The sequence below is a fragment of the Abrus precatorius genome, unplaced genomic scaffold (genome assembly GCF_003935025.1).
Source record: "Abrus precatorius isolate BTA unplaced genomic scaffold, Abrus_2018 Scaffold7, whole genome shotgun sequence".
NCBI classification, from domain to species: Eukaryota; Viridiplantae; Streptophyta; class Magnoliopsida; order Fabales; family Fabaceae; genus Abrus; species Abrus precatorius.
Genome location: NW_020874417.1, coordinates 23722513 through 23783460, shown reverse-complemented (window position 1 = coordinate 23783460; position 60948 = coordinate 23722513). Strand labels below are relative to the sequence as shown.

Below are 60948 nucleotides of genomic sequence, written 5' to 3'. Positions count from 1 at the left end.
ATTACTAGGACTCAAATAACAATTTCTTATGCAACTATCTACAATATTTAGTTAAAACAAACTTTAAAATCGGTTGGACTTGATTATGGATTGGACTTTTATATTTAGATCTTTTGTACACACCTATCTACAATAAATATAACACTTGAGAGACGATTATAATTTTTATTAAAGTTTAAAGAAATAATTTATTAATATTAATTCTAAAGTTAAAATTAAACATATAAAAGAAGTATATTTTTATTAAAAATATATATATTTATAATGTAATAAGTGATTTTTTTAATAAAATATCATTGTTATTAGTTGTTTGAATTTAATTTTAAAGACTAAAGTTAATATTTAAAAAATACAAAATTTTCTCTCACTGTAAATGTATACATGTATGTGTAAATTTAATTTTCTAACATGTAATTACTTGTATAAACAATTTTTTTAGTCATTATCTCTATCTACCACATTAACAAAAATTAATTTTATAACTCGTTATATAATAATTGCTTACTTTGAAGCAATTTCCATTAAAAAATTCTAAATCTTATGTTTGCAATCAAACCATGTCGGTTGCTTAGATTCACAAAGAGATCTAAATTTACATAAACACGTATTTAAATCAAAGAAACTATATAAATGTGGGACACTAAATTGAAAAAATAAATGTCATCAACTTGAAGAAAGATAAAGCAATGGGAAACCAAAATGTTATTTTGTCTCGCAATAAATGAAGCAATAACTGTATGTATAAATGGAAGAAAAACGCAGCTATATATAAAACATGATATTTCGTAAATTTCATTTTCGTATTCAATGTGCTATTAACACAACCCCACTTATAATAAGTTGAGTTGTCGTATCAAAACTGAAAACAAATACCACCACAATCCAAAAATATGGTAAAGCAATCTTATAAATTTAGATATTATTTACCAATTAAATTAAAATTTTATTTCAATAAAATATTTATATTTAGTGTTATCACCCGTTATTAAAAATAAATTAAGATGAAACTGTTACCAACAGCTAAAAAGTTTTAGTCGATTTTGGAAAAGGAAGAAGCAGTTTATTATCTCATACTTTACATTTATTATTTAAAGTATTTTAATATAAAATAAAACTTTTTTTTTTGTGGTTAAGAGTTAATATCCCATGCAGAGTACTTCTGGACATGCTTTTCCTTGTTCACATGGAATTGATGGTGATGCCGACGGCAACCAGCAAAAGCAGCACTCCCCATCAATGCGCGACAAATGGCTATCGACTTTTATACCATATTTTAATATACTAGTACAAAATTACAACAAAACTTATTTGTTTTTATATTTTTTATAAAAACAAAATGTTTTGTTTTTTCTTTGTAAAATAAAAAAATAATATTTAGTTTTAAAATAATTAAAGATACTTAAGAGAATATATTTTTATCTTTTGAAAAAATAATTATTAATCAAGAATCAATCGATAAATATGATATAATAAGATATAATAAAATATAAGAGTGAATAAAAATATAATAAGATCAAAATAGAATAAAATTTTGACAAAATAAATATATTATATTATTCTATTTAGTGTATGATAAACTTTATACCGGAGAAAAGAGTTAAATAAGTTTACATCATATTAAACGTTAAAAACTTAGAATAAAAGGATTATCGTGTCTTTTTTTCTTCTTCTTAATTTATCCACTAAATAAACTCAAAACATACATGATAAACAAATGTATATTTCTATTCATGTATATAATTATTGGTGATATTTAAAATTAACTTTTTCCATTATCTTTCTTTATTTTTTTTAAATATAATAATCACACATAACTTTAATCACCCCAATGCAATAATTATGTTATTTCATAATGCATCTGACCTTTTTTTTTTATACTTTTGAGTAATATACAATATTTATTTTCAGTATTTTAAAATTCTAATATTTTTCAGTTATTTTACAATATAATTTTTATCTAGTAAAATAATTCAACATCAACTAAATATTAAAAAGTTAGAAAATTTTCTCATCAACCCTAGACTCTATAAAATAAACCTATCTAACTAGGCTCGTTTAATTTTGTTCGATAAAATGTAAGACTTAGAGTTATATTTTAAATTTAAATTAAATTTAAATCTTTCTAACTTAATTTTATTAAACTTAATATGAGTTAAGTATATAAAAATATGTAAAAAAATAAATAAAGTTTTACCTATTTTAAATATCTATTTTACATTTGAATTAAATCCATACTTTTTTTAAATATCTATACAAACGCACATCTTATATATATTTATTGAGTCTTTGCATAAAAAATTAACATATATTATTAATTAATTAATTTTGTTAACGTGTGTCAATGATATATAATAAAAAAATTATAATATTTAATGATATAATAATATTTTTTTATTTCAATAAAAAATATTATTAATTACTCAATTTTTCTAATATAGTTTAATGATACATAATAAAAAAATTTATTAAAAATTATAATTGTTAATATTATCAATGCATTAATTTTTATAATTGTCAATAAATTTTTATTATATAATTTTATTGTGTAAATTTAAACTCATATTAACAACATTATTATTTAAAATATTCAAAAAATAAATTAGTTACATATTATTAAAATATTTTGTATTTAAATACATAAAAATGATATCAGATATAATAAACTTGTGAATACATCATAATAAAATAATTATATCAACTATTTACAAAATGCTATAATATATTTTAAGATCATTCATGAGAAAGGTATGTCTTTATTCATTATTTAAAATTAATTTAAAAAAACATTGTTAAAAATATTGAAATATTTTTAGGTGTCTAATAATTAATTTTTCAATTAATTAACTATAAAATCAGTATTGTTATGTAAGTCGGTAAATAAATAAATGAAATTATAAATGATTGGTTATTGAAGTAAAATATAACCTTAAATAGATTTTCGAAAAACAAGTTTCTTTTAAATATAATATTCTGGGAGAGAATAAAAGGATAGGAAGATATGGTAAAAATAAAATATTTTTTTTAAAGTATCTTAAAAAAGATAAAAAAAAATGAATATACTAAACAATATTTTGAAAATTTAATAAGCATTGATAATGTAATTAAAAAGTGATATATTAGATGGATGTAGTTTTAGTAAATAATATAGAGGAAGTAATTTTAAATAACAAGGAAAACTTTTGAAATACAGTGTTGTATTTTTAAAATTATATAACTCATTCAATTACAATTATTTCTATTTATAAAGAAAAAAAAAAGATGAAAGTTTTTCTCCTTCCAAAGTCTACACTTTCTTTTCACCGATTATCATTATTTAAATTTTAATATAATTTCTTAACCTGATAAAAAGTATATACTAATTTTTTTAGTAAAAATAAAATATTGATTTATAAAGACATATTAAATTTTCTAACTTTTAATAAAAAAATTATTGCATATAAACTTTTATATAGTATTAATAAAATAGTAATTATGCTTACTATTATTATTTATTTAAATTCAACTTAAAAAATTAGATTAAATGCTTTTCAAATTATAATAAAAAACTGAAATTTTTAAATCTAAAAAAACAATATTTTAAATCAATATAATCCAGACACGCCGCTGGAGTAAGCTATTATCGCCTTACGTCAACGTTAGAGGTATTAATGGGCGCAAACAAAAATCATAGGATGGAAATTTGAGGCACCACACGATTAAAAAATCCCAATCTGATGGCGTTGACTGCTACGACTCCGACTCAGCAGTGTTCTCAACACGGACGCGTCGTATGTTAGCAAAATTCATTTATAGTCTGATTCGAGTTCTCCTTCTCATTTGTCTCCCTCTCTGTCCACCCGGCTCTTTCTCTTTCCGATTGTTTTCGTTTTCTCTAAATTTCCAGAGTTTTCAAACGCCCTATTATCTCTCACCGAGATTTCAGAACGAAAAACAGAAACGAAAACTTCCTAAAATTTCTCAGTTGTCGTTTATTTCCGTTTCGATCCTCCAACGACGTGGTTTCAGCTTCGCGTTTAATTTAATCTTGCTCTGATAATCTATTCCCTGTTTTCCTCTCGGTTTGGTGCTTGATCCCCGCTTAATTCCAGGGTGCAACCGTTACACAGAGCTTTCAAACTGTTTCAATTTACCGGGAATTCGAACAAGAGATTGGTTCTTAGCTTTCTCTGTTCGAATTCTTTGGACGTTCGATTCGTTGTGTTTTTGGCGTCATTCTCACGAATTCGCAGGCTCTTCGAAATGCTGCTATCGAGAGTTATGGTGAGGATTTTGCTATATTATTTTGCAGTCACGTGGACCAATTTCTCTTTATGCTTTTTTGATATTCTGTTTTGAAGATTTTAGCCGAACCTAAACAAAGATCCTTTCTAAAACTGCATGTTATAATTTCCTCTTAGATTTTTTACTAATGCAAATTTTGAATTATGCACTTTATATCTAATGACGATTTTTTCTTAGTTCGTTTTCTTTTTTTATTTTTTAAAGTTCTGCATCTGAAATTGAATCATGATATTTGACTGGTGTGAGTTTTGTTTCTGGTTTTGGAAAATCTTACACGCTTGTTTGTTGCTCCGATTGCAGAGATTCTTTTGATGGTGAGATCCGGAAGTTCTTAAAATGGACAGCACGGAGAGATAAATTTGTAGCGTAAATTAACTTTGGACTTGGAGACTCAGCAATAATCTGAATTTGTGTAAAATCTGCTTCTACAATTATTCGCTGTGGACGGTGGACAAAATGGTTTCTGAAATCAGTTCTGTTGTTTCGAAATTGCAAATGCTATCTACTTCGGACCATGCCTCCGTTGTCTCTATGAACTTATTTGTGGCACTTCTATGTGGTTGTATTGTCATTGGCCATCTTCTTGAGGAGAATCGGTGGATGAATGAATCTATTACTGCCCTATTGATTGTTAGTGTTCACTTTCCTTGAGCTTGTTTGCCAATAAATTGTTATAAAGAATGCTATCCTTTAAGAGGCATTAAATTGATGCTAAGTTTGGGCAATAATGGATCCAGCTTCTTCTTCTTTTTGATTGGATGGTGATTAAATTTCGTATGGATTGTTTCAGGGTCTTTGCACTGGCGTGGTCATTTTGCTGTTTAGTGGTGGTACAAGCTCGCATATTCTTGTTTTCAGTGAAGATCTTTTTTTTATATACCTTCTGCCGCCTATCATATTCAATGCTGGGTAATTTTCCTTTTTTACAAACCGTAAACTGATGACAAACTGAAGCTTATTTGCAGTCATCCCAATATGATAATTGGAAAGTATTTAGAAGGTCTAGATTATCCCTGATACTATAGCATACTTTAACGAATAATGCACATCTTTATTATTTATTTATTTTTTGTTGAGAAGAACTCTTTTTCTGCAGAACCAGTCATTTCTAACATTACATACATCATGACATAGAACTTTTGGGAGCATAATCTGCAGAGTCTAGGTGTTTCAAATATACCTGATATTCAGTTGTACAAGTGACTTGCACTCTGTTCACTTGTACTTGTACTTGAGTCCTAAGTTTGTGGATTTCCCTATTTTATTATTTCAATATTATTGAAAATTATACAAAAATAAATTATACTTTTCTTCTTGGCTCTTTCTTGCAGATACCAAGTGGTTTCATCTCTTCTGAGTGATAATTATTTACGTGACTGTATAGTTAAAAGACATCAATTTTGTTTACCCATGTTATGACATGAATTGTATTATGCCGTATGAAAAACTTTGAAATCATATTATCTTTCCCTCCTAAAATCCTTGTTCTGCACTTTGAAAATGCATATATTATTCTTGTCTGTTAACTTCATCATGTGTATTACAGATTTTAGTTTTTATTTTGTTATGAATTTGTTCTCTGTAATTTATTTCAGGTTTCAGGTGAAAAAGAAACAGTTTTTTGTTAACTTCATCACGATCATGTTATTTGGTGCTATTGGTACATTAATATCTTGTACCATCGTAACTTTTGGTATGCATTACTGCTTTAAATGTATTTATTAGGTTTTTATTTAAGATTTAACATTGTAAGACAATAATTTGTAAGCTCAGACAATTAGTTCATTATAATTTGGAAGCTTTTTTTGGTTTAAAATACTTATTGATCAAGTAAAATAGATAATTAATTTAAGGAAACTGACTTCAGAGATATTTGTCTGGTTCTACTGACTTAAATTTGAGCTATTATTTCAGGTGCCACCCAAATTTTTAAGAAGTTGGATGTTGGTCCACTGGAATTAGGGGATTACCTAGGTATTTTACTTGTCAATCTCATCTGTGTGGCAATTTCATTCAGTGTAACACTTTGACTTACTAATTTATGATAATTTTCAGCAATTGGTGCAATATTTTCTGCAACAGATTCTGTTTGCACATTGCAGGTTTGAAACAATATATTTTTTGCATTCTTCCTGCAACTAAAAGGTATCACTGCTAATTACTGAAGTTATAAATGATGATGCAGGTGCTAAATCAGGATGAGACACCTTTGCTGTACAGTCTTGTGTTTGGGGAGGGTGTTGTGAATGATGCTACGTCAGTGGTGCTTTTCAATGCAATCCAAAGCTTTGACCTCAACCAACTTGACCCTACAATTGCTTTGCACTTTTCGGGCAACTTCTTGTATCTCTTTATTGCAAGCACAATGCTTGGAGTGTTGGTAAATGTCTTTCTCCCTCTATTTCTCTCATGCACACATCACATATACACCTAGTTGATTTGACTTGTGGCTCTGTTCTAATGTATCTATCTCCATCACCTTGTAGACAGGTCTACTTAGTGCTTACATTATTAAAAAGCTGTACATTGGCAGGTATCTTCTTGACATTTTTCCATTTCATAGTCTGTTCAGCAGTAACTGTGATGTTATTCCATTGTTTTGTACTATACATGCAGTTTATTCATAGTAAAATTAAGTTGTGGACTATTCTATGATAAGAATTAAAATCCCTGCTTCAGCCAATCTCAATTTAAGTATTGTCTGTTATCTAAGCCTGCAGTTTTATGATTATATTGAACTTGCTTTGATTGTTTGAACTTTGAAGTAACCTTCTATGTTGATTGGTGCATTCGGGCTTGAAACCAGAACATGAGGTTCATCATTATTGTATTTTATAATGAGGATTCATCTGGTTAACTGTTTTAAATGGAATGCTGCCATTGTAAATGAATTTATCCTACATAAATAATAACCTGAAGGAGGGATATCAGTAAAAATTAAATTGCATTAGACTTTTTGAGCATATTAGTTTCTAGTATGAATTATAAAACATACTGCATCCTTGAATTCTTGTTGGGTATGAATTGTTGTCATTTTTAGTTGTCTTAATTTTCTGTTCCTTTTTAGGGAAAAAAAGCTGCATTAGTTATCTGGGATCTCTTAATAACTTGCCATCTCTGTCTGTGTACTGTCAATTTGTGTGTTTCTATCTTGAGTGTTAGGTTTTTAGACCCTTTTTTCTGGTGAATACATAGTTTTTTAGACATATGCAGGATGATTTGAAACAACTCTTTACTTAGATTGAAAAAATTTCTCCTTAATTTCAGGCACTCTACAGATCGTGAGGTTGCTCTTATGATGCTAATGGCATACCTCTCCTACATGCTTGCTGAAGTAAGTTTTAAAGAATTTTAGTTATGTTTTCTGGATGCTCCCAACATTTGTCATTAGCATGATGCTGATGCATATACATCTTCTGCAGTTATGCTATCTGAGTGGCATTCTCACTGTATTCTTTTGTGGGATTGTTATGTCTCATTATACCTGGCATAATGTAACTGAGAGTTCAAGAATCACGACCAAGTATGTCTTTAAACCAGATTTTCTCAAGTTATGTGCATTGTCCAATTGCATACCTTAACATATATCTTTTGTCTAACTCTCACAGGCATGCTTTTGCAACATTGTCATTTGTTGCTGAGATCTTTATCTTCCTTTATGTTGGTATGGATGCCTTGGACATTGAAAAATGGAAATTTGTCAGCGATAGGTATGTCCTATGTTCTCTCTGAGACTAATTTATTGTCATTTAGACATTAACCTTTTTTGTACTGATGAAAAATGAATGGCATTCTTTCATGTCATTCTTTCCTGAAACAGTTCTTCTATTTCTTGTTATGACTGGAGAATTCTTCTATAATGCTGCTTTCTGCTTTTCTTTTTAGCAAAGTTTATCCTTCATTCTTTCCTTGCTATACTTCCTTTTGTTACAATAGAAAAACAATTCATGTGCCTTGGTGCTTCTGCAGTCCTGGAACATCTGTAGCAGCGAGTTCAGTGTTGTTGTGTTTAATACTTCTTGGAAGAGCAGCTTTTGTTTTCCCCTTATCCTTCTTATCCAACTTGGCCAAAAAATCAACGAGTGAGAAAATCACCATCAGGCAGCAAGTATGGCTAAATTTCTGTCAGTGAGTGCCCTTTTCCAGATTTCTTGTGCTACTACCAAGTTTTGCTGACTGGTTTCTCATTTTAGGTAATCATTTGGTGGGCTGGTCTTATGAGAGGTGCTGTTTCAATGGCACTTGCTTATAATCAGGTAGGAGCAACAGTGTTGATTAGGGGTTTGGGGAAAATTGAATGACAATCCACTGATTCAGCCAATAGAAAAAAAAAAAAAAAAGAATTAGTGGTCACTAAAGATAGGATCTTATAATTGATGTTGTAAAACTGATACTCTTTACTAATGCAGTTCACCATGTCGGGACATACTTCACTGCGATGCAATGCAATCATGATCACTAGCACCATCACTGTTGTACTTTTCAGCACAGTGGTAAGATATCAATTTTAGTTTCTGACATCCTTAGCTGGTTTCCATTGGTTTCTTTTCATTACAGAGGTTATTTTGCTATTGCTGCTCACTGATATTCATTCTATTAGATTAACCATTTGACTTGTTCTATATGAGATCTATAGACAGATTGATTTTTCCATTTGTGTTTAGATTCAACTTCTCCCCCAAACGAGTTGCCCACTTGCCCTACTTCGCTTTTCTGTATAACTAACACCTTCACCTGATAATACTTATGATAAATTTTTCTACAAATTGGACTCGGTTTCATATTAAAAACATTCTTTAAAGATGGTACTGACACAATTTAATTACAATTTCTCAGGTGTTTGGTTTGATGACTAAGCCACTCATAAGGCTTTTACTGCCCCATACTCCTCATCCTAAAGGCACAAACATCGCAATAAACACGGATCCATCTACTCCAAAATCAGTCACTGTACCACTTCTGGGAAGTGCCCAAGATTCTGAAGTAGATATTGATGGCCATGAAATTCATCGTCCTAGCAGCATTCGTGCCTTGCTGGCCACTCCAACACACACTGTTCATCGTTTGTGGCGCAAGTTTGATGATGCATGCATGCGTCCCGTTTTTGGTGGCAGGGGTTTTGTTCCTGTAGAACCTGGCTCACCAACTGAACGCAACGGTCATCAATGGCGTTGAAAAGAAAAGACAAGAAATATGTAATGTATTATAACTGCGTACATTTTATGGAGATCAAGCAATGCGTGTGTAAGAATCCCGTAATGAGGTTTTGTTAAGCTCTTTGGGCAGTGTGAACTGAGATGGCTGTGCACCAGAAGTCATCTCTGCGTCTCCTGTAAACTAAAATATTTGAATAGCTGAAGCTAAATTAATATTTTCTCACAAGAACAAGAAATTGTATTGGTTATGTTTTCTGTGCAGCTTCTGCCCGCCAATATTGGACTTTTAAGGTACCTTAGTAGCAAGTAGCAACACGTCTCACATTTTGTAGATGCAAACTTGACAGGATATACCATTATCCATGAATATTACAGAATCGGTGAACTTTATTTTGATTTGATTAAAGAACTTCCAGAGGCTCATCTTTTTAATTTTTAAATCCTTTCCCCCCGAGTGTCACCCGTGTTAGTCAAATAAGGATGTAATGCAATAGCATTGGCCAAACATGCTAGACAAGAGAGGTAAACAGTAAAATGCTCTGTGTTTTTCTCACCTTAGTCTCGTTCAAAGTAGCAATTGCATTTACGGGCTTGTAACCTAGCCCAAGCCAAGGTTGCAACGAACCACCTGACTGTAGGTCTAGGAGTACATAATACAATTTTTTAAATACTCTAAAACACATTTTTGGTAAGGAGGAAAACAAAAAAAAATTATGCTAAATAATTAAAAATCAGTTGGAACTTCAAAATGTTTTAAATAGCGTAATTTTTTAGGTATGATTTAATAGTTCATAGATTTTATTTTTCATATTTTAGCATTCATTTGCATATTACAAACACTCGAGCCACCCTATTTTTTAAGAGACATAATTTGTTCCAGCCAACCAAATGAGTGTTACAGTTTGAATTATTAGAAGATCAAATAAAATTTTTAACTACCTTATTGATATCATGACAAACAAATTGAGAGAGCCACCAAATGCCCATGCGATAATTAGGAATAGAAATCAAGATAGATTTTGTCAAGCAAAGTTTATTAGCTCTATTAAGTAATTTCTATTTCAAAACTATCACTCATTTGTAGAATTTCTTAAGTAAAAGAGCAAATATTATTCTATTTAGTTTACTTTTGATTAATAGAAAGTCAAGGTTGATTCTCATATAAGAAACAAAACGAAAAGAAGTGAAGGCATAGAAATTATCACGCTTTTGGTGAGGAATCCCTTTTGAACACATTGTCTTGAATTTGTCAAAGTTGATCTTAAGGTTGGAGGCATCACAAAATTTTTTGCATAATTGTGATAGCATTTTGGACCTTTGTGTTTTCACTTTTATAAAAAGAAAGACATTGTCACCAAATAAAATAAGGATGATGTTAGGGTCATTCTTGGATAAATGAATGTGCTTCCATATCCCCTACTCCACTTTCTAATTTACCAATAAAAAAAGTTTCTCCGTACAAAGAACAAAATAGCAAGGGAATAAGGATCACCTTGTTTAAGACTCCTTATTAAGTAAAAGCCTTCAAGTTAAATATCATTCTATGTAATGAATAAGAAGAAGTACACATATATTACATGATAAGAGTGTAACACCTTTATTTAATTTTTAAATAAATAGATTTCACAAAAATAGAAATAATAAAAATTTCATTCAACGGTTCCCAATATATATATTTTTGACAAAGTTTTTTAAAATAAGGGAAAGTTACAAATTTGCATCAAAATAAATGCTACAAGACTAATTTAAATACATCAAATTTCTAAATATAATTTCCTAAATTCTATAGCAATTGTATCCCTCCCGTTCACTGAGTCTGGTGCTAATCGTCTTGGTCACTTAAAAAATAAACATAAGAGTGAGTACTCTACACTATCACACGAAAGCACAGAGATTCACCTTCACACATTATACATATTTATTTCAAAATTCAATTCATGCATCAAACAACACATTTACTACTTTTCAACATTTCATACCAATTCACAAACAGGTGTGCTCACTACATCATCAAACAATCCGCAAACACGTACGCTCACTGCACGTAGCCACGCTCACTTTGACACTATGATCACAGATTCCTGATGTTTTCAACCTCAAGGATTTACTCAGTTCATACCATGGATGGTCGCTGGATAGCTCCCGCTCCATGGATACAATGTGTGCAGTATTGAGTCCTCCAAGCAAAGGTGTTAGTCACAGGCCGAGTTAGGAGGAGAGTGTGTGACATGTAGTGTACCCACGCTCATTGTTGGTGTCACCACCACTCTCTCTTTTCCAACGTATTTCTACGGCTCCCATTTTTCACATCCTCAATGTATCGCTAAACCATTCATAGTTTTTCTAACATTTCTAACACAATCATATTCAATATCAACATGCCATTTTCACACACATTTATTAACATTCCAAATCATGGTATTTGTTTTCATCAAATGGCACGTCCACACATTCCAACCACATTATAACCAACTATTTCACCACACATCGCACTCGATGTTAATCACATTGCATTCCACACAAAGTTCATATTACAATTAAATCAAAATCAAACCATTCCATCACAAACATCATTCAATCACTACCACCACTCTCTCTTTTCCAACGTATTTCTACGGCTCCCATTTTTCACATCCTCAATGTATCGCTAAATCATTCATAGTTTTTCTAACATTTCTAACACAATCATATTCAATATCAACATGCCATTTTTCACACACATTTATTCACATTCCAAATCATGGTATTTGTTTTCATCAAATGGCACGTCCACACATTCCAACCACATTATAACCAACTATTTCACCACACATCGCACTCGATGTTAATCACATTGCATTCCACACAAAGTTCATATTACAATTAAATCAAAATCAAACCATTCCATCACAAACATCATTCAATCACTACCACCACTCTCTCTTTTCCAACGTATTTCTACGGCTCCCATTTTTCACATCCTCAATGTATCGCTAAATTATTCATAGTTTTTCTAACATTTCTAACACAATCATATTCAATATCAACATGCCATTTTTCACACACATTTATTCACATTCCAAATCATGGTATTTGTTTTCATCAAATGGCACGTCCACACATTCCAACCACATTATAACCAACTATTTCACCACACATCGCACTCAATGTTAATCACATTACATTCCACACAAAGTTCATATTACAATTAAATCAAAATCAAACCATTCCATCACAAACATCATCCAATCACTACCACATCTTGTTTCACATGAAATTTCTCTTAAAATACATACTTTCCTACATTCTATCTCAACCACATTTCATTATCTAACCTTACCAACGAATTCCAAACCCAAGAGATAGGGTAAAGTCCCCCCTTACCTTGGATTGAAGACCTAATATGAATTTATGGTAGAACATGTCCCTTACATGGTGCTTCGTCCTAAGAACATGGAAAATCTTCATGAGAATTCAAAAAAACAAAGAAGAGGGATGAGAACCAAAATCCTAATCCATAAAACTTACCTCCAAGCTTCTCAAACACGATTTCAACCTTCAATCTAGCCCCCAAACAGCTTTAGAAGAAGTTTAATAGGTGAAATAAGGTTGATGGTAGAGAGAATCAAAGGGGGATGAAGAGGAAGGTGTAATGCCCCAAATTTTGCAATATTAATTATTATTATTATTATTATTATTATTATATATATATATATGTGTGTGTGTGTGTGTGTGTGTAAATGTGCATGAATGTTGGAATATGTACTTAAGTGCGTGATGAGTATTGAATGGTGATATGTATATTTATATATGTATGTGTGCGTATATGATAAATGTGGATGCTAATTTTGCATCGAAATTGACTTTTTGGACTGTTTGAAATAGGCTGAGTATATGGTGCAGGGTGTTCTCGCTGCAGCAAGAGAGTGACAGTTTGGGGTGTATTTCTGCGTGCAGTCTCGTTGTAGCGAGATTCTACAGAAACCAGGATGTTGTTTCTTCTGAGATTTTTGTTGGAGCGACAAGGAGTGTTGCTACAGCGAGAGATGCCTCGTTGTAGCAAGTGTCGCGACTAGAGGAGTATTTGAAGGGGGTTAGGGTTTGAGAAATTCATTTCTCATTCCTCTCTTCAAAATCTCTTCAGTTCTCTCGACACAAAATATTATTTCACTGATTAAATTGCCTCCAAAGCCGTTCGAGAGCTAGATCGAAGGTTGAATTTGTGTTGGTAATGCTTGGAGGTAAGTTTTAATGGTTAGGGTTTCAGTTTCTCACCTCAATTCTCTATTTTCTCAGTTTTCATTGGTTCTCATGAGATTTTTCCATGTAAATACGATAAAGTTCATGTGGGGAGTCTTTTTCATCGTTGATTCGTGCATGGGTCTTCAATTTGAGGTAAGGGAGACTCTACCCTATCTCATTATGTTTAAATGCCATGTAAATTACTACGCAATGCCAGTGGATGGTTTGGAATGTGTGTGTTTGGTAGAATTGATTATGATGAGATTGTGGTGGAAAGATTGAATAGAGTATAGTGTGTATGATGGAATAAATTGATGAATGTGAATTATGTTGAAATGTTGTGTATATGGAATAGTTGTGCGTTAAATTTAACACGACTAAATGTAGGCATTTGTGCTGTGTACTGTGAATGAATGTGGGCTTGTGTGTCATGTGAGAATGTGAATATCGTATGTAATTGAAATGTGTGTGAATGAAGCATGTTAAATGTGGTTGTGAATATGTTATGAATGGTTCAGTGATACACTGGAGGTATGGAAGATGGAGACGATAGAAATACCTTGGGGAAGAAAGAGTGGTGGTGACACCATCAGTGAACGTGAGTGCACCACATGTTACACACTCTCCTTTTGACTAGACATCTGACCAACACCTTTGTCAAACGACTCGTGATCACACACGTGGTATCTGTGATGTGGGGATAACTGACGACCATCCATGGTGTGAAACTGTGATCACAGTACCACAGTGAGCATGACTGCGTGCAGTGAGCGCACCGATTATGAATTGAAATGAATTGCTTGAAGCCGTTGCTTGTGATTGACAGTAATTAGATAGAATATGTGAGAAATACATGTGGAGTATGTGAGGTGAGTCTCTTTGTTTGTGTGTGTTGGATAGAGTAGAGTACTCACCCTTACATTTAATTTTTAGGTGACCAAGACGATCAGCACCAAGCTCAGTGAAGGAATGAATGAAACTGCTATAGGGCTTAAATTTTATCTTCAATTACGAAGTAATTGAATTGAACCTGTAGCAGTTACTGATATAAAACTTGCAATCCCTTATTATTTTTAAAACTTTGATGAAACTCTTTATTGAGAACTTATATTTAAATGAAATTTTAATTATTTTCATTTTTGTGAAATTTATTATTTTTTAAATTAAATTAAGGTGTTACAAAAGGAGTGAAAATACTTTTTTCGAACTCTAAACCCTTCAAATCCCAAACGGAGGATGCCTCGCTGCAGCAAGACCTCCTCTCGCTACAGAAAAAATTTCATACAAATCTGCACTCTGATTTCTGTAGAATCTCATTATAGCGAGACCCTCTCGCTACAGCAAGACTGCTCCCAGAAATGCACCCTCCTCTGTTGCCATCTCGCTACAATGAGAGCGCAACAGAATCATGCTTCTCACCCAGGGCCTTCTTGCCACAGCGAGAATTCCCTGCAACACACTCTTTGCCCATATTTCCAATCAATTTCAAACACACCAAATTATCAATCCACAATTAATATCCACAATTATACTTATATATTCACCCATATAGATTCACACGCATATACATATATTTACATACATACATCTACATCATCATATAAATCAAAATGGTGCATCCAAATACCACATACGCTCATATATGCACGTCCAAATAACAACTCATGTATTTATATTAATGAACACATATTATTACAAAAATTTGGAGCATTACAAAGAGACGCAATGCGACATGGTACATCAAAATCAATAAGAGTTTGTTAGAAAATATCCCAACTAATATTGTAGTAAATTTTCTCATTATCAATTTTCAAGCTCACTATTTCTTTTTGGCTTTAATTCTATGCATGTATAAGATTTCTTAGGTAACCAAAGTATTCTCTATTGTTCCTCTACCTTGGATGAAACTACTCTGAAGGAGACATATCAATTATCTAGGAAATGTCAAAGACAATTAACAAGGACTATAGTGAATAAGCCACATTATAAAGACTTATAGGTCGAAAGTCCTTAAAATAAAGTGAATGATCAACTTTAGAAATAAGGTTAATGAAAATATGCATGATAGGTGTCAAATCCTACAAATTTGATCCTACTTTTTAAGAGATTTGTAAATATAAATAACTAGGGTTGAATCCACAAGGATTGGTAAAGTTTACTTCTTAGCAAAAGTGAAAAATAGGTTTTGTAGGAATTGAATTGAAATAGAGAAATAAGCAAATAAAAGATTAAGAGATTTAATGGATAAATGCTAGCCAAGAAATAATGTTAGTATTAAGTCTTTGAACTCATCATCGACATCCAAACATCATTCCTTTATCCTTTAATAAATTGGTTATAGTTACTAACAAGCTCTAACAGTCAATCTCCACTTACTTTCTTGATAACCAAAATAAGCTTTTTGATTATTTCCTTTATCAATAAACAACTCTCGAAGTGCTCTACAGATTTAATCTATTGATAACATTAAGATTCAAATAAATCCAATTCTAGCCAACAAGTTCATTCAAACTAGATTATATGCTCACATAACAATAGACCAAATACTTTATATTGAGCCTTGTTATTTTACTACTAGTTATTGAAACATTTAAACAATTACGGATCTAAAGTCTCAATTAGCAATATTATACTTTATTAACGTTGCAATAGGCCTCTTTACATCAATCAACAAAATAGAAATAGATGAATATGTTCTGAAGGCATACAAATATATATATATATATATATATATATATATAAAACAAAGAAAGAAATAATTCAAACAAGTTGCATGATTCTTAAAAAATCAAACCCTAATTATCCTTAAACTAGAAAACGAGTTTAGTTATCTTAGGTTTCTATAAGAAACCTAGGGTGAAAACAAAAGGAAGGGAGATTACAATTTGCAAACTTAAGACTGATTTCATCATCCCTCCAAAGCATCATCCCCTGTTATTCCTAAATCTCCTTAAATAGACTTAATCGAATTATTTAATTATAAAAATTATGAACAAGATAAAGTGATTAAAAATCCCAAAATTGAGAAATAAAGAGATAATATCTTAACAATATAATTTGTATATCTAAATAGAACATATATCTAATTTAGTGCATTCTTTAAAAGAGAATAACCCCCATCCTCTAATTTACTTAATGTGCGAAAGTTATTCTTGCCTTACTTATTATGGGGTGTGGGCATATCACTACTTCAATAGCTCTTGCATAATAGTATGGTCATTCTATGACTTGATTTTCCTATTTTCCTGAATTATTTGAAATTTTTGCGTTATTCCTTTTCTTTTATCTAACACTTCAGCCTATCTTGTAAAATATAGAATATAACATTAAGACATCAATCTCAAGTATTTAATCAATTTATTTAACATGAATTAACACAAAAAGTATCAATAATAATAATTAGTTTTCAAATTATTTTAATTATTCAAATTTGTAAATATGTTGTTGACCCATTTTCTAGGCAAAAGTCTAGCGATTGATTAAAGGAGAATCAATAGAAATTTGTTAGCTTGATTCACTCCTAAATAAAGTATGTTAGCTTGCATATTTATACTAACAAAACCTAATAACATATTATCTTTGAATCTTCTATATGGTATCAGTCAGAAACGATCCAGCCCCCTCTCTCTAAGGCAGTCGTTCCTCACCCTAGTTACCACCTCTGTCTCCAATGGCCAGCGATAGCACCTCCCAACCCTCATGAGCCATCCAAACCCTTTGCTTGTATCACTCTTATCAATGTCACCAAGCTTATTCCCACCACTTATCTTAATTGGAAACTCTAAGTTGAAGCTTTCCTTGATGGCTATGATCTTTTCAAATATCCAGATGGATCTTTTCCCACGCCACTGGAATCCATCTCCACCATTACAACGCCTCCAACGACGACCTCAAATCTTGCTTATCAGACATGGTGTCGACAGGACCGCCTCATCTATAGTGTCTTTCTCACCACTCTCTCCAACGAGGTGGCCTCCTTGGTGTCTCAGACAAAGACCTCGCATGATCTTTGGACCCTCCTCAAGAGCACCTATGTCAAAGCATCCCGCAGTCATCTCAAGCAACTAAAGGAGCGTCTCCGTACGGCTTCCAAAGGTACCTAATCCATCACAACCTATATGCATTCTCTGAAGCAAACAACAGATCTCCTTGCATCATTTGGATCTTCTGTCTCTGTTGAAGACATGACTAATCATGTCTTGCGCGGCCTAGACGACGGCTACAAAGCAGTCATTGACGGCATGACTGCAAGGGACACCTTCATTTCCTTTGATGACCTTCTCGAGAAGCTTCTCATCCAGGAACTGTCCATTGTTGCTCCTCAAAGACAGACTTCTGCTCTTCTTACAACCTTGAATGCTTAGGCTTGGCCCAACTTAAACAACAAGTATCGATTTGGGCAATTCTCTGCACAGTCACATCAACGCATTGGCAATCACAAACCATTTCTAGGCTGATGTCAGTGGTGCAACGTCAAAGGAAATGTTCTATCTCAGTGCCACACCTTCAGGCAGCAACATCCCGGTGTCCCGCTGCCCCCTTGGGACTCTCCGCCTTACACTGGACAACCTCAGATCAATGCTGCAACTACTGGCTCATCTCAGACTGATTTTTTGGTTGACAGTGGAGTCACACATCACGTATCCAATGATCTTGAAACTCTGGCACTCCATCATCCTTACACTGGTCTTGACTCCCTATTTATGGGTAATGATTCAGGTTTAAACATCTCTCACTCTGGAACACTTTCACTTAATGATTTATCTCTGTCTAATGTTTTGTGTGTTCCTTCCATGAAACAAAAAATCATTTCTGTCTCTAAACTTGCCCAATAAACTAACTCTGCTATTGTTTTCCTGCCACACTCTTTCTATGTGAAGGATTTACAAATGGGCCAAACAACCCATAAAGGCTCATGTGCGGATGGACTTTATCTCTAGCCCGCCTCCTCACCTTCCGTCCACACAGTCCGCATGCATTCCTTTGCATCATGGCACCATAGACTTAGGCATCCTTCATCTTCTATCTTCAAATTTATTCAACAACATTTTTCTTTGGGCTCAAATAAATTCCAGCAATCAGATTGCAACTTATGCCAAATTAGCAAAAGTCACAAACTTCCTTTTCATGAATCCACTCTTAAATCTTCTTATCCATTGGAAATAACTTTTTCAGATGTATGGACTTCACCTATTTTATCAATTGATGGTTTTCGTTACTATTGCATGTTTGTTGATCATTTTACTCGCTATATCTGGCTCTATCCAATGAAACGCAAATCTGATGTGCAAACTATATTTCCCAAATTTAAATCGTTCATTGAAAATTTCTACCACGACACAATAAAAATCTTATACACAGATAATGGTGGCGAATATATTGGTCTTCGTCCCTTTTTAAGCAATCATGGTATAAGTCATCACACCACCCCACCTCATACACCTGAACACAATGGAATATCAGAACGCCGAAATCGTCACATCGTCGAAACCGGTCTCTCTTCTCCATTACTTAGGATTGCCCCTCACCTATTGGCCTCACGCCATGACCACCGCAGCCTACCTCATAAATTGCCTCCCCGACTCCAATTCTTAGGTACAAATCACCCTATTCCAAACTGTTCCACATTAGCCCAGATTATCATAAGTTAAAATATTTTGGATGTTTGTGTTTTCTCTGGATTAAACCATATGCTAACCATAAACTTGCGCCAAAGTCTGCTATGTGTGTTTTTATAGGTTACTCAGCTGATCAACATGCATACTTGTGTCTCGATCCCAAAACAAACAGGATTTACACCTCTCGCCATGTGAAGTTCGTCGAATCTGAGTTTCTGTTTAGCCCCCTCGTAGCTCAATCCAATCTAGGTGCAGAGCAACAAACAAGCCCACTTCAGATCTCCATTTTACAGCCTATAAACCAACCCGCGGAAATTCCAACTCTAAACCCATCAGAAGATTTCTCCGCTACCCCTTCCTCTCCATCCATCCCTCACTCACTGGATTCGCCCCAATCCTCACCCTCAAACGAACCCACCACCAACACCACTCAATCTTCCCCTCCAACCCCACAACCATCCCTACAACTTTCTGTCCCACCATCTCATCTTGTTCCCAACCCCAATGGCGGCGGGATCATCACCCGGTCTAAAAACAACATTGTCAAGCCCCTCAAAAAGCTTAACCTTCATGCCCGATTGTCCTTTTCCATCAAACCCAGCACCATCACCTAAGCTCTTCGTGACCCTGATTGGCGCTCTGCCATGCATACCGGATTTGATGCCTTACACCGCAACAACACTTAGGATCTTGTTAGTTGGTCCTCTGCTCAAAATTTGGTTAGCTATAAATGGGTATTTCAAATCAAACGGAATTCAGATGGATCGATTGATCGTTACAAGGCCCGGTTAGTCGCTAAAGGGGTTTTACCAATGCCCTGGTTGGGACTATACAGAAACATTCAGCCCAGTCGTTAAATCGGTGACCATTCATATTGTCCTAACACTTGCAATTCGCCAAGGCTGGTCCATACATCAACTTGATTTCAACAATGCGTTCCTTCAGGGGACGCTCAAGGAGGAGGTCTTCATGATACAGCCACCTGGTTTTGTCAACAAAAACTTTTCTGATCATGTCTGTCGCCTCAAAAAGGCACTTATGGGCTAAAACAGGCACCTCGCGCCTGGTACATGGAGCTTCGAGTATTCCTGCTCTCCCTTGGCTTCGTCAACTCAACTGCAGATGCATCTCTATTCATATAGCAAAAATCGGGCATTACATTGTACTTATTAGTATATGTTGATGATATCATCGTCATAGGGAGTTCTTCTGCAGAGTTGTCCAAACTCATTGCCACACTTGCTGCTCGTTTTTCGTTGAAAGATCTTGGCTGTCTCAGCTATTTCTTGGGTCCTTTCCTTGTTCACAGAACTTGGTCACACGCCAACAGCCAATCAGGTTATATATTGTGACAATCTCGGTGCCACAAATCTAAGTGCTAATCCTGTCTTCCACTCTCGAATGAAACATATTGCCTTAGCCTACCACTTTGTCTGAGAAAATGTTCAACATGGCAAATTTCGAGTGTCTTTTGTGTCTACATATGATCAACTTGCTGATATTCTCACAAAGTCCATGCTTTGCTCCTGGTTCGAGTCCTTACTGTCCAAGTTGCATCTCTCTTCTAGATTATACAACTTGCAGGAGGATATCAATAATAATAATTAGTTTTCAAATTATTTTTAATTATTCAGATTTGTAAATCTGTTGTTGACCCATTTTATAGGCAAAAGTCTAGCGCTTGATTAAAGGAGAATCAATAGGGATTTGTTAACTTGATTCACTCCTAAATTAAGTCTGTTAGCTTGCATATTTATACTAACAGAAACTAATAACATATTATCTTCAAATCTTCTATAAAAAATATGTACGAAAGGTACATTGTCAATGCATCAAATGAGGGTCTACAAAACTAAATTGAAAAACATTCACTATCAATCTTCAGAGATCATCCTTAACTACTTCCCAGTAAGATTTATTAATAAATTATTAGAATCCATTTGATTCAGGTCTTGTAAGTATCCATACCAAATATTGTACTTCGCATTTTTTCCTTCAAGATAAGATTTAAAAGAACTAACCTTCCTCTTAAATTTTAAAAGAGAAAGATAATGAAAGTCAAACATACTCACAATTAAGAGAAACACAAAATAAATTTTTGTATACCTTCAAAGCTTCCAACTTGAGGATGTCACTATTAGTGCACCAAACATCTCCTGAAATATGAAAACTTGTATATTATTACATTTTTGTTGAATTATTGTTTGTGTATGAATAAATGAGTGTTGCAATTTTCAAATTGGACTCACTTAGTTCTTTTTGTAATTTATTCTTCAAATAATCTAATTATGTTCTAAAATTATGAGATCATTTTATTTGAATATCATGTAGTCAAGAAAGAATGTAATTCTTGTAATAAAAAAATATTTTCAAAATTTTATCATTAAAATGAAGAGAATAATCATGTTTTAAGTGTGACAAACTATCTACTAAAAAATAATTAATATTTAAAATAAAAATTAAATTTTTTATGTTTTAATATTATAAATATTAATTTTTTTATCATATTTTTATGAATGCATAACAGACAATATCAATAATATTAATAAAGACAAAATAAAGAAACAATATTTTAAGTTTTGTTAACATTATTTTCTAATTGAAACTTTATTTTTAATAATTGAGTTTGCCTTTAATATCAGCTTATAATTACAAGTATAAACTTTAATTCAATAAAAAAAATAACAACAAAAATATCTAAACTGAAAAATTATTTTACTATATTTATTAAAATTCTTTTAAAACTTTATTTAAAGAAAATCAAACATGTACCATTTAAACTAACCATATTTAGTTTTTTAATGTATCTTTTGTTTTTAAATATATTTTTGTCTGTGATATTTGTGACACAAATAATTATTTGTTTTCGTTCTTTATTTTTTTAAATAAATTTTATTAACTTCATTATTTAAAATTGAGTTTAAAAATGTAAAATAATATATATATATATATATATATATTTAAAAAATGCATTAGTATAAAATTTTTAAAATGTCAATGCTGTTAATCTTAATAAATATTAAATAATATGACTAATTAAAATGTTGTAACATATTAATTTCTTATAAATCATTTTAGTAAAAAGGAATAAAACTACTAATTCATAAATAATAAAAAATTATAAGAAAAACTCAAACGTCTAAAACTAAAAACATATGTAAATCTACAGCTAATTAAAGTATTTCTATTACAGAGGAACAGTGGCCGTGGACGTGGATAAACAATTAGGGGAAGGTGGCCACGCAAAGCATCTTATTCCAATTCTCCGAATTCCATTCCATTTCAATTTTAATATTAGGATTAGGGATTTTATTTTTCTTCAGAAACAAGTTATCAGTCACACAGAAATGTTGGAGCAATCGGTGCTGACAATAGGAAATCAAGGGTCAAAATCAGTGTTATCAGGGGGATTCCAAGATTGGGTGTTTGAGTGCCATGGCTTTTTCCACAACGCGGTTTTGATCATCGCTTCCTTTCTCTTCGTCTTGTTCTTAGCACTCCAAGCCAAACAGAGCTTCCTCAAACTCTCTCATGGCCGCTCTCACATCATCATCTCCTATTACGCATGCCTCTGGCTTGTCAGCATCCTCAATCTTATTTGGTGCTTTTCCCAGGTACCACAATTTCTTTAATCAAGCTAAAAAAAAAAAAAAACCGTGAGATTGTATGTGTATGAGAGTTTAAAAATCTTTACTAGTCTCTAAGTTTATCGAAATCATTCACTTTAGTCTCTTTTATTGACGTTATTTTTACTGTCATCTTATGCTATAAGTAATCAAGTGAATGCTATTTTATAAAGTGAGGACTAACAATGGATTTTTAAATCCAAATAACTAAAATGCACGGTGCTTGCAATCTCAAGACTAATTTGAGGGTATACTCTCTCTTTAATCAAGCAAAAAAATGAATATTTGGGATCAAATTTAAGTCTACCATATTTTGTTGTATAATGCTATCATTTTTTGTGACTTTTTACTGGCATTGGTGAATGGTCAATTTTTGGGTTGATGCAGGCATGGGAGTGTTCTCCTGGGAAGGACTTTGCGTGGAACCTGTTGTCCCTTTTTACTACTTCTGGAATGTTGTTTCTAGAAGTGAGCTTGCTGGCCTTTTTGCTTCAAGGGAATAGTACTAGTGGCTTAGAAGCGTTGACTAGAACTTTTGGTATATCAGGGATCATTGTTGGTTTTGATATCTTGTTGAAGGTATTTCTTTGGTTTTCTTCTTCTACAAGCATTCTTCTTCTCCTTGTGGTTGTTATGTTTGAATTCTCGCACTTTTTACCTTGTTAGGCTATGTATCTGTTTGCATTTGGGATTCCAATTTTCGTCAACAGCGGTTACCCTACTCCTCACGTGAAGTGGAACTTGTGGGTTGTCCACAAGCTTTTACTCACCCTTGTTTATGGCTTCATTTTGTTTATGTATCATTCTAGGTGGAGAGAAAGGTTGCCCGGTAAGTTAATTGCTTGCATTGTTATATTGTGTGTTTAATTAGTTTTATGATAGCAGAATTTCTCGTCCTTTTTTTGCAGCGAGGCCTGCATACTACAAGTATGTTACTATTATGTTCATCTTGAATGCAATTGCATTGTTTGCTTGTGGTATTACTGGAAATGGTGCTGCCTTTGGTTTCTGGTTAGATGCTTCTATAGCTTAGCAGAAAAGTTATTCTTTTGAGCTTTTTACTTTGGCATTTTTCTCTAAAGCTGTGTTTACTTTTGTCAACAGGTTATACCATTTCACAGTTGTATGTTACCATGCCTTTTATCTTCCCCTGCTGTATATAACATTTCTGGCAGACTTTTTTCAGGTCATAACATCCTGCATTTAGGGTTCAGCTTTTACTATTCTAAGCTTGGTCTTGTTTCCTTCTATCATTGATCTGAATGATTGTTGTTATTGTGTTGATTACAGGAGGATGATTTGCACTTGGAGAATGTGTACTATTCTGAAATGAAAGATGCTGGTTTCTTCGAAGCAGATTGGAACTGATGTGATATCAACTGCTAGATTAGATTAATAAGGCCTCAATGCACTAATTGCACGGTACTCGTTAACGAAATATGTAAATAAAGAACTATATTAGTAAATCGCATAATATATAAATTTTTATAAAGAAAATGTTATTGGCCACAAGTTAAGGCTATTTATGGTAATACAAGCTGAGGATTGTAAGCTTAAAGCTTTATAACAATGAAGCTAGTTGAAAATTGTAGATTTTTTAAAGTTTATAACTGCATAAGTAGCTTATAAAATTATAAAATTAAATTATTTGATAAATTAGTTATAAAATTAAAATTATTTTTATCTAACAAAACGTACTAATAATTATTAATATTAAAAAATGAAAAATAAAGGACTGTTCTGAAAATAAAGAGAACAAAATGGTAGTATGATTAATATATTAGAGTTTTAATTGTGTGAAGGGAGATAAATTGTCTTTTTTAATAAAATGAAAGGTAAAAATGTAATAAAAATGTTGATAATTTGTTTTTAAAAGTTAATCCTCTTTTTAGATGATTTTTAAAAAGTTTATGTGAATTAGCTACAAGTTTTGTTTATAAACATAGCTTAATAACATATGCATGATTATATTGAAAAATTCTGTTAATGCAATGAATCAATTTCTTGCATTGATTTATGCAGATATGTTATAGCTTACATTACATTTCATGTTGCATCTTTTACCCTTGTGTTCAAGAGATAGAATTTTTTTTTTCCTTTTTTTACCCTTCTTGCATGACACTTGTTCTCCTCACTTACGCAATTTTTTAAAACTAAAATATCTTATGGGAAACTAATGTTTTACAAATATAAAAATAAAATTACCCCAAAGTCTTATATAAAATATTAACATTTAAAAAAAAATAAAAGCTTCATTTAGTTAAATTACATTTTCAATGAAGGATATAAATGTCGTTATAATAAGACGTCACAATTTTCTTTCTCTTCACTTTCTTCTCATATTCTTTATTTATTTTTTCGAATGAATTAATTCTACCTGACAGTAATAGGGAGTGCATGCTAATATCTTAATTACAAAGGGGTCCGGAATTGCAGCAATGAGCAATGCTCATAATTATGAAGCAAATATACATCATCGCATTCGCTGCTCGATAAGGGAGGGATCTCTTTCCTAATTTGAATTCGTACATCATGTGCACAAAATTCATTGGAAGAAAAGGGAGCATAAACAAGCTAATTACGTCTTTAGTTTCACTAAATATTTTATCCGTTTGTATTTTTCTCATGCTCCCTTGGTTACCACACAATACGATACAAAATTCCTAGAAAAATTAGAGAGCCTCAAATTTAATTAAAATTGATACTCGACTGAACTTCTAATAAATTTATAATTAGACCCTCTTTTATATTTTATATATTGATGTTTAACTTTTATTTTATTTAAGTTTTTACACTTATTTATATATTAATTGTACAGTTTATATAAAAAAAATCAAAACTAGGTTTAAGACATGTTTTGAGCCTAAATTAATTGTAAAATAAAGTTTTGTAGCAGTCAGTAAACCCAGATCCTATCATCAAGCACGTTAGTGCTTTGAGTCCATACACAGTTATGCTTACAGCCTTGCACGATCGTGTTCATTTGCGGCAAACCCAATAAATGAAGAACTTTTACCCTAAACCCTATTAAAGAAAGACTTCAGACATTTTATTCTACATCTTTCTCCTCGATACACATTTCATCTTGTTTCTCTTACACAGAATCATTGACATACTCTTCTTGAAAACCAGAAAATCATCTCTTTCTAGTTTGCTTTTTTTATGACTTTGTTTACGATTGTTTTAATTTTTTTCTTTAATATAAGTAACTAAGTTCATAGTTAAGGTTATAAAAATTATTGTTCATTGAATTTATAAGATTTTAAAGTTTGAATATATATTTAGTTTCCATTCATAATTAGCTTTTATTTAATTGCACATAATTATAATTCTAATTAATTATATCATCAGACAATCATATCTCGATTAATTAATAGATCTATAGAATAAAAAGAGTCAAAGAATAATGTAAACCAAATTAATATTTTTTTTCAATCGTTATTAAATTAATAAGTTCATAAGTATTTTATACTTTCTTTAATTGATGTCTTACATGATTATTAAGGACATTAATTTAGAAAAAAGAATAATAGTATTGCATAATCATTGAGTATTAATAGTATTTGTATGAATGATTAATGATCACAAAAAAATCAAATTTAAAGTTAAACAAAAAAATTAAATAAAAAAATCTATATACCCTAAGTTTCTCTCCTATAAGTCCAGTCAAAATATGTATTATATTATTTACTTTTATTTATAATTAATTTTATAATTAAATTCTGATTCTTACTTAATTTCACATTTTTTAGGTTCAAATAATTGAATTAAGAAATTTTTAATAATTAAAAATCAATTTTTGTGAGGCAATATTTTAAAAACTTTTTTTAAAATCTTTTATTATTTTTGGTCGGATTGCAAGTAAATGATAATAATTATAACAAAGACCACTAGAATTATGACAATGACCAGTGTACACCGATTATGGAGCAAGTTTAAGCGATTGCATCCTCTCTGCTCAACAGCAGTAAGTATCATTGCCATAATTTTACAAGCCCTTGCGAATGCAAAAAACCACGACCTTCGTATAATTCCCCCCGCTAATTTGTTTTTCTTTTCAGACCTATGAAACAAGGCAACAGCAGAATATGCAATTCAAACACTCAAGAGTCAAGACACAACTAATATGTTTAACTAAGCATGTCTACTAGAGATGTTTTTCATCTGGTACATGTTTACTCTAAGGACTCTGTTTACTGATGATCTCCTCAATAAGATCTGCCGCTTCCTGAACTGTTGTGATGCTCTGTGCGCTATCTTCTTCTACACTGATACCAAATTCCTCCTCAAGCCCCATCACAATCTCAACCTAGAGGGCATAGCATGTAAAAGTAATTCACAACAATCAAATCAAGTGTCTTCGCCATTAATTTATACTCAGATTTTGGTAAATAAATCCAAGGAGCATTGAACAGAAGCAATTGCACTGTCTGGCAATATGTTAATTACCGTGTCAAGTGAATCAGCTCCAAGAGCTGCAAATTTTGACTCGCCAGTAACAGTGGAGTCATCTGGTATAGCCAGCTGCTTCCTTACTATTTTGCACACCTTTTCTACAGTCCCAGGTTTAGCCTACTCAATGAATCCAACAAAAGCATGAAAACATCAGATATACAACCCCTCCCCAAATACATGTATAAGAAAATAAGATGTGTGATACAAGATTCTGAGGTTATAAAATATGGGATTTGATTCTTCTAAAATGGAGGAGTGCACTTTAAAGAATAAATAGCATTTATAATCATTAGTTAGATACTTAACAGTTTAAATTGTAATGAATACACACTATAACAAATTATGTAGTTGTTAAAATCTCAATCATTGATATATTAGTCAACAGCTATAACTATACTTTATCCTCTAAAATACATCTCACTTTAAAAGAGCTAAATTCTAAAATATGTATGCTACTTCATCTTTATATTTTTCTGCGAATATACCTTTTCATCTTTCTCATCACAAAATCTCTTAATCTATCATTGTCCCAACTTCTCACTGTAAGACTTCACGAGGTGTAGTCCATACAAATTTCTATTAACGATAGTTTCAAGCAGTCTAGCACGCAGAAGTAAAATTTCTAAAAGAAGGCTGAAGCGTGTCACTAATAGTTACATACAGCGCAGGAAATTCTAAGACGAACTGAGCGTGGCTGCAAGCTAAAAGAAACATTCCTTCTCCCAATGCTTGAAATTGAGCTAGACCTTGGAAAAGCAATTGAATTAAATGCCTGTTCAACATATCCATTCCAAAAAACTTCATCAAAGAACAAAATAAGAACTAAACACTAATGCCAGTTTTCACACTAGAAATATTGTGAACTATTGGAGAGGATCATTTGTGTTGTTCTGATGTGCAATGCAGGAAAACAATACGCAAAGTATTTCACATATTTTTGTCCATAATTTTCAGCTTCAATAATAAAATTGGATTGGCAGCCATAAAATAGTTTTGCAAGCAGAGTTAAGTTAATCACATAATACAGTTTCCAAATTCATCGTTCATTAAATATAAAGCAAAAATACAAGCACTAAGCCACTTTCTTAGTCTGTTCTGTATCGTTCAATAGATGAAAATCTCAGGAGATACATTTTTACAAATTGTAAAACAACACAAAACATCAATTACGAAATCAACCAGATTTTGCCACGAAACATGTTATATTATAGTGTTCTACGCAAATCGATACACACGTAGTATCGTTGCATTACATGCAAACAATATTTGACAAATTAGAGAAAAGCAGTATCAAATCACAATCAACGAAATATGATCACGTTCTAAACCACAAAACACAATTTCAGAAAAAGAAACTCCGCATAAGTGGAATAGAAAAATAGCAAGTAAGAATAATAATGAAAAGGAAACAAATAAAAAGAGAATCGGAGGATTTGAAAAAGCGAATAAAAAGAAGAGTAAAGGAAAGCGCAGAAAAGCAGTTATACAGAGAAGGTCCATAGCGCGAGGAAAATGGAAATGATACCAATCTGCGATTGAAGTGAGGAGAGAGAGAGCGTAGAGAGAGTGATGCTCCGGTGAGCGTATTCGTCGTCATGAAGATTGGCGCAAAGATGAAAAGAGAATCAGAGAATTGAGAAGGTGGCGGAGAATGCGAAGAGCGTGAATAGTGTTTGCTTTAAGGAAACAACAAATACACAGTTTCGTCTTTGATTCTTGACTCTCACTTCCGAGCTGAAATACTCCTTCTCTCTCATTTGGGCCATCCCATGCTCCACTGTGGAGCCCAATTCACAGGACCAGGAGGTGCGTTATTTCGTGTAGGGATTTTTTTAAAGGTAATTTCTACTTACCTTTTAGACATTTTATGCTATTTCACACTTAAAATAATTAACAAATAATAAAACTAATGATTTAATTAGAAAATATGTAAATATTTTTCAATTTTTAAAATATTAAAAAAATTAGGCTGTCAATCTAAAACAAAAAGTATATAATGTTTTTTTAAATTTATAGTACTGTGATAAGCATATTTTTTTAATTTGTATTGCATTAAGTTTTTTTCATTTCTAAAAATTTAATTTTAGAATTAAAAATTTTGAAATAGTGTTCTCGAAATTAAATTTTGGAAATAAATAGAGCATGATGGTGTGAAAAGAAAGGCCCTAAAATGATGGCAAAAAATATAAGTTTTGCAATGCAACAGCTTTAACTTTTGACTGTGAATTATACATATAACTGCTAATATGCATTGGGCCAAATAAAGTACAAACGAGAAAGTAAGGCACGGAGCCCAACTGACCCTACAGGAGTTGGGTTAAAATTTTGAAACTACCTTAATTAGTATGTAAAGAATGGATTTGAAAAAACATTATAAATCTTAATTTATATTGACAATTTAAATAAATTAAAAAGAGATTATTTTTCTATATTCATTAAATTATTTCAAATGCCCCTAAAATGATAAAAATGCATGTAGAAGTATAACTTTTTGGTGTGAATTTCACATGTAAAATTGTGATGATGAAGTTGAAAGAATTGACATTGGTTTGGGTTGCTTAGTTGAAGAATTGGTGTTTGTTCTTTATGATCATTTAATAGGAGGGGGGATAAAGTTTTGGCACAGTTGTAGCGAGTTCCCTTGTCATGTTTTGAATTTGAGGTTTGCATGTACGTTTTCATTTGCCCCACGGTAGGTTTGGAGAAAGTGTGGTGGTAGCTTTAAAAAAAATAAAGGAAGGTCAAATGTTGTTTTCATCATAGTCCATTCATGTTTTGTCATCTCAAGTCTCTTTCAGGTTCAGATTTCTCAGCTAATCTCCCGGTTTCCTTCATTTTTGTTATTCTGAAATTAATGTCCAAAACAGGTGCACTTATTGTATCCTGATGTTAACCCTCCCTCTGTCAATGCGTGAGCCAATTTAAACTATATATTTTTTATTGAAATGTTTTTTTATTAAAAAGTATTAAATAAAATAAACCTTTATTAACGTTGTTGTATATATTTTTTTTATTAAAAAAATATGAGAATCAGTTTTTTAATTGCAAAGCAGATAGGTTCTGAGCAACTTAATCTTGATCGTAAAATATACTCTACACTCCTCTCCCTTCTTATAATTATAAACTATACTATAATTTATTATTTTACAATAAATTAACTTATTTTCACTGGACTTACTTAAGTTAGTACTAGATAAATTTATATATTTTTTTAAATGATTTTGTTAACATTAATTTTTAATTAAGATTTATTAAAAATATAATTTTTATTACAAAAAATTATTTATTAGGTTTGTTTATTTTGATATTATAATTTTTAATAAAAATTTATTATTTCTAGTTCCTTCAAATTAACTTTGAGAGCTGAAATTAATATTTTTTTTAAAAAATCCATAGAAAGGATAGAGGTATTAATTTGTTTTAAATATTAATTCTATTTTAAAATCGAAAAAAATTATGAAATTGACACTTTTTATATACAAATTTTAGTTATGATTTATTATTTTATGAAGAGTTTAATTATTTCTACTGGATTTGCATTCTTACACAAACTTACATTACTGTCAGAAAGGGTTACCATTGGTTGAAGCAGAATTGAAAATGGATTTGGAAATTAACGCTTTATTTAGATATAAAAAAATTAAAAAATATATAAAAAATTAATAATATTATTTACATATTAAATCTTCTATTATCTTTCCTTTTTAATATTAAACATTCAAACAAACAAAAATTAATCATTCTTTTTCTTTTCTCTTAAGTCATTTAAATATTTTTTTCCTCTTAACTTTTAAATAAAGCGTAAAAGTACGAGAAAAAACAAATTTTTCTTCTAACTTATTTTTCGTGGTTCTATCCCTTAACTGTAAGATTTCATTGTAATATAGATTTCTCTTTTTTGTGTACCCAATCGTCAAAAGTACTGAGGAAAATAAAAAAAAATAACGAAGTCTTATATCACTCAAACAAAACTGTCTCTTATATAAAAATTATAAAATATCCTATAACTAAAACTATTCAATATGATATCTTGTAAAAGCAAACTATTTGTGAAGGTGAAAATTGTGTAAAATAATGTAAAGGTGAAAAAAAAGGACAAACTTGAAACTATTGTTGGCAAATTAATGTAGTTGCACGACATCGAAAGGTAAAAGTAAAATAAAATTGGTAAAAGCTCTTCGATGATCAGTATTATGCCTTCATTGACCATTCCGTTGATAATCATTATTTTGCTTTTTCTCTTTTGACACGCTTTTACTTAATAACAATCTACATTTGCATATTAGACAAATTACAGTTCATAACTCATAAGTTTGTTAAAAGAAAAATTAATGTGATGGAACTATATGTGCATCATATTGGCCGTCATTCTACTTTAACTTAATAATACTTATTTTCTTAAAAATAATTTAAAAGAATTGAACTTATATTTTATTTAAATTATAAAAGCTAAAATTACAATTAAGTTTTCAAAAATTAAAAGAGGGAATTAAATTTGAGGAAACAATAAATTGTTAAAATTTTAAAGAAATTTGAAGTTAAAATATTAAATTTTTACATACTTAATATGAATAATTTAAGAAATATTTTCAAAAAAGTACTCTCTTTGATCTATTTTATAGGATACATTCTAGAAGATTTTAGTGGTTATTTTTGCAAGACACTTATAGTTTATATGATGTATGTATTGTATTTTTTTTCATTTGTCCTCAATAATAATGTTATTGATAAGCTAAATTGAAATTAATATGAAGAAATTTTGATATTAAATTTTTAATGATATTAAATAAAAGTAAAATTATCATATTTTAATATTTATAAAAAATAACAAAATTTTACTCTTTTTTTTTTATCGATTTGTATTGTTAAATGTCTTATACAAAGGATCAAAGAGAATAATATTTTTAGAAAATATTTTTAATTAATCTTTTTAAGAAAAAAATTTCATGACCTGATTAAGAAATTAAGAATTTGACACAGGTCAAAAAGATTTTGTAATATAAAATATAATTATACGTCTCAATATTTGTAAACATAATCTTACTTTATAATATTTATTTTATTTTAAACTTTTATTACTAACTCAATATTATAAACCTAAAGAGTTATTAAAATTGAAAGTTTATAACCATCAGCACCACATATATTAATTTCTTTTAACTTTAATTTAATTTTTAAATGAGCATGAATGTAGCCAAAATATGTTTAAATTTTTAATTTATTTAAATATTTATTCAATAAATAATAGTTTGTATATTTTATCACAAAATTTATTAAAATAAAATAATAAAGTGTGTTCTTATAAGCTAAATTAAATAACTTATTAAAACAAGATGGACTAAACTATTTTTATAAGCTTTTCTTAAACTATTCCAAGTGAGACTTTATTGATGTAAACAAAATTTATCACAGCAAATTCATATTTTAAAAAAATACTTTTAAAATAATAATATTTTTAAGATATAATATTTAAACCAAACGTGAAATTAAAATATTATTAAAAACATAATACTTAAAAAATACTATTTCCAAAAACCAAACGTTGGAGGGACATGAACGTTGAAACGAGACACATTGTTTTGTGTTTTTTTTTTTTTTTTTTTTTTTTTTTTTGTGCTTAAAACGGGACACGTTGTTTTGTTTTCTTCGTGCCGGAAGCTGAAAGGGGATCCTTTGGAATTGCACGTGTAGGTGGCTACACAAAAGAGATCGTCACCCCGCAAATTGGAATTTTCTTTTACTAATTTTATTTTGGCCTTTTCATAAACATCAAACCAAAAGCTGTCTTTATTCACTGGAGTTTATTTTAAATTTATAATTTTGTTAATATCAACTTTATAATTAAATTTAAGCATATAAATTAATAATTTTTTATTAAAAATATATTACAATATTAAAGTTAGAAAAATATATTAAATATTATTATTTTAATAAATTATTATTATTATTTATTATTTAAAAAATCAACTCTTAAAATGTTATTTTTTTAAAATTTATATATGTATTACATTAAAACATCATAAATAAGTTCATAAAAGGGTTATTGAATTTTTAAAAATTTGTAACTATAAATTAATATTTTTTAAAGTATTTAATTTTTTTTTTGTTAAAATAGATATTCATTACACTTTATATATTTAAGATAATCGATAATGTGATATCCATGGATCATCCTCTAATCTAATTTATAATTTTAAATTTGAGTATCAAATATATCACTTTCAATAAAATTACATATATTATGTGGCGGGTAAATGACATATTGTTAATGAGTGAAATAATTTTTTAACATTTAATATTATTAATCTACTTTATTTTTGGTTATAATTAAAAATATTTTTAAAATATAAAAAATTAATTATATTAATTATTAAAATATTAATAAAAATAATTATTGAGTTTTAAATAAAAGACAGATAATAGAGATAGAGACAGTACTTTAAAAGCAGAATAGTAGAAGGCCGTTGCTAATGAATTGGAATCAAAAGGTCTACTTTAAGATAAAGCTTTTTAGAAAAATTAAGGCATTAAAAAACATGAAAGGTCTCATGCAATTAACAATTATAGAACTAAATTAATAAAAGGATTTACATCGAGAATAAATTTGACAATAACATTTGTTTTTCAAATGTTAAAAAAAATCACATTAAAGCACACACAAAAAAAATCAATACATAGTTAAAAAATTGAAACTGCTACATAAACAAACATAGTATATTGATACTGTTAGAAAGTCGACAAATAAGATAAATTGGATAGTAAAATACCCAAATATAGACTCGTTCAGTTAGTAAATCTCCTTTTTCAGTAGGGGTATTTTTTTCAGCAGCCACAACCCCAAAAAGTAAAATAAGAAGTCGATTATTAGAGTTCAGATCGGATAAATTTATATAAAAAATAATAATAATAAAAATTTGTTATAAATTAAAATAATTAATGTTTTTTTTATTTTTGAGAAATTTTTTATTTAGATTTTAAAAGAAATAATTTCTAATTTATATAAAAATATTAATTTTGATAATAAATTTTGTTATTTTACCAAAACTTGTCTAAGTTTACGGAGGATTTGAATTTGGATAATTAATAATAAATAAAATGAAATTATGGGAGGGATAAATATTTGGAAGTGCAAGCAAGATCTTTGGATCTTTGACAACGGCACCACTTCAGCAGCGTCCTTTAGTGGCAAAGATTAAAAAGAAAAGAAGGAAAAAGTGCGTCCCATTCCATGCACGATCAGTTTATCACGTTTTCAATTTTTAATTACTGAATCGGCTGAGCCAAGCTAAAGAGCCAGACAGCTAGCTACAGTGATGAACACCATCGTTACTACCCACGATAGAGTGCTGATAATTTTTTTAATATTAATTTTTTCTCAATTAATATTAAGTATAGTAAAATAGTTAAAAATCATCACTAAATGATTTTTAAAAAATAAATTTTAAATTCATATCTTTCATATATATATATATATATATATATTAACTTATCTTTAATTATCAACATTGTAATATTTTTTCTTTTTTTCTTTTAAATCAAAAGCATTTCACATAACCTTTGTAACTTAGAGCTTGAGATTCAATTTTAATTTAAAAAGTTATCTGTACATCAAAATAATATGTTATAAATCAAATTAAATTGAGTCGCAAAATATTGGTTCTGTTTAGATCATTTATTTATTTATTTATTGTTAAATTATTTTATTTTTAAATTTTAATCTATTATTATACAAATTTTAACTATTTTTAAATTTAAGAAAGTTATTAGCTCAAAAATTAAAATGAACTTGTTAAAAATAAAAATAGAAAAAAATAATGATTGAAATGAAAAAATTATTGATAGAGAAAAAATAAAAACATTTAATTGAGAAAAATAAAAATGTAAAATAAATAAAAGTGACACACTTCATATTTATATAATGTTATAATAAAATTGAGTAAATAAAATAATTTTTATGTGAAAAATATAATTTAAAATAATATAAATGTGATTCAATTTAGTTTGATTTGGTTCAGTTTTACATACTTTATTACATACTTCTTGAACTGTAATTCTTTTAACTTGAAGGTAATGCCATTATTTTTAAGGACAATATAAATTACTCTTATAAAAATAAGGAGTTTATATCAAAGAATAAAATTTTAAAAAATCCATTATATGTTTATATAATATAATAAAATTGAGTAAGAAAATAATTTGTATATAAAAAATACAATTTAAAAATAATATAAATACAGTTCAATTTTGTTTGATTTAATTTTAAATGTTCTGTTACATATTTTTCGCACAATAATTTATTTTAATGTGCTAGTCATTTTAAGGATTGGCACATTAAAATTTAAGGATAATATTAATTAGTTTTGCAAAACGAGATATATTGAAGAACAACATTTAAAACACAAATGTTAGAAATACAATTTTCTAAAAATATTTTTAATTATTGATTAAAATTTATTAAAAATATAAAAATACAAAAGAGAAGTATAAAATTAAGGGATTAAAAAATTAAAATTTACATTATTTTTAAATTTTTAATAAAATTTAACTAATAATAAATAATATATTAAAAAGTAAGATTAATTTTTTATATATGATATTTAAAAATAATATATATGAAAAATGATATTTTTAAAAAAATTAAAAAAATACAGGGTTTAACAATATTTAATGTAAATTAAAAAAAAGAACAAATTAAAAAAAAAAGCTCGCCTAGAACAATTTTCAAAATAATAATAAATTTTAAAAAATTTTCATATTTTTTTAATTTTACAAAAAAAATCTAATTTTTTTAATTTCAAAGTAAAAAACCATACAAGAAAGTAGACCCTAAAAAAGTATTAATGACGTTTCTTAATTTAAAATTATTATGTCAATTAAAAATTTAAAGATAAATTTAATTACTAAATTTATTATCACAGTTTTAATTAGTATTCTTAAACTAAAGATCACACTCTTTAATTGTTATTAAAGAACTATACAGTTTGTTAAATAATTGATTTTATATTTTCATTATTTTAAAAATATATAGTTTAATTAACTTCTAAAGAGTAAATCCTAAATTTCTATTATTGGGTGTTGTAGCCGAGCTGCGCCGGGCCATGGAAAGGAAAGGAAAAAAAAAAAAAAAAAAAAGCTTCGTGTCGGTAAAAGGTCAGTAGCATCAACGTCTTCCATACAAGTCCCTTTCCCTTCCGATGCTACGTGCTCCTCACTTGAAAAAGGGGTCAATTTCGAAAATTATAAAAAATAAAAAAGAATTCACAACAATATTTGAAGAAAAAAGCGTTTCTGTTTTCCTTCTTTCCCTTCTTTAGTTATTCAATAATCCCACCATTGATCGCTCTGATTCGAAGAAGATCACGATTCACACGCTTATTCCCATCCAATGCCTCCATTCTAAGCATCTCTCTCTTTGCCTAGTTTAAACGCTGTCGTTTGTTCCGCTTTCCCTTTTATTCTTGTTCGGAAAAACGACTCCTACTTGTACTATTATTGCTTCGCGGTGCCGGTAAGTTCTCGCTCTATTTTACGACTTCATTTCATCTATAATTTAATGCTTTATTTCCTTTTTCTTTTCCTTTTTTCAAATTTTCTGTTTTCCAGTAAACGAGTTCAGTTCAGTTGAGTTGACTCGTTGAGCTGGGACGACTTGACTCGTTCTCCTCTTCTTCTCTGTCTTCTGCGTCGAATCGAACTGCTTCAGTCAAACGCTGTCGTTTTAGGTGTTGATCTCAGCCGAAGGAGTAATCATGAGCAAAGCTCCACTTCTCGAAATTGAACCCAAGGAACTCAAATTTATGTGTGAGTAAATTAACAAATGCGAGTGTTGTTATTTATGCTCACGCATGCTGATGCTGTTGAATCTATTATAACTTGTGCGTTTGTTTGATCAATTGGATAAAGTGCGCGATTTTTGCCTTTGTAGTTGAGTTGAAGAAGCAAAGTTCATGCTCGGTTCAATTGACTAATAACACCTACCACCATGTCGCTTTTAAGGTTTGAATACCATTCTTTTATCCCCATTCGATGGTGTTTGGCATAGTATGCTGGAGAGATTGATTGTTTTGGTTTGACATATGCAGGTCAAGACGACGTCGCCGAGGAAATATTCAGTGCGACCAAATGTTGGGGTTCTCATGCCAAATGCTACTTGTGAATTCATAGGTATATCTTCGTCTTTTGTGAGTTTGTTTGTTGTTATTTATTAAAATTTACACTTTGACTACTTGTTTTATGGTTTTAATGAAGTCTTTTTAAAATGAATTTTATGTGACTGGACGAGAATATTCAATTCTACTTGTTCTGGTCGGTATCTGAAAGAGGTGTTTGTGATTTCCTGATGCAACTGGATCAAGTTCATTATTTAAGCTCTCTTGAGAGAGTAAGTTTAATAATTGTGGTGGATAGATGCCAAATGGCCTGAATTTGACACGTTAGAGTTTTCTTTCAATACTTAACTTTCCTTTTCATGTTTAAACTGTTGTAATTCGAGCTTAACTTATCCTTGCAGATAGCAGTTTTTGCATGAAAAATAATTTAAGGAATATCGGTTTTCCATAAACAATGAGTGAAGTTGAATCCACATATATGGGAATTAATTCTAGCATCCCAGCTTCTGTTTTTCTCCTTAAGTTTGATTTTTGTTGTTTTTATTTTTGCATCAAGCAGTTACAATGCAAGCCCAACGGGTAGCACCAGAAGATATGGTGTGCAAGGATAAGTTCTTAATCCAGAGCACAATGGTTCCTGCTGAAACAGCCAGTGAAGATGTTACTTCCAGCTTGGTATGGATATTTATTGGACTGTGATCTTATACTCATGAATGTTTTATTATTAATTTTTACATTTTAAAATATTTTTGGTATTTTTTGTAATGGCAGTTTGTCAAAGATGGAAGTAAATACATAGAGGAAAATAAGCTAAAGGTGACACTGATCAGCCCTCCTGAGTCACCTGATCTCTCACCTATTAATGGAGACTTCAAGAATGGTCTTGATTATGAAAAAATTCCAATATATAGTAAAGATGAAATCCAATCCCCAGAACCCATGGTCAGAGGAAACTTCACTAATGTTTAGCTTTGAATTCTTTTCTTTCCTTCACTTCTTTTTCTTTCATAGATATTTCAAATCCCTGAAAATGATAATTGAATTTCTTAGTTACATAATTTAAGGGTACATCAGTTATTATTTCTGAATTGTTATTTTCATAATTTGAAAACTACATTGTTATAAAGTTGCAGACTGTCCACAGCTTCCCTGCTTCCTTGAGTCCCTTGGGAATGCATTCTTTGAACATGTTATATGTGCCCTTTTTTTTGTTGTTGTCATCTTTGTTGATGTTGGTAGCCTTTGTGCATGCATGGATTATCAATTTTACATATTCAATTTATACTCTCAAATGTTTTGTTCTGTTCCTGGAATATTTCAGGTTCTTAAAAATCCAGACATTGTTCATGAGGTATTAAAGCTTGAAGAGGATTCAGAGTTGAAGCTTGAAGAGGATACGGAGTTGAAGCCAGAACATGATGTGGGGTTGGACACTTTGAAGGTTGTAGGGGAGCCAATAGAAAAAACTGGGTTAAAAGTGTCAAAAAATGAGGAGTTGAGCATAATAAAGGATGTTGAGGAACTCAAGCCACAAAAAAAGTTGGAGTTAGAAGTGTCAAGAGATATGGATTTGAACAATGTAAAGAATGCAGAGGAGCTGAAACCTGAAAAAGCAGCAGATTTGCATGTGTCAAAAGTTCTTGATTTTGGCACAATAAATAATGTAAAAGAACTGAAGCCAGAAAAAGAAAAAGAGTTAAAAGTGTCAAAAGATATGGAGTTGAAAACAGTTAAGGATGTTGAGGATCCAAAGCAAGAAAAAGAAGCAGAGTTAAGAGTTTCAAAGAGTGTAGAGGAGCTGAAATTAATAAAAGCTATTGAAGAGATGAAGTTAAAACTAGATGGACTTGAGTCAAAATTAAATGAGGTCAGGCATGCCACCATTCTTTTGCTGTGAAAATTTTTATCTTCTTGCATATGTAACATGCTTCCTTGCAAGTTGCATGTTGAAACAAATTTTCTTTTGAACGGATCAAGAATTGGTTATTAATGCCCTGTCTTAGCAATATTTTTGGGCGTATGTTTTCATTTGAGTGGTTTTGAAATGATATTTAGACCCTTTTCAGCTCATTGTAATATTTACTAGCATACTTGTTTACATTATACAGATTTCCAGATTTTAGCATGATTGTGATTATTAATGAACATATTTGATTGTTAGGTACATTGCTTTCTCCCTTCCCTTCATTCTATGAAATTGTATAGACATGGTTTGTGATCTGCTACATTGTGTATCATAAAATATGAGTTGGAATTAGAAAAATTACAGAGACAGCAAGGACTGCCTTTTTTTTTTTTATGTCTTTTTGGATGTACATGGGTGCACTGTGTGGCATGATTAAGGCGGCCCACAACGTGGTGTAACTGTATTAACATATTATTATGTTATGCCTTTTTAGACTTTGACTAGTTGAAAGCTCCTGATGTTCCTTTGGACTCAATTCTATGTGAAAACATTTTTCATTTTATTGCATTTGTTATACCACTGTCCACTGGCAATGAAGCAATGGAGCATACGGGTTTCCTCATTAAAATGAAGCAAGAGTAGCAGTGATTCTTGAGTTTTATGCTAATCTGAATTGATTTCACTAAAGTGATGACAATGTTTTCTCTTCCTTTGCAGTCTGGAGTAACAATATCAAAGTTAACAGAGGAGAGGAGGCTAAGCATTCAAGAGACAAAAATCTTGCAAGAAAAATTAGTAAGCTTGGGAATCACTGTCTAGTTTACTATTGATGGTTTTTTGGCCTTTATTCTTTGGTTCTTGCCATAATACGTGATATGGTTTGCTTAGCATAAATTCTGTCATTTTAGATATTGAAGTACTATCTAGTCATAGGATGGTCATTTAGTTGTTCTGGAGGATGTGAACCAGGGGGAGAGGGGTTTACCCCTAATATAATTGTAAATTTGCAATTTAGATTGGCGAATTTACATTTTACTTGTTGGGGATCGATACAGATGTTGCTTTGCTGCTTTAGAATTCTTTTCCATTTACATGCTTGAACTTTCGCAATTTCCGCTGTTTCCTCTTTTGGGGTTTCTCTTTATCATTGTGTAAGACTTGAGTAGATTTCATTTCTTAAATTCTGGGTTGTATTATTTTTGCAGGCAGATCTTATTGATAAAGGTCCAAGAAAAGTTCAAGTCGGGTTCCCACTTTTATATGTCTGTATGGTGGCGCTAATCTGTGTCATTTTGGGATACCGATTACACTCTTGATGCCTGGGCAGTCAATCATCTGCAGGAAGCTACTAACATTTTAAATTTGCTCAAGTCTGTTAATAACAAAAGTTTAGGCATAAATCCACTTTATAAAATGTAGTAGTAGGGGATCTGTATACTTGAGGGTCGATGATGTTCGATCTGATCTGTAGTCTATAATCATGGACGTCTGTGCATTTGTACATGCAGAATTGCCCACTTGTAAAAGTTCATATTAATATGAGATATATGGAAGTCAAGTAGATGAATTCTGTGGATAGTAGAAAACTGGAAACTGTTGGGTACGCTACTTGAGATTGTTCATTTCTCTGTAATCTCGACTTTGATCAGTGTTTCTCTGTGGGGTGGTGGCATGAATGTTTAAAAAAGTATTCATAATTGCTGAATTGTCTTTGAAAAACTAGTTGCATTTATAATAAGTGTACTCAAGCTTAATTTTTGGTATTGTTTGTGACAAAGGTTTGTTCATAGTTGCTTGCTAATGTGACCCGTGTATGATAGAGGAAAATATTATAAATAACTTAAAATTTCAAAAATAAAATTAAGATATTATCAATAAATAATAAAAATACCAGGCAGTTGATTATAAAAATTATAAAATGTTTATTAATTAATTTTCACTTTACAATTTAGATATTAATATAATTTTATGTGAAAAACTTTATTCTTGTAAAATGAATATTTATTTTTGTATTTCATACATAAATATACTTTTAAATTTAAATTTTTTTTTTATTCTCATGATAATTGTTAAATTGTAGTAATTTAATTTAAAGATAATTTTTTTAAGGATTTTATTAACTTCAGCTTCAAGGATCCACGTTAATAATAATAAAATTTTATTAAAAAATATTTATTGTGTTTTTATAATTTTATATGTGTAATTTTGTTATAAAAAAAAATTATTTGCGGATGTTTAACTTTAACAAAACTCTTTTTTTAATATCTTCATTCTGCGTGCATGCCCACTTGACAATCAGCCTTTGGCAAAAACTGTGCATGTAAGAAGTTCAAGCGTGTTTGGCAAGCAGTGAGGCCTACTTGTTAATCTCTTTAATTTGTGTCTGTCAGTCGTGTCGTGCTATATGGACCTTGGAATAAGTATGATTTTATATTGAACACATCATGTTAAGTCCTTCAACTTCCTTCTAAAAAAACACCATTACAAATTGTACTGAAACATATCGTTGTTTGAACACCAACAATCTCCATACAGAATATACAGTATATCAGTATATCTAACAGTCAACCTCTTCTTTATAGTCTCAAGTCTGAACGAATAGAAGAAAGGTGGAACCATCGCAATATATAGTAATACACATACATGAATATCTACCTATTTTTATCTAATTTTTATTTTCTCTGCAGCGTAGTGCTCGCACTTGCACTCGTTTTTCATCCTCAAATCTTTTCCGCGTGAAATGACTATCCGCAGAGTGCCGGTATTTATTTTCTTCTATTCTTTTTTCTTTGAACGAAAAACATAACAATGTGCATGCTGATATTCTCTGTCCCAGATAGTTCATGTTAGAAAATTGAAATGAAATTTTCTTGAACAGTGAAGCTAATACACCTAATTGTTAATTAATATAATACGTATATATTGACAAGTGGTGGGAAAATCCAGTGGAGTGGTGCGGATGTTGGAATTAGAAGTGGAGGGAGAAGAAACTCAACACTAATTTGTGGTTCAGTCATGGCGGATACGGTGGAAGAAATGGTGTTTCAGATGGGTAAGGCAAAAGAATTGGGTGCTGACCTAGTGGAGCTTCGCTTGGATTTCTTAAAGGACTTCCATCCCACACAACATCTTCATTTTCTAATTAACAACCGTCCTTTGCCCATTTTAATAGCTTACAGGTAAATAACACAGTATCTCTATTTCTTCATCACTACAGCGTAACAAATGTTTTGTGTGATAAAAAAACTTTCTATTTTTTGTTTATCTTAATTTAAGCATTTAGTGCAGAGGATATTAAGAAATTGTGTTTTGGATACGTGGGTTTGTTTCAGACCACTATGGGAAGGAGGGGAATACAATGGTGATGAAAGCAAGCGACAAGCTGCCCTGCGTCTAGCCATTGAATTGGGGTCTGAGTTTGTTGAAGTTGAGCTCAAGGTAATTTAAGTAGATGCCACACCGTATACCTACCATGCCAAAATTAATAAATACTACTAAATTGAATAACGGTTTTTATAATCCTTACAAAAGATATACAATAAAAAATTAATTAATAATATTTTTATTAAAAATAAAACAATTTAAATATATTGATAGTTATACTGTCCTCAAATCATGAATTATTATATCAATAAAAATTATTGATTTTCTTAATAATATCATTTCCATCTTACCATAAGAGAAAAGACATAAAACAAACTAGAATATACATTTAGTCCTTTTAATTAACAATTAAAAGAAGATAAAATTATTAAAATCTTGTAAATAGACTTTTATTATAATTTATAATACATTTTTAATAATTTTTTATTCTTTAATTGGTATGTTAAAGTTAGTAATTTAATATTGTCTTAGCTTCAACGTAAATAAATAAATAAAAATATTTTGTTTACTTTGATGACATAAATAAGAATAAAAGTAGTACTTAATTTTGTTTTTACATAATTCAGATGCCATCATTTTAATTATAAAATAAGGAAAACATACATTGCAAGAAACTCACTTTATCTTTATTTACTCAATCCAGAAAAGAAATAAAAACCCTTAGAAATAATTACATGAAAACAGTAGAAAAATATAATATAAATAAACGATATTTAATTTGTTTCACCCAGTGAGAGTAGAAATTGAATTTTGGGGTGTGTTTTGTGCACCAAAGGTAGCTGAGGAATTCTACAATTCCATTGGAGGAAAGAGGCCTGAAAAGGTGAAGATCATTGTCTCCTCACACAATTTGGAAAATACTCCGTCTGTGGAGGAAATTGGTAATCTTGCTGCAAGAATTAAGGCTTGTGGGGCTCATATAGTCAAGATTGCAACTACTGCCTTAGACATCACAGATTCTGCACGTCTTTTCCAAGTCTTAGTGCACTCCCAGGTTATTAATTAATTAATTGCCATGGATCAACACCACTTGGTTATTCTTATTCATCAATCATGTGTTTTTATCGTACATTAACATTTCTTTTATTTTCTTAACTATTCTTAAGATTGAGTTTAAGTATTTAAAAGTGAAATTTGTTATTAAAAAGTAAAATATTTATCATACTATAAATTTAAAAATGTGATAAATATTTTATTTTTAAATAAAATTTTTATTATTAATTGTTTAAATATAATTCCATTTTTTCTTTTTCACTTTTAAGTATAATTGGAAAACTTCTTCTGAAATACACTCTCAAGTACTTTCTCATCTCACTAATTCAGTCCAAAACACAGTTAATTTTAATGAGCTCAAAATTTAAAAATTAGACTTAATTAGTATGTTTTAAGAACATATCGATAGGAAAATGATTGAGGAAAACAAACAACACTGTTTGATACTCTCTTGCTATCGGGTAAATTAAGTTTTGTGAGCTCCTTAGATGCTGAATTTAATTACTTGAATAATTGTAGGTTCCAATGATAGGAATTGCAATGGGTGAGAAGGGGCTCATGTCACGGGTACTCTGCGCAAAATTTGGAGGATTTCTAACGTTTGCTTCAATTGAGGATGGATCTCTATCAGCTCCTGGGAAACCAACTATTAAAGACTTGTTGGATTTGTACAATTTTAGACAGATTGGAGTTGGCACCAAAGTACATGGTGTTATAGGAAATCCTATTAGTCACAGCAAAAGTCCTCATCTCTATAATGCAGCTTTCAAGTCTGTGGGATTTGATGGAGTTTACTTGCCTTTGTTGGTCGATAATGTCTCAGATTTTCTCACCACTTATTCATCTCCTGATTTTGTTGGATACAGGTATCGTATCCACTTAGAATCTTCAATTCTGTAACACATAGTTACAGTTTAAATGAATTAATCAGCTTCTCTATTTTACTCAAAACACATTGTGGACCCATTTGGGTATTCTTAGTTTTATAAAAAAAGAGATGATTTTAAGATCTATAGTTGATTTTATGGGGTCCTGCGATTTTTTGTCAAAATTCTGATTTCAATCTCACGATTGCTTCAAGTAATTATTATATCTTTGATAAAAACAGTTACACAATTCCTCACAAGGAGGATGGACTCAAATGCTGTGATGAGGTCGATCCTATTGCCAAGGTATTTATTTAACCTGAATATTTCTATCCCATTTTTCCTGTATGAATTTGGATCCTCTCACTGTTAACAGTCATGTTGAAGAAAGACAACCTTTATTAAACAAGAACCCATCACAATTAGTTGTAGGATCCATTAATTAAATTATTAAAAATTGTATCACTTTCTTTCTAACATGATCATATCATGTTATTTAATAACATGAGAGGATTCAAATCCTTTACCATTTGAACTTATTATACATTCTCAACAAAATCAATTTTGCAGGCAATAGGGGCAATTAGTTGCATGATTAAGAGGCCACATGATGGAAAACTAATAGGCTATAATGTTGATTATCTTGGCGCTATTGCAGCTATTGAGGAAGCACTGCAAGGTTACTATGTTTCTTTGCAGCTGTTGAGGAATGACTACGAAGTTTTTATTCATTTATAGGCTTTCCTTACAACTGTGCAGATTCAAACGAAAGATCAATATCTGGTTCACCTTTAAATGGTAAACTGTTTGTGGTTATGGGAGCTGGTGGAGCAGGAAAGGCACTGGCTTATGGTGGAAAAGAAAAGGGTGCAAGAATAGTTGTTGCCAATCGTACATATGGTGAGAAAATCTTCTTGGTTTACTTAGATTATTCATATATATATATATATATACACACACACACACTAGTGATGAATGATGAAAATGAAAGAGCATGCATTACTTTTTTTTTTTCTTTTGACTAATATCAGCCAAAGCAAAAGAACTTGCTAGTAAAGTGGGAGGAGAGGCTATTACTCTATCTGAATTAGAGAACTTCCACCCAGAAGAAGGGATGATTCTTGCAAATACTACATCTGTTGGAATGAAACCCAAAATTGATGAGACACCCATACAAAAGGTTTGGTGTCAGTGTTGCATATTCTGGTGTCCTCTCATTGATTCAATTATAAATTTGGTTCATTATTTATCGTTTTAATTTTTATGTGAAAAAGTTTATATTTTAATTTTATATAAAAAGTCGTTTAAGGATCAATAAGTTATAATTATTTTTAAATTTAATTTATATTTAACATTATTTTTTATTTTAACTTTTATACTTGCACTTTATTTTGACTCTTGTATATTAAACTCTGTATTTTAATTCCTATCCTCATATACCAATTTTTGTTTAAATTTTTACATAAAAACATATTAATATCATTATAACTTTGATAAATAATAGGCCAAATAATATTTTTTTTTTAGTAAAGGAACTCAAAGCTAAAATAACTAGTAAATCACGAACAAAGATTAAGATTATAATTGTTTTATTGTTATTATTTGTTGAGAAATTTCAGATCAATTTCTCTTTTACAGTGCTTGTTAAATTTGAATGTAAAATTCAACTAGGATAAACAAGGAAAAATTATGTTACTTTAGAATTTAAAGCTAAAGATATGTACCAAAAAATTTACAGCTAAAGATTGATTACCAAAGGTTTTTCCTGTACTGTGCATAATGAGATCAAGGAAGGTTCGTTCTGGTTTATTGATTACGAAGATTACTTCTGCTTGAAATTGAAGTTAGGAAAAAAGTTAATAAGTTATTAATCAATTTTTATTAACATTTATTAATTATGTGGTAAAATTTAATAATGACCCCAGAAGAGTGAGTTTATTAAGGTCCATGTGAGATTTCTCCCCAATAATAATAAAATTGATAGGGATGCTCGTGATTTTGATCAAAATAATTCTGAGAAAGAAATAACTATTCAATTGATTTAATTATAAATTTAAAACTATTATAATTTAATTTTATGAGATAAAAACAATGATAAAATACATAATGACTATGATAAAGATTAATTCAAATTATTAAAAATCTTATATAATAAGTCGTAATATAATTAGTATTGTAATGACATTCATCAGAAACTAAAAGTTGTAAATTTTAATTATAAATTATATTTATACATATAAACTTGGTTCTTCTAGGCTCCAGCAGTTAATGGACAAATTGAAGGTAGAATCACAACAACTGCATTTTATGTACTTTTAAAATGCCACTGAATTTGGTTACCCTCATGTTACTTTTATGACTCCTCTCTCACGCCACTTGTTGTTTCTTTGTTCTAACAGGAAGCCCTTAAACACTACTCGTTGGTGTTCGATGCCATTTACACACCCAAATTGACAAGACTTCTTCGAGAAGCGAGAGAAGCTGGACCTGCTATCGTCTATGGTACAGAAATGTTCATCAATCAAGCATTTGTGCAGTTTGAAAGGTTCACAAATTTGCCAGGTTAGACCCAAAAAAGAAAAGAAAAATACCATAGTGATGAATGATGATTATATCCAACGACACACAGAAAAAACCTTTATGTATAATAAATTTTTGTTGAAAATCACATAACATCATTGAATTCAATGCATTGATTGGTTTTAGACTCACATAAAAAAAATTCCTATTTTTGATTTCACCTTGTACTAGCATTCACTTCATATTATCTGTGACAGCACCGAAGCAACTCATGAGGGGTGTGTTGGGAAGAAATACCTGAGAATAAGTTTCAGTTTACTGCAGCTGGTTAGAAGAAGCTTCGTTTCACTTTTAAGGGTTAATTTGAATTCCTATGCAACTTGTGGCACATAACAGCATTGGGAACTTAGTGTTTGATATCTCCCAGAGACACCTGCATTTGTAAAGTACTGTTATTATAAGTTTAAGCGACTGGTTTGGTTCCTGTCATATTTATTAAAGGAGAAGATGAAGCATGTGTGAATTTTTTATGCACATATACAAATACATTAATCTTAACCTGTGCTGTGATGTGAGAAAGTGAGATCGTGAATTGTGCTGAAGATCCACTAGGTAACAACCGTTCCATTTCCTCTGGTGATTGCTTTCTGGGGTAGAATGGTAAATGTACTCGTTATATAGATTAAAAGTTAAAATAATTTATTTATATAATAAAATAAATTTAAAATATATCACTTATTAAATTAATAAATAAATTACAATTTTTTCATAAATTAAGTGTTATTTTAGTATTCTGTGCCAACATTTAAATTTAAAATTTTCAAATTCAAAATATAAAAAAACTTGGATATTAATGATTCAATAATTATAATAATATATGAAAATAAATATGATATATTTAATGCAGGGGTATTTTTGAAGCACATTGAGAAGAAAAAATTTAATAATTTTTCTCTAGTTATTTGACAACTAGTACTTTAATTATAATTTTTCTTATTTATATCTTAAAATAATTATTAAATAAAAAATAATCACACATATTAAGATTATTAATTTTAATATAATGAATGTATAATTCTAGAGCATTGAAAAAAAAAATTCACTTAAGAGGACAAACAGATAATGAGAGGTCATTATGTATAAAATAATTAATTTTAATACATTGATTTATCATATTATTACAATTGTTTATTTTAAAAACCAGGCCTCATCCTTTAATTTAATTGAAAATCTGCCTGATGAATTTTTGCTTTTTCATATATTTAAAAAAAACATAATTGCATTTTATTATCATAACTTAATCGAATCTAATTCAATCACGATTTGACTATAATTAAATTAATATATCATATATTAATACTTTTACTGTTTTAAACATCAATTTAATTTTAAAAACAATGTTATTGGTTACGCCAATAATTTTATTCATAAGAAAATAAATTAAAAAATATATAATTTATAATGATGTCGGAAAGTAAAACACGCATGATTTTGTTTTGGCGCATATCCTAAGGGTTTCTTTTTCCCTCGGAGTGAATGAACGTAAAATTTCACTTTCCCTCTCATTTTCGAAACAATGTTGCTTTGGGGCGCCTTCGTCTTAGTTACAAGTTAGTCACTTAGTTCCATTCTCACCCGCACTGCAAGTAAGTTCCATTTCCTCATTTGCTTTTCAATTTAGGGTTTCACATCATTTCCTTTATTCTTCTGCGTCTAAACACTCTCACTAAATACTTCAACGTTCCTTTCCTATAATCATTTCATTCCGCTTTTAATTTATGTGATTATTGCATGGCATATTTGTGATTTTGGTTTGGTTTAATTTTATTGTGTTTGGTTCGTGTCAATTAGGTGAAAATATTGTGCAGCCGGTGGAATGTGAATTGATACATACAATTGCAGAAGTTTCCCTTTCTGCGTTTTAGTGTGAGATTGAGAGAATTAAGGTGGCTGGATTTTGATTTGGATTCTTTATTATTCCATGGATTGCAACAAGGATGAGGCTGTGAGGGCTAGGCAAATTGCTGAGAGTAGAATGCAAAGGGGTGAATTTGTGGAGGCACTCAAGTTTGCGACCAAGGCCAAAAGCCTCTATGCTAACGTTGAAAACATTGCTCAGATCATTGCGGTTTGTCAGGTTCACAATGCTGCACACAACAAGCTCTTTGGCTCTGACATGGACTGGTATGCAATTCTTCAGACTGAAGGGTTGGCTGATGAAGCAACCGTGAAGAAACAATATAGGAAGCTTGCGCTTCTGCTTCATCCTGATAAGAATAAATTTGCTGGTGCAGAAGCTGCTTTCAAGTTGATTGGGGAAGCCAATGGGGTGTTGAGTGACCAAGTAAAGCGTTCTTTATATGACATGAAGTTTAAAGCCTCTGTTAGAGTTGCTGCTCCTAAGACCCCACTCCATCCCTCAAATGAAAATGTGTTTGCCACAAAAAATCATGGAAATGCAACAAATTATCAGAAGGGTTTTTATTCGAACCCTGCTTCTTCCAACCAGCAATCTGAGCTGAGCACATTCTGGACATCTTGCCAACATTGTAATACTAAGTACCAGTACTACACACATGTTGTAAATGCAACTTTGCGCTGTCAGAAATGTTTGAAAGCCTTTAAAGCTCATGCTTTTAGTTTTGGATATCAGGGTGTCACCCTAGTATATACTACGGTGAATATCAAGAAAGAGCGTCCAACGCATGGTCACCCAAAACCAGCCTGCAATCCTGTATCTATCAAAAAATGTGATACTGGAGTTGGAGGTCTCTGTAAAGGTGAAGAGAGTAAAGATGGCTGTGTTCCTGCTTCAAAAGCCATGGAGTCACAAAGCTCTAAAAATGTTGGCAGTAAGAGAGTAAGGCAGTCAGCACCAGATGCAAGAGAAAGTTCAAATGCTGGTAAGGGTGATGACGTGAAAGATGGCAATGTTCGAGAAAATGATGTTGATCCTTCAAGACTTAATGTAAGGAGATCTTCCAGGCAAAAGCATCATGTTTCATATATGGAAACCTCTGATGTTGACGATTTTCAGGGTCCTTTGAAAAAACCACAACAAAGTGGATCATTTGATGCCAATGAAGTTGAGAAAGAGAACGTGCCTGCAGGTGGTGGGTCTTCCAGTAACAATAATCCAGCTGGTGCGATTGATCAGAGCACAGAGGTGAGGAACAAAGTAAGTAATCCACATGAAGAAACATCTTCATGTAACAAAAGCAAAGTCAAGCAATCTCATGCTCAAGGAGAGAAGGTATCCGAGTCAGACTTTGATCTTAGAACATCAGAAGAGGAGAACTGCTCTCCATTGAATTCAAATGTCTGCTCTAGTCCAGAGATCATTCATTGTCCTGATGCAGATTTCAATGATTTTGAGAAGGACAAAGCTGAGGGTTGTTTTGCTGTTAACCAGTTGTGGGCAATTTATGATACCGCTGATGCGATGCCAAGATTTTATGCTCTTGTCAAGAAAGTGACCTCCCCCTTCAAGTTGCAGATTAATTGGTTGGAACCTGACCCAGATGACGAATGTGAGATTGATTGGAATGATGCAGATTTGCCTATTGGTTGCGGTAAGTTCAAGCTTGGCGGTTCTCAGAAAACCACAGATCGTTCTATGTTCTCTCATCAGATGCAGTGCGTAAAAGGAAGTGGCAAACGTTCTTATCTTGTATATCCTTGTAAGGGAGAAACATGGGCAATTTTCAGAGACTGGGATATCAAATGGAGTTCTAATCTAGAAAATTATTTGGGGCATGACTTTCAATATGTGGAAATCATATCAGATTTTGCTGAGAATGTTGGCATTGAAGTTGCTTATCTGCGCAAGGTGGAAGGGTTTGTTAGCCTCTTTCAGAAAATGAAGAATGGAGTGAACCTATTCCGTGTTCAACCTAATGAGCTATATAGGTTCTCGCATCGAATTCCTTCATATAAAATGACTGGTAATGAAAGGAAAGGTGTTCCAAGAGGATCTTTTGAACTTGATCCTGCTGCCCTGCATACTAATATCTTTGAAGTTGGTGATTCTGGTAATGTGAAGATGGTGAATGGAACGTTCAACACTGTAGTGGAGCAGGGGGTGGCTAATGAGTACTGGCGAGGTAAGATTTCTCAATCCTTGGAAGATCATCAAAGGGACAGTGAAAGAATGGATAATGGTCGACAAACATGAGATAGCTAATGAGGGGGTGAAAACACCTTAGACATGAAGAAATTCTTGGACAGCTGATTTCCTCATTTTGTGTTTTGATTAACCTAGAAATGCTTCCAACTCTGTATACCTTTTGGTTTTGACACTGATCTTGTGTGATGTCTATTGCGATCCTTGAGTGTGTCTAAGCATTGTACTCCCCCATTTTTCTTTGATAAGTTCGGTTTTTGTTTTTATTATACGGTTTAAAGTTTTATGGTATATATATCCTTAATAAGTAAAATTGGTAAAATCCTAAACTAAAACTAGTATAGAAATGAATAATTTTCAAAATTAAAATATTAATAGTGGAATTAGATTTAATGATATTTTAAAATGTTGCACTATTTAAAAAATGAACAATTAATTAACTTACTTTTTTTTTTTGTCTAAGATCCATTATTGACTAAGAGGGTTTCATTTGATGGGGGTTCATGTAGCTCATGCTCCATCCAAGCTGCATCAATTTTTGTTGCAGAGTTTTTAACCCAAAAAATAGTGCTTACTTTTTCCGGTTATCGACCAATAAGAAAATAATAATAATTTATTAACATTATCTTGAATAAAGTTGTCGATTAAATAATGTCGAATTAATAGTCCGTTTACGCTGTTCTTTCGGAACCTTATAATTCTGTTTGAATAAAAGTGAGAAATACCCAAAACAGAAAAATGATAGAGGCTAATTTTATTTTATTTTCATTATTGTTTGATTATGTTCATAAGATTGCAGTGGATCGTTATAGACCACCCAATAAAATCGCAAACTTTTTTCAATAATAAATTAACCCCAATTATGTTTCAAAACAGCATCATTTTGATAAATTATTTTCAAAATAACATTATTTTAGTAAATCTCCCTGGACGGGGACCCTTGCCCATGGAATCAAGCCAGATTTGATAAATGATTAATTAAAAGGGTTCAACTTGATGGTAGTTCATGAGTGCTCCATCCGAAGTTACATTCATCTTCATCTTTGCTCCATGGTTTCATTTTTCCCCCTAAAGAAAAACTCCTTATTTTCTTCAGTTAATATGAATGATTTACATAAATCTGTTAAATAAATTCAAAAATTAAATAATAACGAATTAATTATCAATTTACTTTTCTTTTTAAAATTTTACCGCAAACCGAACTAAAGAGACAAACAAAAAAGGGGAAAAGTTAATTTAATTTTCCATTGCCATTGCCATTTGCTTGTAACTGTGAACTAATATTTCACTTCACGCATCTAATGTAGTAATTGTGTATTGTACGTGTTAATTTGGTTAAACTAATCATTGGTCTATTAACAATTTTAATCTTATTTGTCCTGCATTAATCGTATTAAAAAAATATTGAATTAAAACGTTTGATCCGATTGTTTATTACTAAATGAACAATAATTTATAAATTTATACTCAATTCTATCAATAAATAAAGAAAAATATTATAAACTAAACCAGGTAACATGTTGAGGTTTAGCACTCCAGCTTTCATCTATCATCATAACAAAGAGATCGAGAAAATTGTTTGATTGAAATGTGAAGGACAGGCTTGAATCTGATGGTGACTACAACAAATAAAAAAGGGCATTACGAATTTGTGTATATCTGTAAATCTCGCCCGACAGGTGCAATGCTTGATCAATTGATTGACTTCGACAAGTGCCATGGACAATAAACCGGTTGCATCTTAAAAAACTCTTCCGAGTAATGTCAATGATGTCTATGCCGATCTTTCCCTCTTGAAGAGTAAGAGGAACCATGGTAATCCCGATCTGTAAAATAAATTTTTTTTAAGATGCAATGCCAAAAGGAAAACAAATGCCAAACCTATGAAGATCCCAGATTCATACCATGCGATGAATGGCGTTTTGACTTCTCTGAATGTCCTGTATAAAATACAAAAACTTAATTTAACCCTAAATACACACAATAAAAATAAAAATAACCAGAAATCTATGAAGATACCTGAATCCTTTGCTCTCTCCCTAGAACGGTGAGCACGATCCTTTAATTTGTCCCTATCGACTTCCTCTCGCTCACGTTCTTTGTCAGAATCCCTTCCTCGATCACGATCCCTGGATTTCGTTCTGTCCCTGTCTCTATCTCTGTCTCTGTCTCTGTCCCTATCCCTATCTCGGTCCCTATCCCTGTCCCTGTCTCTGCGTGTCTCCCCACTAACGTCTCCTTTACGGTCAGATTTGGGCTTCAGTGTAGGTTCATCTCTTGCCTCTCCTTCTGTAGCCATGCCTTTGGATTCATCATCAGACTTCTTAGAATCTTTCAGCTTATCAATGGCTAGCTTTACCATTGCACCCTTGCCACCAACGGAATCAATATTAGTTTCTCCATGAGCTCCCTTTGGCACTGAGGTGTCAGTATCAGCTGGGGGACTACTCTGTTGAACATCCTACAAAATGGCAGCGTGACAAAAGATATGTTGGATCAAAACTTCATACTTGATTTTCAATAATACGGGCTTAAAAAAAGTAAACATTTCTCTCATAACAGCCACCTGATGCTGATAAGGAAAAAGTGGTCATCACCTTTGGTGTTGACTGAGACTTTGATTCCAATGATTTGTTGGAGAATGTGAAGTCCCCGTCCTTGCAGACTGGTATATATTGTGCCTTCGGAAGGCTATAAAGGTGAGCAAGAACCTTACATACTTCATCAATCCCAGACTTCTCTGCATCAAATGCCTTCCACCACGGTGGGTTCTCAGGAAGGGGTACCTGGAACCTACGAGCAGCAGCATATACAACTCCACAAGCTACAACCTCACTCTTAAATCGAACACATAATGTAGTGCGCAAACTGGATCAAAAAGAGAGTTAGGAAAGCAAAAGGTCCTGAGAAAGCAAGCATAACACTCCAGTAAAAGATGCTGAATAACAAAAATAGAAGTATATTGAAGTCAGGCAAATGAATGAGTAGACTGTTTTTCTCCACTTCAGATTGTGCTAGGATTGAATGCTTCTCATACAATATTTTAAGATACATCAAGTGTTTGCTAATGGTCACAACATCAACAGTTCAGTCCCACAGCTCAACAGGATATGATACTCTTCAGAATAATTGTTCACATGATAATAACCACAAGGTAAATGGGTTCAAAATTTAAACAACAATCTCAAAATTTTATACTATATTACAATCATACTTCTGGCCAAATCCTCTGCCTAGACTGTACACTATTCTTGGAAACATCTAGTCACTTGCACAATAACTTCTGTTTTCATTATAGTGATGCAAATTTAATTCCTTGAAGGATGAAATCATAATATCAGGTTGTGAGAAAAAAAAAAAAAAACTATCATGGATAACTTCATAAAGGTTTTGTTTGTCTCTTTCCTTAGATGGGTTACATGGATAAACCCCTCTCCTTAAATTGTATATAGTATCCAAGTACTATCAACCTGATAAAATATCCAAACCGTTTAACAGAACAGAAGGTACAGTCTAGTTCAGGAATCTTGTGGAAGAGAATAAATCAAGGTGTACAGTATGGACATACAAAAAAATATGCTAGCAGCATAACAAAAATAATATCTACATTCTGCAATTATCTACCTATCATTAGCCAGATTCCAAGCTTCTTGCCTCAATTCTGGAGGAGTTTCAAGGGTTGCAAGGTAATTTGATATAAACTTATGAGGGTGTTCAACATGACAAATGAATCCCATTTCTTTCAAAATATGTCTTTCTGTTCTGCTCAATTCCATTTTCAAATCAACATATTTCTGCTAATGGGGAAACGAAAAGAAAAACTTTTAATAACTATAATTTATTGAGATAAACTTCATCATATATCTGTGTACTATAGGCATAGAAAGGGGGAGAATGAAAAGCTTCTGACCCTGGAATACAAGTCTAAATGCTCCATGGGAAAGTTCTCCCTCCTGCATTCCATCCTGTGAAAAACTATGATTACTTGTCTGGCTTTTCTAGGGTTTTCCTCCAGTTTTGAAGCTAGCCACACACAGCTTGCAGCAACTTTCTGCAAAAGAAACACTGAACATAGGATTCATGAAGCATAAAGATAGAAAAAAGAGCAATTAATATACATCACAACATAAATTACCTTGACATTGAACCGTGCAAATGACTTCTTACAATAGAAACGATGAAATAGAACCTGCCCTGTTGCCATGACTGCTTGTGGCCTGCCTCACAATTAAGGCACAACTTGGACTGAACAAGGAAGATTAAATTGAAAAATGAACATAATAATAGTAAGAAGGAAAAGGATACAATCTAAGCAAAATGCCACTTTCTTGGATGAGATCACAGCCATAGATTCTTAGGGTGGTCTCAATGGCTTCATCTATGCCATCTTTTCTAGAAGGCGAGGTTGCTAACTGCTCGTCTGTGAGGTAGAACGTGTCAATTGCTGTGTAGATCATCCCTTCTATCCTTCACCCTAACACAATCACAATCTCCCAGTTTTGCTCCTGAATTTTCAAAAAACTTAGTCACCAAAAAATTAAAGTGAATATAGAGAGATTAACAAAATAGGAACATTAGACAAATGTTTTCTAAAACCAAACCAGTCATTGAACCGCTAAAGGCAACGGTTCTGGTGATAAAACTAATAGTTGATTCATAACATGCATACGAAAACAAGTCCAAACATAACATAAGACTCTAAACTTGTAAACAGAAAATTATAAATTAAAAGGATAATTTCATAAGTTGCAGAGAGTAAAATTCATTAGAACAAAAGGAGTGGGAATACAACGGCTAAACCAAAGATGCATAAGCACTTGAGGAGGCGTTAGTTATTTATGCTTCCAATTCGGCATATGAACACAAAATCAATCTTATTGAAATCTGGAAAGGAAGAACGAGAGAGCATACCTTGGGAAAGGACGAATGAAGCTGCTTAGGGTTTGATTGTGAATGAACCGATGAGGGACGAGAATTGGAGATGAAGGTTTCCCTGTCAGTAAACAAACCCCAACACCCATCATCAGTTATTTAAACTCAAATACTTTATTTTATATTATTGATTATTTAAAATATTTTATATTTCATTTATTTTAACTTCTAATATTTTTATTAAATATATACTTGATATAATAAAATATTTATTAAATATATAAAAATAAAATCGTATACAGTGCAACGCACAACATTTAATTGAAAATAAAAAATTAATCGATCTTGTTGAAAAAAGAAAGTGACGAGAAAGTGTTAAGTAAAATAGTTCAACACGCTCTTCTTTGCCACACCTTATAATGTACGGACTAAAAAAAAAGTTGGATTTAATCTGCTCTATGATTTTTTAAATTGTTTCCCCCCATTTTGTTTGGATTCATCCGGTTAATTTTTTTTTAATTAAATAGAAAAAAAATATAATACAAAAATTAAAATATAACTTACATAAACAATTGATTTAATTTATATATAAAAATTAAAATTAAAAATTTATTATTTACTTTATCAATTTAATTAGTTAAACGAGTTAACCGACGGTTTGAATTTTCTGTTGAAAAAAATTAAAGTTGTGCATTTTGAAAAACAAAAAAATGCTAATAATATATCAATTTGTGCCATTTATCTAAGTTGCCAGGTTGTTGCAATTTCTTTTAACGGCAAAGAAGAAAAAAAGTGCCAACAATTTTTTTACTGTAGCTCGTATAAAATGAGAATACTAGTCTTCATTGTATTAATTTTAACGAGCGATTAGCATTTGGCTCTTGCTGAAATTGGACAATCAAGTTTAGAAAAATATATGTATTGAGTTGAATTTGTTGAAAATTATTCCAAAATCTTTAAGGGTTCGTTTGATGCGTGGAATCGGAATTGATATTTAGAATTATAATTATAATTATAATTTTATTAAAATTAAAATTTATTTAGAATTACAATTTTATGTTTGACGTAATTAAAGAATTAGAATGAAAAATTAAAATTTTAAGTTAAAATTAAATGTTACGGTGTGATGTAAAATTTAAATTTTTAAAAATTAATTTAATTTTGTATTAAAACTTTATTTAATAATATTTTTAAAAAATAATGTGTTAATTAAAAATATAAAATAATTATTAAATAAATTATTAAAGATGATAATTTAATATTATTTTAAAAAAATTACGACATAATAAATTTATTTTTTATGTTTAATTTATCATTAAAATTTAATATTATGTTATTAACTATCTTTTTATAAATTAGATAAAAACATACAAATGCTCACAAACATAATTTAATTTTTAAAATAAAAAAAATGCTTTTGAGTACTTTTATCCAAAGACCATGAACTAAATAAGTAAAAACATTGCAACAAATTATTTTATACTTATATAATAAGTATTATGTAGTGCTCTTCTTTAACAATAAAATGTTGTAAAGTTAAAAAAAAATTATCTAGTAAGACGTAATTGATTATAGCAATTTTCATCAGTTCTATGATATAATTGTCTCATAGTATATCTTCTACCATATCTTTATCACACTCAATTGTATCTAGCATTAATTTTCTCTTTTTTGTTTCTCTTGTTCTTAATAGTTCTTGAATTAATTTCTAATATTTTCTCCATCTAACAATTCAAGAAAAGTATTAAACAATTTATTATACAATTAGTATAAATAATTTGCAGTAAGTGCAAAATAGTAATATGACACTGCAAAGTAAACATATTAAACATGTAACAAATGTGAAAAATGAAAAAGAAAGAAGAAGGCGTAAAAGAGAAATATAAAGAAGAAGAAGAAAAATAGAGAAAAATCACTTTTATTAATAATCAATGTAAAATGAGGAAGAAAAGAATAAAAAAAAAAGAGAACATAGAAAAAAAAGTAGTATTAATAATCAATGTTAGAGTAAAGTTAAAAAGAGAAGAGAATACAAAAAATTAAGAAAATATAAGAAAAGAAAGAAAAATGTATAGGGGAAAGAGAGAACAAAGAAAAGAGAAACGAAGAAAGTGTTGGGAAATAAAGTATTTAAGGAAGAACAAGAACTATGACGATGAGAAACTACAGAGACGAGGGTGAAAGTGTATTATGAATTTGTTTGGGATGAGGAAAATTTTCCAAGTTAAAAATCATCTTAAAGGAAACTACATTTCAACAAGTTTTGAGGGTCAAGAAGGAGTCAAAGATAAACCTGAACATAAGAGAATATTGGAAGATCTTTGGTTTTAATTAAAAGGAACACATTTCGAGCTATTTTAAGAGATTTTTGTCACATTGTTGATTTTCCTCTAAACTGCTTGAAAGACAAGAAAATATTTTAAGACCACAAAACTAAAGGCTTTTTTCGAGAAGTTTTGAGGAGTTTTTAAGTCACTGACACCAAAAAACTACTCGAAAAATAGAACTGGCAAGAAAATATTTCAAGTCCACAAAACTGATGGTTTTTCGAGGAGTTTTTAGGAGTTTTTAAGTCCCTAACACCCAAAGCTGCTCGAAAAACAGGACTAATAGGAAAATATTCTAAGTCCACAAAAACTGATGGCTTTTCGAGGAATATTTGATGAGTTTCCAAGTACCTGACACCCAAAACTGCTCGAAAAGCAGGAAGTGGTAAGAAAATATTCTAAGTCCACAAACTTGGCTGAGTTCCAGATTTCCTCCAAAATGGCTCGAAAAACAGAAATGAGCAAAGAAAATGTTCTAAGTCCACAAGACCCAGACAGACTCTCAAAACTCAAGAATGGCTCGAAAAGAGAAGTCAAGAAGAAACTATTCCAAGGCCATAACATTAAAAGAGTTTTCTAGGTTTCTCTCAGAAATACTCGAAAGATAGGAGTATTGAAAAATCCAAAAGCGGTTACCAGTAGTTATCAACATTCACCACTACGCAAAGGAGATCATGGGCGATAGCGGTTACAACAAACAGCACGATCACAAGCAATCGTGGATAGTGAGCCTCAGCAGTTGAAGTCAGTTACTAAGAAGTGCCCGCAAAAGGAGGAAAACGGTGGTGATATTCATATCTATAAATACTATAAAGCATTATGTCACAGGGGACGACTTTTTGCACCCAGACACCGCACCTAAACACTCTGAGACGCTGAAACCCTGCACCGCGCCAGACACCAGCTACAAGGAGACCTACGGTGGCCGCTGTTCGCCGTTGTGAGGAGTCGTACGTTTATATTTCAGCATATTTACATTCCAGCACCTCTATACTCCCGCATTTCCCTTTCTGCATTTTAATTTCAGTACTTGTTGCTTGTATCTTTGTACACTCTTGGCTTCCTGTTTGTTACATTTTTGTAAAAGCATCTACGTTTGATTTAATTCTGCACATTTATTATTCACTATTCTTGCTTAATACTCTTTTACGCCGTTAATTTGAGCATCACGTTAACAACACACTTAAAAGAACCCAAAGAGGACCTAAATCCAGTCCCCAGATTGATCTTTGGATTATTTGTTTACAACTGTCATTTTTCACCGTAAACAGAATTATGATATTAGGAATTCAAATTCTTGTGGTGCGGGTTCGGAATTGAAGTGAGCCAAATTTAGTTCTAATAGAATTCCATAAAATTGCTCCATGGAATTATAATCTTAACTCCAAATGAACATCTTAACATGATAATTAGAATTTTGAAGCGTATTTCCAATTCTAACATCCGATTTCATATGCCAATTCATAATTTTTTTATTATATTCTAAAAAAATAATAGAATTATATAAATTATTAACAAAAATTTTGTTCTTTTACGAACTTAATATGTTGATAAATTTGAAGGCATAAAAATTTATTTTGGACAATTGAACCTTCTCAAATTGTTTCTCTTTAAAAACTAAAATGATTTGTGACAAAATAATGGAGGACAAGAAGAACAAGAGACCCTGACACATAATGAATCTTGAAGTACTATTTTTGCATCCCCTCAAACAAATCTACCCACATTAGGATTACTCATTAATGGTTGATACAGTTTGACAGACACTAAAGGAAATTATTATAAATAATAGTTTTACTTTTTGTGTAATATTATTAATGTTGATATACTATTTTAAACAATTAATAATTAAAATATATTATGAATATAATCTTTTATATTAATTAAAATTAATTAATTACTTTTTATATTTTTTATTTCTCATCTGATTTAATCTAATCCGATTCAAGTTGCGCACTTAGATGTTGTAGGTGGGTTTATCATTGAAAATTTTTTATATACAAAAGAACTCGAACTTAATACCTTCTTTAAACGATACTAAGTCATTTGTCACTCGAACCAACCTCTATTGTCTAAATTTTTTATTTTTACAAAAGTTACGTAATTTAAATTTATTTATAAAATATTTTATTATAATATAATCTTTAACTTGTTAATCTCGTTTGATTAAAGAGAAAATTAGGTTTTGAATTTAAATTGAGATAAGATTAGCATTTGGTTAGAATGATATACTACAACGGTTAAAAATTATATTTTAACAAAAATATAAAAACTAAATCTATGTAATATAACTTTTGTAAAGGTTATATATTTAATTAAGCTCATATTAATTATAAAAATTAATAATTATTATTGATATAATAATTTTTATGATTAGATGATAATATTTAAAAAAATCATCCTATCAATATTTTTAAATTAAATTCTATTTGCAAGGGAAAAAAAAAGAAAAAAGAACATGCGTGTGAACAACGTGTAATCATTAAATGCA

The 60948-nt window shown here is 30.8% G+C and overlaps 7 protein-coding genes across 11 annotated transcripts; 5 read left to right on the top strand and 2 right to left on the bottom strand.

Moving 5' to 3' along the window:
* The first annotated feature begins 3784 nt into the window (after positions 1–3784).
* LOC113870765 (sodium/hydrogen exchanger 2-like) lies at positions 3785–9839 on the top strand. Its single transcript, XM_027507215.1, has 15 exons — positions 3785–4260; positions 4582–4911; positions 5072–5190; positions 5877–5974; positions 6196–6255; positions 6337–6383; positions 6467–6661; positions 6768–6814; positions 7549–7615; positions 7704–7804; positions 7890–7991; positions 8251–8389; positions 8475–8537; positions 8691–8774; positions 9118–9839. The coding sequence occupies exons 2-15, from the start codon at positions 4738–4740 to the stop codon at positions 9454–9456; spliced, it is 1635 nt and encodes a 544-aa protein (XP_027363016.1). The 5' UTR covers positions 3785–4260; positions 4582–4737; the 3' UTR covers positions 9457–9839.
* Positions 9840–22520: 12681 nt separating this feature from the next.
* Positions 22521–24410, top strand: LOC113872829 (transmembrane protein adipocyte-associated 1 homolog). Its single transcript, XM_027510666.1, has 6 exons — positions 22521–22890; positions 23290–23481; positions 23569–23731; positions 23811–23913; positions 24007–24088; positions 24193–24410. Exons 1-6 carry the CDS (start codon positions 22624–22626, stop codon positions 24268–24270), a joined length of 885 nt encoding a protein of 294 aa, XP_027366467.1. The 5' UTR covers positions 22521–22623; the 3' UTR covers positions 24271–24410.
* Positions 24411–26864: 2454 nt separating this feature from the next.
* On the bottom strand, positions 26865–29052 carry LOC113872851 (acyl carrier protein 1, chloroplastic-like). 2 transcript variants are annotated; one of them, XM_027510702.1, is made up of 4 exons: positions 28883–29052; positions 28019–28129; positions 27352–27474; positions 26865–27211 (listed from the first exon to the last, which is right to left on the bottom strand). In XM_027510702.1, the coding sequence occupies exons 1-4, from the start codon at positions 28952–28954 to the stop codon at positions 27083–27085; spliced, it is 435 nt and encodes a 144-aa protein (XP_027366503.1). In that variant the 5' UTR covers positions 28955–29052; the 3' UTR covers positions 26865–27082. The 2 variants fall into 2 exon arrangements, with proteins under 2 accessions (XP_027366503.1, XP_027366504.1); XM_027510703.1 differs by having other exon boundaries at positions 28019–28131; positions 28894–29052.
* A 7625-nt stretch (positions 29053–36677) lies between these two features.
* LOC113872404 (vesicle-associated protein 2-2) lies at positions 36678–41037 on the top strand. Its single transcript, XM_027509936.1, has 9 exons — positions 36678–36865; positions 36961–37158; positions 37283–37353; positions 37440–37521; positions 38026–38141; positions 38238–38408; positions 38788–39333; positions 40090–40167; positions 40578–41037. The coding sequence occupies exons 2-9, from the start codon at positions 37107–37109 to the stop codon at positions 40686–40688; spliced, it is 1227 nt and encodes a 408-aa protein (XP_027365737.1). The 5' UTR covers positions 36678–36865; positions 36961–37106; the 3' UTR covers positions 40689–41037.
* A 1075-nt stretch (positions 41038–42112) lies between these two features.
* Positions 42113–47510, top strand: LOC113873600 (bifunctional 3-dehydroquinate dehydratase/shikimate dehydrogenase, chloroplastic-like). Its single transcript, XM_027511789.1, has 11 exons — positions 42113–42133; positions 42319–42551; positions 42705–42810; positions 43532–43750; positions 44269–44615; positions 44858–44921; positions 45186–45294; positions 45375–45515; positions 45647–45795; positions 47015–47177; positions 47393–47510. Exons 1-11 carry the CDS (start codon positions 42113–42115, stop codon positions 47434–47436), a joined length of 1596 nt encoding a protein of 531 aa, XP_027367590.1. The 3' UTR covers positions 47437–47510.
* A 1110-nt stretch (positions 47511–48620) lies between these two features.
* LOC113873604 lies at positions 48621–51523 on the top strand. Its single transcript, XM_027511799.1, has 2 exons — positions 48621–48781; positions 48987–51523. The coding sequence occupies exon 2, from the start codon at positions 49117–49119 to the stop codon at positions 51307–51309; it is 2193 nt and encodes a 730-aa protein (XP_027367600.1). The 5' UTR covers positions 48621–48781; positions 48987–49116; the 3' UTR covers positions 51310–51523.
* A 1142-nt stretch (positions 51524–52665) lies between these two features.
* On the bottom strand, positions 52666–56300 carry LOC113872089 (cyclin-L1-1). 4 transcript variants are annotated; one of them, XM_027509344.1, is made up of 9 exons: positions 56170–56300; positions 55564–55763; positions 55394–55475; positions 55169–55309; positions 54883–55052; positions 53856–54126; positions 53278–53719; positions 53163–53198; positions 52670–53084 (listed from the first exon to the last, which is right to left on the bottom strand). In XM_027509344.1, the coding sequence occupies exons 2-9, from the start codon at positions 55713–55715 to the stop codon at positions 53023–53025; spliced, it is 1356 nt and encodes a 451-aa protein (XP_027365145.1). In that variant the 5' UTR covers positions 55716–55763; positions 56170–56300; the 3' UTR covers positions 52670–53022. The 4 variants fall into 4 exon arrangements, with proteins under 4 accessions (XP_027365147.1, XP_027365145.1, XP_027365144.1 ...); XM_027509343.1 differs by having other exon boundaries at positions 52705–53084; positions 55564–55732; positions 56170–56274; XM_027509345.1 differs by having other exon boundaries at positions 52705–53084; positions 55564–55779; positions 56170–56259.
* Between the last annotated feature and the right edge of the window lie 4648 nt (positions 56301–60948).

Bases quoted from the DNA above. Each gene is read 5' to 3' on its own strand.
- LOC113870765 (XM_027507215.1), top strand. From the start codon at position 4,738: ATGGTTTCTGAAATCAGTTCTGTTGTTTCGAAATTGCAAATGCTATCT. The intron at 6,384-6,466 runs GTTTGAAACAAT...ATGATGATGCAG, and splicing joins ATTCTGTTTGCACATTGCAG to GTGCTAAATCAGGATGAGAC. The intron at 8,775-9,117 runs GTAAGATATCAA...ACAATTTCTCAG, and splicing joins TTGTACTTTTCAGCACAGTG to GTGTTTGGTTTGATGACTAA.
- LOC113872829 (XM_027510666.1), top strand. From the start codon at position 22,624: ATGTTGGAGCAATCGGTGCTGACAATAGGAAATCAAGGGTCAAAATCA. The intron at 23,914-24,006 runs GTTAGATGCTTC...TTTTGTCAACAG, and splicing joins GGTGCTGCCTTTGGTTTCTG to GTTATACCATTTCACAGTTG. The intron at 24,089-24,192 runs GTCATAACATCC...TGTTGATTACAG, and splicing joins TTCTGGCAGACTTTTTTCAG to GAGGATGATTTGCACTTGGA.
- LOC113872851 (XM_027510702.1), bottom strand. From the start codon at position 28,954: ATGACGACGAATACGCTCACCGGAGCATCACTCTCTCTACGCTCTCTC. The intron at 28,130-28,882 runs GTATCATTTCCA...TATGTTGAACAG, and splicing joins CTCACTTCAATCGCAGATTG to GCATTTAATTCAATTGCTTT. The intron at 27,475-28,018 runs GTATGTAACTAT...TTCATTGAGTAG, and splicing joins GTCTTAGAATTTCCTGCGCT to GCTAAACCTGGGACTGTAGA.
- LOC113872404 (XM_027509936.1), top strand. From the start codon at position 37,107: ATGAGCAAAGCTCCACTTCTCGAAATTGAACCCAAGGAACTCAAATTT. The intron at 37,522-38,025 runs GTATATCTTCGT...TGCATCAAGCAG, and splicing joins TGCTACTTGTGAATTCATAG to TTACAATGCAAGCCCAACGG. The intron at 38,142-38,237 runs GTATGGATATTT...TTGTAATGGCAG, and splicing joins AAGATGTTACTTCCAGCTTG to TTTGTCAAAGATGGAAGTAA.
- LOC113873600 (XM_027511789.1), top strand. From the start codon at position 42,113: ATGACTATCCGCAGAGTGCCG. The intron at 42,811-43,531 runs GTAATTTAAGTA...TGTGCACCAAAG, and splicing joins TTGTTGAAGTTGAGCTCAAG to GTAGCTGAGGAATTCTACAA. The intron at 43,751-44,268 runs GTTATTAATTAA...GAATAATTGTAG, and splicing joins AAGTCTTAGTGCACTCCCAG to GTTCCAATGATAGGAATTGC.
- LOC113873604 (XM_027511799.1), top strand. From the start codon at position 49,117: ATGGATTGCAACAAGGATGAGGCTGTGAGGGCTAGGCAAATTGCTGAG.
- LOC113872089 (XM_027509344.1), bottom strand. From the start codon at position 55,715: ATGATCTACACAGCAATTGACACGTTCTACCTCACAGACGAGCAGTTA. The intron at 55,476-55,563 runs GTATCCTTTTCC...ATTGTGAGGCAG, and splicing joins AGTGGCATTTTGCTTAGATT to GCCACAAGCAGTCATGGCAA. The intron at 53,199-53,277 runs GTATCTTCATAG...TATTTTATACAG, and splicing joins GGAGAGAGCAAAGGATTCAG to GACATTCAGAGAAGTCAAAA.